The sequence below is a fragment of the Betta splendens genome, chromosome 15, assembly GCF_900634795.4.
Source record: "Betta splendens chromosome 15, fBetSpl5.4, whole genome shotgun sequence".
Taxonomy (NCBI): domain Eukaryota; kingdom Metazoa; phylum Chordata; class Actinopteri; order Anabantiformes; family Osphronemidae; genus Betta; species Betta splendens.
The window spans coordinates 18538609-18604782 of record NC_040895.2 but is presented as its reverse complement, the minus strand read 5'-3'; the positions used below and the strand labels follow the sequence as shown (position 1 = coordinate 18604782).

At 48.7% G+C, this 66174-nt stretch overlaps 10 protein-coding genes across 22 annotated transcripts in view; 8 read left to right on the top strand and 2 right to left on the bottom strand.

The window, feature by feature from the left end:
- Positions 1-3729, bottom strand: part of slc30a6 (solute carrier family 30 member 6) — a 24083-nt gene extending 20354 nt beyond the window's left edge. Inside the window, exons 1-3 of the mRNA XM_029175859.2 lie at positions 3519-3729; positions 2838-2884; positions 1955-2041 (exon numbers count right to left, since the gene is read on the bottom strand). Coding sequence (XP_029031692.1) covers positions 1955-2041; positions 2838-2884; positions 3519-3702 — 318 coding nt within the window. The 5' untranslated portion in view covers positions 3703-3729. The remainder of the gene's footprint in view (positions 1-1954; positions 2042-2837; positions 2885-3518) is intronic.
- Positions 3730-7237: 3508 nt separating this feature from the next.
- sult6b1 (sulfotransferase family, cytosolic, 6b, member 1) lies at positions 7238-10064 on the top strand. Its single transcript, XM_029175665.3, has 7 exons — positions 7238-7553; positions 7950-8062; positions 8345-8434; positions 8535-8658; positions 8807-8901; positions 9108-9264; positions 9572-10064. The coding sequence occupies exons 1-7, from the start codon at positions 7358-7360 to the stop codon at positions 9697-9699; spliced, it is 903 nt and encodes a 300-aa protein (XP_029031498.1). The 5' UTR covers positions 7238-7357; the 3' UTR covers positions 9700-10064.
- Positions 10065-10224: 160 nt separating this feature from the next.
- znf365 (zinc finger protein 365) lies at positions 10225-17008 on the top strand. 8 transcript variants are annotated; one of them, XR_008692680.1, is made up of 7 exons: positions 10225-10379; positions 11040-11679; positions 11802-12114; positions 12241-12412; positions 12583-12632; positions 12911-13922; positions 16255-17008. XR_008692680.1 is itself a non-coding variant. In XM_055502816.1 (7 exons), exons 2-6 carry the CDS (start codon positions 11055-11057, stop codon positions 13122-13124), a joined length of 1374 nt encoding a protein of 457 aa, XP_055358791.1. In that variant the 5' UTR covers positions 10225-10379; positions 11040-11054; the 3' UTR covers positions 13125-13153; positions 16255-17008. The 8 variants fall into 8 exon arrangements, 7 of the variants coding, with proteins under 7 accessions (XP_055358791.1, XP_055358793.1, XP_055358792.1 ...); XM_055502816.1 differs by having other exon boundaries at positions 12911-13153; XM_055502818.1 differs by lacking the exon at positions 16255-17008 and having other exon boundaries at positions 11040-11535; positions 11632-11679; positions 11805-12114; positions 12911-15701.
- adob (2-aminoethanethiol (cysteamine) dioxygenase b) lies at positions 16373-20952 on the top strand. 3 transcript variants are annotated; one of them, XM_041074029.2, is made up of 2 exons: positions 16373-16508; positions 19549-20952. In XM_041074029.2, the coding sequence occupies exon 2, from the start codon at positions 19651-19653 to the stop codon at positions 20392-20394; it is 744 nt and encodes a 247-aa protein (XP_040929963.1). In that variant the 5' UTR covers positions 16373-16508; positions 19549-19650; the 3' UTR covers positions 20395-20952. The 3 variants fall into 3 exon arrangements, with proteins under 3 accessions (XP_040929963.1, XP_029031500.1, XP_029031501.1); XM_029175667.2 differs by lacking the exon at positions 16373-16508 and adding an exon at positions 19011-19234; XM_029175668.2 differs by lacking the exon at positions 16373-16508 and adding an exon at positions 19252-19349.
- A 1071-nt stretch (positions 20953-22023) lies between these two features.
- LOC114870684 (E3 SUMO-protein ligase EGR2-like) lies at positions 22024-23948 on the bottom strand. The gene is made up of 2 exons (XM_029175664.3): positions 23656-23948; positions 22024-23542 (listed from the first exon to the last, which is right to left on the bottom strand). The coding sequence occupies exons 1-2, from the start codon at positions 23813-23815 to the stop codon at positions 22539-22541; spliced, it is 1164 nt and encodes a 387-aa protein (XP_029031497.1). The 5' UTR covers positions 23816-23948; the 3' UTR covers positions 22024-22538.
- Positions 23949-27653: 3705 nt separating this feature from the next.
- kif11 (kinesin family member 11) lies at positions 27654-35301 on the top strand. 3 transcript variants are annotated; one of them, XM_055502814.1, is made up of 27 exons: positions 27654-27837; positions 27981-28089; positions 28607-28736; positions 29015-29112; positions 29218-29296; positions 29390-29575; positions 29745-29869; positions 29968-30058; positions 30212-30357; positions 30534-30630; positions 30716-30811; positions 30907-30995; positions 31137-31224; positions 31497-31570; positions 31646-31760; positions 31981-32052; positions 32198-32333; positions 32616-32788; positions 32865-32990; positions 33098-33253; positions 33364-33491; positions 33593-33750; positions 33826-33944; positions 34251-34473; positions 34563-34726; positions 34876-34986; positions 35066-35301. In XM_055502814.1, exons 2-27 carry the CDS (start codon positions 28010-28012, stop codon positions 35183-35185), a joined length of 3180 nt encoding a protein of 1059 aa, XP_055358789.1. In that variant the 5' UTR covers positions 27654-27837; positions 27981-28009; the 3' UTR covers positions 35186-35301. The 3 variants fall into 3 exon arrangements, with proteins under 3 accessions (XP_055358789.1, XP_029031548.1, XP_029031546.1); XM_029175715.3 differs by having other exon boundaries at positions 27655-27837; positions 33590-33750; positions 35069-35301; XM_029175713.3 differs by having other exon boundaries at positions 27655-27837; positions 33590-33750.
- Positions 35302-35989: 688 nt separating this feature from the next.
- On the top strand, positions 35990-38034 carry LOC114870710 (SLAM family member 9-like). The gene has a single exon (XM_029175710.3). The coding sequence runs from the start codon at positions 36110-36112 to the stop codon at positions 36977-36979; it is 870 nt and encodes a 289-aa protein (XP_029031543.1). The 5' UTR covers positions 35990-36109; the 3' UTR covers positions 36980-38034.
- A 39-nt stretch (positions 38035-38073) lies between these two features.
- Positions 38074-44367, top strand: slc22a15 (solute carrier family 22 member 15). Of its 2 annotated transcripts, none has more exons than XM_029175709.3 (13): positions 38074-38261; positions 38934-39062; positions 39129-39261; positions 39340-39504; positions 39608-39737; positions 39830-39890; positions 40581-40747; positions 40836-40964; positions 41294-41379; positions 42585-42693; positions 42763-42835; positions 43615-43773; positions 43844-44367. In XM_029175709.3, exons 1-13 carry the CDS (start codon positions 38178-38180, stop codon positions 43886-43888), a joined length of 1470 nt encoding a protein of 489 aa, XP_029031542.1. In that variant the 5' UTR covers positions 38074-38177; the 3' UTR covers positions 43889-44367. The 2 variants fall into 2 exon arrangements, with proteins under 2 accessions (XP_029031542.1, XP_029031541.1); XM_029175708.3 differs by having other exon boundaries at positions 38077-38261; positions 40824-40964.
- Positions 44368-44511: 144 nt separating this feature from the next.
- Positions 44512-46020, top strand: LOC114870712 (natural killer cell receptor 2B4-like). The gene has a single exon (XM_029175712.3). The coding sequence runs from the start codon at positions 44768-44770 to the stop codon at positions 45377-45379; it is 612 nt and encodes a 203-aa protein (XP_029031545.1). The 5' UTR covers positions 44512-44767; the 3' UTR covers positions 45380-46020.
- Positions 46021-46521: 501 nt separating this feature from the next.
- Positions 46522-55981, top strand: tbc1d12a (TBC1 domain family, member 12a). Its single transcript, XM_029127112.3, has 13 exons — positions 46522-47869; positions 49661-49796; positions 50961-51085; positions 51279-51361; positions 51538-51655; positions 51728-51834; positions 51909-51992; positions 52068-52162; positions 52241-52312; positions 53141-53269; positions 53347-53456; positions 53644-53902; positions 53978-55981. The coding sequence occupies exons 1-13, from the start codon at positions 46857-46859 to the stop codon at positions 54047-54049; spliced, it is 2403 nt and encodes an 800-aa protein (XP_028982945.1). The 5' UTR covers positions 46522-46856; the 3' UTR covers positions 54050-55981.
- The last annotated feature ends 10193 nt before the right edge of the window (positions 55982-66174 follow it).

The window sequence follows — 66174 nt, the reverse complement described above, 5'->3', positions numbered from 1 at the left end:
CTCACACACACACACACACACACACACACACACACACACACACACACACACACACACACACACACACACACACACACACACACACACACACACACACACACACACACACACACACACCAGGAGTTGCTGCTGCCCGGCACTCTGCTGCCCTCATCTGGCCGTGGGCGGTGGCGGCGGCGTATTGAGGTTACATGTGACACCGCAGTGACAGCTTCTCCGTCACCGGGTACTGTACTAACTAAGGAGCCCCTCGATGCCAGGCCCTATTACATCATCTGGCAGCGCCGGGCAAATGTGTGTCATCATGGTGAGCAAAGCATGACTCATATCAACACGGCCAAAAGGACGCGCTGGGGGGTTCATGCGCTCGTTTCTCAAACCAAACCCACATCTTTCTGCCAAAACTCACCTCTGGTGACCATTGCACCACAAAACCTCCCCTCCTGCTCTTTGTCCACACAGATCGGATCCATCAGGACTCCGTGTCTCCGGGGGACAACGTTCTCCTCTCAAAATAAACCTACTTACATAATGAATCTGTGGAAGCGGCCTGTTAACGAGAAGAGCGACAGAACAACGATGATGTCGCTCCTTTCACTCTCCTCTCCTCCAGTCATGTCCTTCCTCTACAGACTCACGTCCCCGTTGCAGTTTCCGCAGCTCAGGCTCATCAGCCCATATGAAAGTAAAACAAAGTCTTCTTTTTGACATTCTGTCTCAAAAGAAGATTACAAACACGGTGAGCTACTACAGAGACCCTGTACTCAGGAATCACTATGGCCCCGATGTGCCATCATTTACTAACAAGGCTGTTTGACACTGCTTAAACTAAGATACACTACCACAAAGCCAAGCATTAGGTAAAGCAACGAGTCGCTGAGGAGACGTCCGCAAACTTTCTCAGGTTTTGTGCACATTTGGCCTCTAAGCCGTGTGCGACAGCATGTAATCCAATCCAGGCTTTTATGGAAGAGCAAGACCCCCTGCCAGTGTTTGCTCAAAGTGGATTATGGTAAAAGAATGCTGACACAGCAAACCCCCAAAAAGTGAGGTGGAATATTTAATTTATGTTTATCAGAGCCTGCAGAAACACAAGTACCTTTATTTGCATATTCATCAGCATGAAGTTGTGCTGTAGTGAGAGAGATGCTAATCAGCACATGTAGAGGGCATCAGACTGCAAGAGTGGTGCCGGCATGCAGCGTCTATTTAATGCCGGGATTTACAGTTACCCACAACTTAACTGTACAGTATCTGTATCTACAACAGATATTAGAAAGGCTGTGACTTGATTCACAGTCTCATACAGGCAACCTGTTGGTTTGGTGATGCTCTGGTTGACTGTATACGGCATTTACATTTCACCTGCAGTCATTTTAGGTAAACTGTGGTTTTCTGAGTAAAGTAAGATGACTGAAACTTCATGAGTTTAGTTTAAAAATAGTTCGTACAAATTTGGTACTTTTTAGACATGTGGAGAGTCGAACTCCATCAAAACAGACAGTAATAAACAAGAAGATAACAGGTTGCAAACGCCACCAAAGCAGTAATGGATCCATTGGGAACGTGATAGGAGGTCAATAGGTCGGACAAAGAGGACCTCGCCTAAGGATATTTTGCTCTAAGGGCTTCATCCCTGCATCTTTCACTAGAACACTGTGGCCTACTAAGAAAACAAGATTAGAGGAGGTGTTTGGGTTTGAATCTGCGTGAGACACAGAATCAAACCAGCTTACAGCATAATGGGATTATAAAGTGAGGATTCATCAGACGCTAAGCATGCAGTAAAATGAAGGAGCGGTCTGGACGATGATCAGCAGGAGGATTAAGCTGATCATAATCAAAAAACGAAACAGAGATAAACACAAAAATCACACTGAATTTTAGGACAAAAACAATGCGAGTCGCAGCAATCTGTAACATTGAAGCTCTGCATTCGACCACACAGACTTACCCGTCGGTCTGAGGCCACCAGCTGGAACTCCTGCAACAATTTCCCAAAAATGGATTTGTGCGTCTTCCTGAATGGATGAATGGTGCCCTGCAAGTTTATACCATATGTGTCATCACATTACATACAAACAAGATTTCATTGAAACAAATGGAGAAAATTTTATCTGAATAAGAGAAAATAGTAAATGTACTGGCAGTTCCAATATTCCTGTGTAGATAAATCACGTCAGGGTAATTAAGTCTCCATTGTAAAGAAGGAATTTGGCAAAGGTTGGTTTACATCGCCACCCAGCGGTGTGTTGAGGTATAACATTCACCGTAAATTCATTGGGCCAAAAAAACAATATTTATGCCATTAAAATCTTCAAAATGATTAATATGAGACATGGGAGCACTGTTTTAAACAGGCACAGTAGTCATACGCCCACATGAAGAATAGAGTCAGATGCTTCGTAGTGACTGGAACCAACACTAAACCAATACTTACTTAGATGTTATGAGAGATTAGGCTCAGATAACGTACATCAGGAGACAAATGTTCAACGTATACAGTCCACACCACACGTGTTGGAACAGTAACAGCTGTTTCATTTGTTTTGGAAGACCAAACATGCACATTGTATCTGACAAGTGTTTAGAAAATCAGCATATTTGATGCAGGATCACATTGATAACCTTGAAACAGAATACAGCAACAATTGTTTCAAATTTCAATAAAACACATATATTCAGACAAAAACTGCCACCTGTACGAGGCAAGAACCTCTGCTCAGACTACACATGATGCAACACGTATTATCTCAAAATTAATTGGACTTATTGTAGGTGCACAGTGAACATTTATCAAGCCCCAAAGTGAAAGTTACCAATGAGAGCCCACTTACCAAGACATACGTGTCATGTTCAAGCTTCTTCCTGTGCATTGGAACATCTGTCAAAAAAACAAAACAACAAATGTCACTGTCAATACACAACATAAACTTAAAAACAGAGATGATACCAGAGTGAGAGTGACTGAAGGTATGAAATAAACATGCAACAAGAGATAATCCCAAAGGAAACATACAATTTTAAAACACTTGTAATACATAATAAACTGAATTAAAGGCTGTAGAGTCACAGTCCTGCACCTAGAGTCCTAAAACACGACTTGCTTCATACGACAGATCGAAAACAAGCAGCACTGAGGCTTGGTAATGCCTGAATAGACCTGATGCTGTAACTATCATCCAACATCATTCAATGATTGTAAATTTTACTCATCACGTTGTTCATTTCATTTCAAGGTTTTGCAGCTTACACCGTTTATTTAGCTCTAACTCCTGACGGCATTTACTAAACCACTGCTGATGCTTATACAGTGCAGAGCTACGTGCTAAGACACATTTAACTGCACACCGTTAATCGTTTGGACAAACGCCAGGATCGTCCTAGGTTACAGCCGCTGCTGCAGAGTCTGTGTGGCAGGAACGCTAGGGGACATGATCAACTTCTGGTACCTCTGAACCAGCTGTTAGCAAGGACGCCCGTCTGAATGCTTGTTGTTAGCCGTTAGCATAACCAACCTGCATCGCTGACGTGAATCACATCCACCGACACCATGTCAGGTTTGTCCAGCGGCCCCACCTTCCGCTCGGTCACCCCGCACGGCACCACGTCGGGCTTCAGTCCAAACTTTCGGGGATAAAACTCCCAGACGTTGTGGTAAGACAAGCCCGAAGACGTGGACTTCATTCCGTCCATCGCCATCTTGAACTTCCTGTACCCATAAGCCCATTCTATTTGACGGCGCAGCGCATGCGCAATCTTTTAAAATTTAAGTATTAGCTTATACTAAACTGCCGCATACTATACTATAGCTTAGCTTTACTGTTTACCCATGCTTAAATTAATATTGTTATTAGTTATTACAATCACCAATGTCTCAGCATCTGTTCTGAGTTCTGCTTCTACATTTGGAGAAGCTCAAACATTTGTAAATGATCACTTTTCATAACACCACATACACATCAGTTTATATAACAATCAAAATATCTAAAATTGAAAATACTTATATTTCTTTAATCTCGCAAAAATGTGTATGGACACACAAGAGATAAATCTCTAATATATACACTTATATATAATATACTGTACCCTGACCACCTTTAACCCACAAGATCCCGCTACCAGAGCTTGGGATGCGGTACTTGCAGGTCTTGTAGTTAAAATCTAACTTTGAGTCCTGCCTGAAAAAGAGTGAATAAAGTAGAGCCATCGTTTTAACATTGAACATTGGTGTGTTGATTTGCCAAAACAATGTCGGACTCCGTAGATTTCTCTGGACCTCTCCCCAATGTGACCAGCGATGACATGTATAGCCGGCTGTCATCGCTCCACCACTGGTTGTCTAGGTGGTGTCCTGCAAACGATGTGGGCTTTGTGGCTAATTGGAGCACTTTTTGGGGGAAACCTGGGCTGATTAGAAGAGACGGCGTCCATCCCACGTTGAACGGAGCCTCTCTGCTCTCTAGTAACATGTTGCTTAGTCTCCCCACTCCGTGACAACTCAGAGTCGCAGTCTTACACGCCTCTCTGCATGGTATAACTCAGAGATCTGCAGCCTAAAGCACAGGACCCGACAACTAGAAAGGCAGTGGTGTTCCAACAAAATAAATGTAAACTGCATTGCATGGAAGGACAGTCTAATAATATATAGAAAATGTGCTGCTAAAAAAAACATATTATTCCTCCTTAATTGAGGAAAACAAAAACAACCCCAGGTTTCTTTTCAGCACTGTAGCCAGGCAGATTAATAGTCATAGCTGTGTTGAGTCTACTATCCCCTTAAATCTCAGCAGCAATGACTTTATGAACTACTTTACTAATAAAATTATTGATATTAGAGAAGACATTCAGCAGCGACTTCCTCCAAATGACAGAAATCACTGTCTAGATCCATCAAATTTAAATTTACCAAATCCTCTGTCTTACCTAGACAGCTTCTCCCCCATAACTCATATGGCGTTAACCTCAATAATCAACTCTTCCAAGTCGTCCACTTGTCTTTTAGATCCAATCCCAACCAGATTACTCAAAGAAGTTCTACCTTTAATCAGCTTGTCCATATTAAATCAAATCAACCAATCTTTACAACAAGGCTATGTACCACAGGCTTTTAAGGTGGCTGTGGTCAAACCTTCATTGAAAAAAAAAACTACTCTGGACCCTGGAGAACTAGCCAACTATAGGCCCATTTCAAATTTACCCTTTATTTCTTAGATTCTTGAAAAGTTGTGGCTAAACAATTATCTGACCACCTGAGTGGGAATAACCTGTACGAAGATTTTCAGTCAGGATTTAGAAAACATCTTAGCACAGAAACAGCTCTGGTTAGAGTCACTAATGATCTTCTATTAGCTTCAAACAATGGTCTAGTTTCTGTCCTTGTCCTGTTAGATCTTAGTGCTGCATTTGATACAATTGATCATAACATTCTATTACAGAGATTAGAACATAGAATCGGAATTAAAGGAACAGCATTGGGATGGTTTAAATCCTATTTGTTGAACAGATTCCAGTTTCTTTATGTCAATGAGAAATTCTCCACATGCACAAGGATTAGCTATGGAGTACCACAGGGTTCTGTGCTTGGTCCAATTCTGTTTAGCCTATACGTGTCTCCTCTAGGTGAGGAGGTGAGGGTATTAGAAAGCATTCAATTAATTTCCATTGTTATGCAGATGATACTCAGCTATATATGTCATTGGAACCAAATGAAACAGATCAACTAGTCAAAATTCAGAGTTGTTTAAAAGACATCAAATCCTGGATGTCCCAAAACGTCCTTCATCTAAATTCAGATAAAACTGAAATTCTTATCGTTGGGCCTAAAAATCAGAGGGAGACACTGTTGAGTCAGATAGCCACCCTGGATGGCATAACATTAGCTTCAGATTCTACCTTTGTGTCATCTTTGACCAGGATCTCTCTTTTACATCATACATTAAACAAGTCTCCAGAACCGCCTACTTCCATCTTAGAAATATAGCTAAAATCAGAAGCATCCTCTCTCAGAGCGACGCAGAGAAACTGATTCATGCATTTGTTACCTCTAGGCTGGACTACTGTAACTCCTTACTCATCTCACCTTAAAAAGCCTCCAGCTAATTCAAAATGCTGCAGCCAGAGTTCTGATGGGACTTAAAAAGAGAGATCACATTTCTCCTACATTAGCTTCTCTGCACTGGCTGCCTGTAAAATGTAGGATAGAATTTAATCTTACTTGCCTACAAAGTACTTATAAACTTATAATATTTTAGTATAAATAAAATTGAATTGAACTGAAAACATTTTGGAGGAACTAAAAGACAAATAAGTAGAAAGTGCTAAAGTGATCCTGCTACAAGCATCATGGTTAAAGTAACTGAACTAAGAAAGAACACGTTACATAACAGATGCTGATTAGGGTGAGTATTAATCACGGTGACAGATCATTTGTGTGTAATGGAGGTGAGTGTCTAAACTCATGATGGAGCAAACAACAGCTTATCTTAATATTTACACTGCGGTCCAACTGAAACGCTGCTGAGACCATACCAGACATGCCTGTTGGCTGTTGGTGGAGGAAAAGTATTATTATAATGCTCGTCTTACATTTCACAATGTGTAGGGTCTCTTCATACAGGGGCCTCCCGCCGTTCACACATAGGGCCTGTTATGTAAGAGCTGTTTTAAAGGAACAACGGGCTGCATTGAACCGGAGGCTGTGATGAATGGAAGCAGAGAAACATGTTCAGAAGCAACGATGTGTTCTGATTCATGATTCGTCTCAAAGAACTCACAATGTTGTAAATATATCATATATTTAATCTGTGTCAAAGGATCAGTTGAGGCTTCATGTAGCAGCCTCTCAGTGCTGTTTAACACTGTGCAGCACGTGCAGAAATGCAAACGTCAGCGTTACGTAACAAGGACACAACAAAACCGTGAGGAACAAAGACATGTTCCTGTTACGGCCCCAACGTCTGTGGAGGAAAGGTCACGCTGCTCAGTCTCCACCCTGAGAGCTTCCTGTGTGTGTGTGTGTGTGTGTGTGTGTGTGTGTGTGTCGGTCTGTTTGAAAGTCCGCCCCCTCTGATCAACCCAACCCAACGGTGTGTAACAGTGTGTGTGGAGCAGGAGGAGCATGGCGTCTCCTCCAGTTAAAACCTACACACCAGGCGCCTCCTCCTGCTCCACACACACACACACACACACACACACACACACACACACACACACACACACACACACACACACACACACACACACACACACACACACTCTCCTTTTCCTCGTCTTGTGGAGCAGCAGTCGTCGCTCAGTCTTTGAGCAGAGAAGGAAGCCTGAGTTTCTGATCTGTGGACTCTCACTGTCCTGAATCATGAGCAGCAACGTGCTGTTGGAAACTGTGACAGGCAGAATTCAGAAAGCCAAGCAGATGAAGGACGAGGAGAAGTCGTACAGATACAACGGGGTCCTGTACCCGGTCGTCATGTGCCCGGAGGAGAATTTAAAGGCTCTGGACGACATCGTGGCCAGAAAGGACGATGTGATGCTGGTGGCTTATCCCAAGTGTGGTGAGTAAAGCTCAGGCAGAACCAATCTAAGTTAACCAAGTAAGAGGTTGGAATAGTGGTAGTGACCATGATGAGGATCACAACAGGTCCAGGTCAGAGTTGGTATCAAACACATCCAACAGACTCAGCTGATGAAGGGAAGGGAACATGAGCTGTTACACAAAGACTTTTACTGAATACTGGAAAACAACTGTGAACCTGCCTGAGCTGCGACACCGTGCTTCTGCTTGGGTCACATTCCTGCTGCTGTGGAGCTGCATGTGAGGAATGTGATGTGATCTGAGGAAGCGTTTCAAGCTTTTTGCGTGAGAAACAGCTGTGGAGCGGCCCGGCACCGCCCTCCTGTTGGTACAAGCAGCACATCCTCACCTGCTGAATAAAGCTGTGTGTGTGCAGGCTTCAACTGGATGGTGGGCGTCATGAAGAAGATCATCCTGGAGTCCACAGGCGTCAGCCTGGAGTCCAAGATGGCGCCGCTGATCGAGTTCATGGGACCAGACGGCATAAAGGTACGGCTGCGTGTGTGAGAGAGGTCGGACCAGCTGCTCTGTCTGCCTTTGGATCCCAGCCAGACAGTAAAACATGTCCACACCTGCATTAACACTATCTTGGCCAAAGTTCACGTTTATCAGAGAGAACCGAAAAACAAAAGGACGGTGACGTGCTTCAGCTGAGACCAGCCGAGCTCCTTAATGTTTAGGTCCAGGCAGAAGCGTGAACGCCTCCACGTTTCAGTGCGTCTGAGCTGAAGTGTTTCACACAGACTCTGACTGATGCTCGTGTCTCTTCAGCACGTGAACCAGGCTCCTTCTCCACGCTTTCTGGGGACTCACATGCATCCTGACTTCATCCCCGCTACCTTCTACCAGGAGAAAACAAAGGTGAGTCCTTTGACCCACGCATCACTTTATTGCCTGTTTCTGATTTTGTAGAATATTGATTAACAGGGCAACACCTCAGTACTTCCTCTGCTCATTAAAGATGCTGGTGATCTTCAGGAACCCCAAAGACACTCTGGTTTCCTACTTCCATTTCTGCAACTCCAACCCAGTTCTCCCGTCTGTAGAGTGGGACTCGTTCTTCCGTCAGTTCATGAGCGGAGACGGTGAGAGATGGGCAGCTACAGCAGATAGACGCTGTGGAAGGACGCCTGAAGAACACATGAGCCTGAAGGCTGAACTGTTCCACACGCAGCGTCTGAGTGGATCTGATGTTACACTGTTTGAGCAGGAAAACCTCTGTTGTGTGTGTAGTTTTCTGGGGATCTTATATTGAACATGCTTTGGCCTGGGAGAAGAAGATGGATGACCCCCGAGTCATGATCATCACCTACGAAGACATGAAGCAGGTAGATCCGTCACAGACTCTTCCCTCAGAGATCGACTTCATGACTAAAGCACACGTCAAACTAATCCTTGAGATTCTATTGCACTTATTGTTGCACAATACTTGATTTTTGTTCTGACCATTTTCCAAACGATTCTTAAACTAATTATTAATTACGTATTAATTAAGTTAGGGGAGTGAACCTGCAGACACTTTCCTGTCTCACAGGACCTGAACGCCGGCATTCGCCAGGTCTCCGGCTTCTTTGGCTGCAGCCTCACAGAGTCTCAGGTCCAGCAGATCGCGGAGAACAGCACCTTCAGAGCAATGAAGGAGAACTCGTCCAAGTCCCACGGCGTTGTTGCAGACGCCATCTTCAGAAAAGGTGCCCAAACAGAGTGAAACCTGGATGTACGTCAGTCAACACTGAGCCCACATCAGAGTCAGGATGGTTCAGATACTTTATATCCTGACTCCTCTGTTTGGCTTTAGTGTTGCCTGCTGCTGTAAAAAAGTAATAGGTGTAATAGAATAAAATTATAGCATTACTCTCTGTTACTATAAACTGGAGGCATATTCTTTTTAGTTGGTTACATCTAATTGAAGGACCAAATAGAGAAAAGCACAAAAAAACAAGGTACTTTAAACTGAAAACATGTAAACTAGTGGTCTGTCTTTCTCTTCGTGACCAGGTGAAGTCGGGGACTGGAAGAACCACTTCAGTCCAGAACAGAGCCGAGAGATGGACGAGGCCTTCAACAAGTACCTGGAAGGAACCAGACTAGGAGCTAAGCTCAAATACCAGGAGTACTGCCAGTAGGAAGGAAGGAAGGAAGGAAGGAAGGAAGGAAGGAAGGAAGGAAGGAAGGAAGGAAGGAAGGAAGAGAGAGGCAGGCAAAGCATGTAGAAGCAGAGATCATGTCATTGGTCGTACTGTAAGAGAATACAGGTCTCATGTTAGATTTCATGTGGTCATGTCTGTTTCCAATCTCGGTTTACAACTTTGCCATTAAACCAGTACTTATGTTATGGGATGTTATGGAGCTGAACCTCCAGCCTTGTTGAAGTTCTACGGGATCAGGTTGTTGACCACGCTCCTTATTGCTCTGCTCTGATCTGTTTTTTTGTTTGTGCTAAATGGCATTGCTCAGATTTCTGTTAAATACATACCAAACAAACCCCAAAGTCTTGAAGTGCTTTGTGTTTGTTCTGAAGATATTAAATACCGAGAAGACAAACCGTATATATTTATATGTGCTATACTTTATACTTTATCTAAATATATGAACTATATACTACAAAATAAAACCCACGACCAGTACCAGGAGTAACCCAACTTGCCGTTTTATTCTGAAAGGGCGTGCCGGATGTGTTGCTGTGTTGGTGCGCTCATTGAATGACATCATGCGAGCTGCTGTGTGTCTCTATCTGCGACATGTCTCCTTCGGACAATAGCGATTGGACTTTTCCCCGCAGTCCGCACCCGCTCCCCTGCAGCCGGTAAGAGCAGCCCCCCAGAGCCGCCAAACGGGAAGCCTTCGCCTCTTTAGGTTAAGCTAGCGCTAGCATGTAGCTAACTGTGACGGCTAACGGCCACAGACGCTAATTCACCTGTTACAGCCATGAAAGGATGAAATGGACTCCGTCGGGACGGTGCGATGTATTGTGTGTGTAGAGGAGAAACTGAGCAGCCGTGAACCACATGTTCCTCCTAACATCAGCCCCTGATGCTTAAAATGTCAGAGGCTTCATGGAAGACATTATTATAAGAGCGAAGATGCAGTGACAGTAATAAGTCAAGTAGAAGGACGCGGGCACCGGAGGCCCGAACTCCATCTGTTGGTGTGGAGCGTTACAGATACAGAGTACTTCCGATTAGATTGTTGAGATAATATAAAATGTTAAAGTAGAAGCAGCAGGTGCAGTCAAATAACGTTTTATCACAACAAAAAAATCGATTCATTTGTTGAATCTTTTGAAGGTTTTTGTATAACTCATCGTCCACATTTTTTGTTGTCACAATTTCTTTTAGTTTTATTTATTTTATTGTGATTAATGTGAAGAAAGTCTTCAGATTCCAGAAGCTGGAATTGGACAAGGGTGTTTTTAGCCGGTAACCTATGACCACATTATTCATGATTGTTCTCTGCTGACCTTCAGTCCAGGTGAACAGTGATGCAGCAGAAGCTGTGTTCCAGAGGACCTGGTTCTTTCCTCTTGGAGAGGAACAGCCAGGCCTGTGGTGCTGTCACCTCCTGTGACCTCCCCTTTCGCTGCCCCCGCTGCGGTGACCAGGAGCGTTTCTGCAGTCTGGCCTCACTTCGAGCTCACCTGGAGTTCCGGCACGCGTACCGCTCACCTGATGTGACCACCGGCAGCTTCAGCATCACTGGGAAACTCCCAGACCCACTGACAGCGTCGATCCCCTGGCACGACATGAGCCTCCCGACCCGCAGGGGGCAGCAGAGCACAGGGCGGCTGCTTCATGCCCGCTCCCTCAGCGACAGCAGAGACAGTGAATACCTCCACTCCTACAGCTCTGCCAGGAGGCGAACACAGAGTGTTGGAGTGGGGACACAGGCTGAGGAGGAAGATGAAGCTGGCGATGGGGAAGAGAGAGGTTTAGAAGATGAAGATGAAGGAGAAGGGGAGGAAGGTGATACTGAACATAGAGACAGAGGCAGACAAGAGGAGCAAACGTACCTAAAACAAACTGACCCAAGCCAACATCACCTCTCATTTGCTTTATCAGCCTCTTTTGACCCGGAACCAGACGCAGACCAAGACATGGAGCTGGTTGGTGCGTTCAGCTTTACTCACTCATTTTTGCAGCTATCATAGGATGTGGCTTTGTGTGTGTGGACTGTATGTGTTACACCACCTCACTCCTGCTGTCACTGGTGTCGACCTTATTGTAACCAGCAGAGCAGAACACCTATTCCGGTGTGGAGACGGCGGCGGCCTCGGCCGCAGTGCGGCGGCGGCTGGCCGGCATCCTGCGGGCCGCAGACAGCACCCTGCAGCGGCGGCTGGCCAAGGTCAGCACAGAGCTGGCCCAGACTGACACAGAGCTCCTGTGTCAGCGCGCTCACTCGCAGCATCTGGCCCAGGAGAGGCAGGAGGTGGCAGAGCGGGAGAGGTCTCTGAGCCGGCAGGTGGATGTGGCCGTCATGGTGATCGCTGCGCTGAGGGAGCAGCTCAACGCCTCAGAGAATGAACTGGAACGACGAGAAAGGTGACCAGTTACTAGAGTCACACAGGAAAAGCACCTCACGCAAGCAGATACGCTGACACATCATGAGGAAACCGACTGATCAGTCAAAGGTGGAACTACATTTACTTATCTTCCTTGTGTTTTCAGGGAGGTGTTAACCATCCAGAAGTTTCTTGACGCTGCTGCTCGACAGGAGACCTGCGGCAAAGTTCGGATCCAGCACTTTATTGAGAACCTGCTGAAGCGCATCGCTCTGGCAGAGAGGCTGGTGGAGTATTACCAGGTCAACGGCAGCCCAGCGCAGTGCAGCCACTACAAGGTACCAGGTGTCTGTCTGTCTGTCTGTCTGTCTGTCTGTCTGTCTGTCTGTCTGTCTGTCTGTCTGTCTGCCTGCCTGCCTGCCTGCCTGCCTGCCTGCCTGCCTGCCTGCCTGCCTGTCAGTGAGGAGTTCTGCAGTTCAGCTGACCTTTAGCCTTTGTGTGTCTTCAGCAGCACCAGCAGTCAACTGACAATGGACCCCACAGAATGACCAAGAGCAGGTGAGCACAACATCACAGTCTTATGGTGAATGCTGGGGTTGGGATCCTGTGAGTGTTACATTATATATAACTAGGCCAATAACAGATGTAACTGAAAACACGTTATCATCGATCTGCAGAGCAGCTACGTCAGGCTCAGTGTGAGGACGCTGAAGTTGGAACCACCTTCTTCAGTTCATGTCCACTTACTAACTTACCAAAATCCCAGCGATGCACCGGCCTCCTGCTGAGCAGCGGGACTTCCTGCTTCTTCATTCCTGTGTAAATGTCACCCCCAGGTCAGCTGGAGGGCAGCTGTCCTCGTCCAGTCTCCATGACAACAGAACCCAGTTCAGCAGCCGGCCGCCGTTCTCCAAAACGGGTGGAGAACGAGACCGAGAGCGGGAGCACCGGGAGAGGTTGGCTCAGTCGTCCCGGCTGTTCTGCAGACCAGAACACAGAGACGACATCTGGAACCACCAGCGCCGCCGGTCCTCAGGGTACGAGGCTTAGAACTGAGAGACGACGGGGGGCGACGCCAGGTGAAACATTCACAGAGCACTTCCTGCTGCTTCCTCTAGTTCTGAAGTGGGCTTCCAGGTTTTAGCACTAGACGTTTGAGTCTGGACAACATGTACAAGCTTCTGAAGAGACTTTGTTGAGTTATTCCTCAACCCATTTTTCTTGTAATGTGTTTAATGTGTCAGAAGGTGGATGGGATCTGTCAAACAGAAAATTCATCAGTATTGGTTTTTAAGGAGATCTGGTTGATAAGGACACACACACACACACACACACACACACACACACACACACACACACGTTGCTGAAGGCTTCACCTAAGACGCTTCACAGACAAGGCAGTTCATCTAAAAAGAGCAGTTGGCAAATAATCAATAACTAGAACGAGAGGATTTGAGGTTTGAGCACTTTAGAAACGAACCATCTGGAAGGTTTGGCTGTTTGTTTGTCGTCATCCTCGTTTCATTAGCTCCAAGCTGAAGATTGCTTCCTCTTTAACTTCTTTTGACTGAATTTACAATAAACCAAAACCCAGTGAAAATGACACTTTAACATCAAAGTAACTCTACTTTCATTAAACATCACAGCGTTTCTATTGTGTAACAGGGTACAAGAGCATGATGCAGTAACTGGCGTTTTGAAATCAGAGGAACTTCGCTGAGAAGCAGATTTAGATCGTGTTGCAGGAATGTGGTGGTTTGACTAACGACGCGTCCTCTCCTCTGCTCCAACCTGGACACCAGGGGCCTCATGTGCAAAGACCTGCATGGATTTCCTACTAAACTTGGCGTAAGTTCAAACCAGAAAACTGTGAGATGTATCAACCTCTCCTAAATACGAATCTACGCATGTTTCCTTCGTACATCTCAGTCAATGTAAAACTGAGCGCAGATGATTGAGTAGCAGACTCCTCCTGTGACACGCCTCCATATCAATGTTAATTCAGTTAAATACAGTCTGCGCCGAGCAGGACCATGTGTTCATGTTGCAGGTTCCACACAGGAGTGGAAATAAAAAAAGAAAAGTGTTATGACATGAAGGTGGACGTGAAGCGGAACCCCTAACGGAACCCCTAACGGAACCCTAACAGGGTAGAGCCGTTGTTGTAGAATATATGTCTGCACCGTTTTGCTCATTGTTTTATATCGTCACATCTAAATGCAAACGTGTGTCTGCATTTATTGTATATTGTTTTTCACTGGTGTGAATAATGATCGTTTTCACGTGATTTTCAACAGTTTCACCTCTTCGTGTCGCCAACGGACCAAAGCTGTAGAAAAGTTCTCACGTCAGCCAGCGAGCTGCTGTAGATCTGCACATGTTTCTACTTCATGTAGTTGTTGTTACATCTAAACGTAGGCCTAAATTCGTGCTTACGCCGGGTTTGTGTGCATAGGTTCCCTTTGTACATGAGGCCCCTGAACTCAGTCGTCCTGACTCGGTCTGCGCTTTCTAGAGGTTATTGAACCGATCCATCAGTCAATCCGCATGAACCCAAACGGAGCCAAGGACGGAGACTGGTCCAGTGTGAATTCAAGGACAGAACTAAAGGTGGCTCCTTCTGGTCCCACACATCCCAGAGTTACAGAATACTTCTTGTGCTGGAGTATTTCCTTACAAAAGCGTCTGATGATGTAGCAGAGCTCCTTTGGTTGGTGAAGCACACCAGACCTGGGTCAGACGGGTTCTCAGCAGGAACCAAGTGTTGGCTCGTGTTTTCCCCAGGTCTGCAGGACAGCACACTGCAAATTTACTCGAATGTACGCCACACTGAAACAGGTGAAGATCCCGCATCAGCGCTTTCATCCCAAGTGACTTACTGTTCAGTGCCGTGAACATCATTGATGCGATCTGCGCTGTTACATGTCATATTTGCATAAGAATGTAAATGTTCAAGATGGTAGTTGGTGTCAAATGTATCTTTGCTGTTGTTGATTTCATGACAGTGTTGATAGATATTTTCTATACGAAGCTACTTGGTGTTGTCAGGTGACGGTAGTGGTTCTGGTTCTGTAGCCTGAGCTGAGACCCAGCTGCGCTCTGGGAAAAAGTCACTTTTGAGGTCATTCATTTTTCATGGCAGTAATAAGAACCTGGTCAGTAGCTGTAGGTCTGGACACGCAGCCTCTGAGCAGCATCACCTCTGCACTATCCTGCATACGTAGCCTGTGTTACTGTGGCAGCATGCTTCATTTGTAGCAAATAAGGACTCCTGGTAGAAAGCTGCTGGGCTTGAGCGACGGCGCCGCGTTTAGTGGACAATCATTCTAAAACAGATGGAATTACTTCCTTGAGTTTGGATGAGGAGAAACATCTGAGAAGTTGATCTGATCTTAACAAAGATGTGCTTTTCTCTGTCGGATTCGACTGGTAGAAAAGAAATAAGGCTTTATGTTGTGTGACAGCCTCAGTTCTTCACGTCCGTCTGTAGGGATATCATTTGCAGAAGTAATTTCTAGTTTTGTGCCTTCACTGAAAAACACTGTTTAACACTGTGAGGAACTGAAGAACTTTTCCTGGTGAAATGTGTTGGTCTGTGTAAAACCACTGATTAAACAGCAAATGTGATGCTGCTGTTACATGTTTTCATTTACTCTCACTGAACATCGCTGTTCGTCTGCTGAACGTTTCCCTGGATTCTTCTGAGTCGTGTTCAAGCTTAGGTTTGTGCTGGAGACGACAAACATTGACCACTCTCCCGTTGTTCTGGTCACGTTATAAGGAGATAGGAAGTCACCTTACCTCAGAGGAGCCCTCAGTTTATTCAGGCCACATTTACTCTTTTAAATGCGACTAAAACATAAAACATTTGTTTCTGTTGAGTTGCGTGAACATTTTTCAGGAATGACCAGCAGCTGCAGTTCTCCCAGCTGCCACCAGTTGTTGCTCCTCTCCTCTGAGTGGACGATGCCATGATCCCACACAGACACGCTTCCACGTGACTCCAGTTAACCTGCAGGTGGAGTCGTACCGGCAACCGCTGTTCCCCCGCCTGTGTCGTTGCACTGGACCTTCCCACAGGAGGAGCCGGCGCCGTTCGGGTCACGGCAGGCTTTGCTCTAGGAGCAGCTGCAGACGTTGTTTGTCCTTTGACTGATTTGTGTCACATTCATCTTCACAGAGACTAGGGTGCGAGAGGAGGCGTGACGCGCCTTGTTATGATAGGGTTCCAGCTGCTGCTGCTGCTGATGGAGAGTAAACACGATAACGCTGCGCTTTGACGTCACCTCGCAGGCTCACGCCGCCGTATCAGTGAGAGCATCTACAGATTGTGTCCCTGCAGGTCGAGGCCACGTGCACCACAGATGCCAGACACACCACAAGCCTGAAAATCAGGCACGGAGCTGAGGAGGACCCTGCTCGTGCGTCTGACAGGTATGAGCTCCTCATTGCTCGTTGCAGGGTTTCACGCGTCTCCAGCTGCTTCATGGTCTCCTAACGTCTCCTAACTCCGGGTCGGCTGGTGTCAGGCGCTGCATGTGAACATTCCCTGTAGGATGCGTTGGCCGCTGGATGCAGTTTCCTGTCTATACCCTGTGGACGCAACCCTCTGCTACAGATCACATTTGGATCCACTCTATCTGATGTGTCTGTGGGGCAACGGCACGCAAACCTCCGATTTGGCATAGTTTCTTAAACAAACACAGATTTCTGGTTGTTTTAAGGAGCTGAGGCGGGGAAAAAAAAAGAAACTCAGCTTCACGCAGACCTTCATGTTGCTCCTACAAAACGTTCGCAAGCCGCAGCATCTGAGATGCTTTTTGACGGAGGTCAAAGGTCAAATGACTACTGGCTGTAGAGATGTTTCCTCCGACGGCACTGATGAATGAACTGGTTCTACTGAATGTTTCCTCTCCTTTAAAACTTTACACAGAGCATGAAGTCGTGTTGTTGGTTTGTTCTTTTTTGGTTAGATGAAGAAAACAATCACAGATACACAGATTCATTTTCTAACACTCAACCCTGACACAGGTCCCAACTCCCAGACCAGCCTTTGCAGGGCTCCTACAGCCTGGCTCAACATAATTTAGATTTTTTTTTACCTTTATTTTACCATAACTTTGAAAAAATACTAGTTTGTATGTTAAAAGCATTTTTAGCGTTTTTATAAACCTTATAATTTCCTAATTTTGTGCATTTATTCTTTTACAAACCATTTTTTATTGTTTGAATCAAACATTTTATTGCACAAAACTGCAAATAAATCCACAGAACAGAACTAGAGCCAAACGCAAGCAAACAGTTTTATAACAACCTTATAATTGCCTAATTTTGTGCATTCATTCAAACAGTTCTTTTTAAAATATTTTAATCAGACATTGTTTTGCATAAAATAACAAAAACTGCAAACAAAACAGAACCAATCTCAAGCAAACAGTATTAATGTCCTGAGTGAAGGCTGGCGTTCAAAAAGTCAGATGCCTCAGCTCAGATGAACTGGGCCGATTTCTTCTCTCGTGAGTATCTTCCCTGTTGCTGACCAACCAAAACACAGTTGTGCCTTGAGCAGAGCTCAGGCTGAGCACTGAGGTGAGCAGTGAAAGGGGAAAAACTGGGAGCCGGCTCTTCTGATTCACTACAAAGCATCAGCTCTCAGAGCCGATTCCTTCGCTCATGACACGTCACTAGCAGCCACTTCAGCTTCGCCTGCAAGACAAGAAGCTAATTAAAGAGGTCAAAGGTCAGTCTCTGCTACCTCTGGATGCAGCCACAGTTTGCACATCTCACGCAGATACTGAAGAGTCATTCAGTCACGATGAGTTGGACTGAATGAAAGTCTCCTTCATGTTTCTCCACAAACACAAAGACCTTTACTGAGCACACGTCTGACAGGAAGCAATGAACATGATGGTAATTCTAGTTAAACATAACATTACGGCTAATTAATGCGTCTGAAGGGAACGTCCTCGTCCTCTGTGACGGACGAGCTGGATGCAGACGTGGAGCAGCATCACGCCGGGCGCCTCCCACTGCTTCCTGTTTCTGACAAATGAATCTGATAATAGGCTCAAATCCCAGCGACGCAGCCATAATTTTCATAAAGGCGTCTGTCATCTCACTGCTGTGATGAGCGTGTAGGCGGGTGTTTCCCAGTAGAAAGACGTCCAAATGAGCAGCCTACGTCTTCCTTGTGAAATGCCAAACACAGACGCCACCACAACTGAGTCACGCTCACATATGTGAGTCATAGTTGGTTGTTGGACCCTTTTGCTGAAACATAACTAAACTTTTCATCTTACTTTCCTGAGCTGGAACAGTGTAGTGGAAAAGCTGCTACGTGACCTTCTGACCTCTGGGTAAACATGAACGTACAGATGTTTTCCTCTTATCGTCTCCTCGCTGTCCTGCACAGGAAACTACTTCAGCATCTCCAATTACTGTGGTTTGAGATATATTGTTATTGTGGTAAGGTGCAGACTAATGAGACTAATAATACACCAGTGTAAGTCTGTGCCGGTCTGCTGTCCAGCCCGCAGTGAACCGGCCCAATCAGTAGTTTCAGATGCTAAAAGCAGAATTACCCTGTTAGTTTTCATTTACATTTATTGTTATGATCTGCTTTCACCCTCATTGTCGGACAGATAACACGTTTGTTTATATTTGAGTAATGACTGAGGGCAAAGACCATTTAAAGTTAAACATTCTAAGGCATTCTGGGTATTGTGTGAATCTTCTTCGTAGTAAGTATTGTTTAAATGATTTTATTATTTCACAATTACACTAACGTTACAGTAGAAATGAACATGACGTCAGTGGCAACGTCGTGTTTTTAATAACTGAATGAAACGCAGTGTTACGTTACCGAGTACAGCGGTGAAAACGGCGCTGACTACATATCCCACAATGCTCGAGGTGTAAACCATCAAGCGCTGCCCGATGCGGACGTGTTTGACAGTTCTTCGCGAATGGAGCGGCGAAAATCCTGAAAACAACAAGTTCTGCTTCTGAAAATCATCTTCACACTGTCACATCTTCAGTGTCGAGTCACACGCGCACGTAACCATGCGTTAACGTGGAGAAAACGGGAATGAATGAACACGTGAAGCGGGAGAAAACAGGCCATTACCAGCGGTTAGCGTCACGAAGAGACGAGGAGTGAGGTGAGGTCTCACTCCGTGTGGGTTTAGGTTCGTTGTGACGCAATAAGGAAACGTGTGGTCGTCGTTTCTACAAACAAGGCTCTCGTGCATTTTACAAACGTCTGCGTCTCTGGGTGTATGTCGTTTTATAATAGTGATAATAACGGTGTCTTCTGCCATCTTTTATCACAGGATTATTTTTGCATTCAATTTGACAATGTCGTGTCTCATTCTATCTCTCGCGGCTTCAGAGTTTTTTTAATCTAGACCTTGTCACATTTGTAACTGAACTGAAGTTGTTTTGCTTTTGCTTGTTTTGCTTGTCGTGTACGCAGGATCGGAGGATTCGCTCCTCGTCGGTCATCTCTTCGATAGACGATCTTTTGCTAGCTGAAGGTCCTCCGCCATCGAGCGGCTAGCTGCGCTCTCGCTCCGTTATGATGCCTGGTGACGGCAGCATGAGCTCCATCGTCCAGAGAGTAGCTCGACAGGCGCTCGTCACGTTCAGGAGTCCGCCGCGGTCCGGCCAGGAGGCGGCCAAGTCCTTCCTAGAGAACCACAGCAAACTCAAGAGTCTCATGACGGAAGTGCGAGCGGCGGACCTGAAGCTCGTCCCGCGGGGAGCCGACGACGGCGCCGCCGGCGGCGCGGCCGCTGCGCGCACGTGCCACGGTTCGCCGCCAGTCACCTACATGCACATCTGCGAGACGGACCGCTTCAGCATGGGGGTGTTCCTGCTGAAGAACGGCGCGTCCATCCCGCTGCACGACCACCCGGGCATGCACGGCATTCTCAAAGTCATGTACGGCAAGGTCAGGATCAGCTGCTTCGACCAGCTGGAGCGGCCGGCGGGCGGCGCGCAGGCGGCGGCGGTGCGGCGCTCCGTGCTGCGCTCCACCGGGGAGTTCACGGAGGAGAGCGGCCCGTGCGTCCTGTCACCTGAGCGGGACAACCTGCACCAGATCGACGCCGTGGACGGACCCACGGCGTTCATGGACATCCTGGCGCCGCCGTACGACCCGGACGACGGCAGGGACTGTCACTACTACCGCGTCGTGTCGGACGCGGAGGTTTCCAACGCGGAGCAGGAGCAGAAGGAGGTGTGGCTCATGGAGATCTCTCAGCCTCCAGACTTCTGGTGCGGAGGAGAGCCGTACCTGGGCCCGGAGGTCCGCCTCTGATGGACTTGGTTCTGGACTGTTTTGGACCAGCTGGTGTTGAAGGTCAGGCCCTTTCATCAGCTCTGATTCACGCCTGAAGATTCCACCTGCTCCTCCCTGTTCTGACTCAGCAGATTGTCCCTCTGCCTTCGGACCCAGAAAGAAATGAGAAAGCTCAGTTTAAAAACTGAAAACAGACAAACCAACTAATCTGTTTTAATGGACCTGTCTTCCTCAGCTGATGCTGGTAGTTTAACACTCACCCTCTCTGTTATTTAACCTTTGCAGGTGATGCTGCTTTTGCGAGTGATCATTTGTGTGACACAGTTCAATCCAGACTCAGACGTGTCCCTGGGATTCTGGTCCGAAACAACATGAGCTGTGACATCATTCAGAACATGCTAAGAGACTCTGGAGCTTGTGGGTTTTCTTGTTCTCAAAACATGAAATCATGCGTTCCTAATTTTTATTTCAATGTAAAAAATCAAAGGGCTTGTTCCAGGGCCTGATCCAGGATCGGATGGTTGTCATGGAGACGTGAGCAGTCATGTGTAAATCATGCTGGTTATTTTGCCTAAACGAGTCTTTGCTTCATTCTTGTCTCTTACTGAGGGTGCAGCAGCTTCCAACACCCTCCTCACCTCATAAAAGTCCTTCAGCAGGTGCTGAAGAGTCACGAACAAACGCCGTCGTGGAGCAGCTCAGTGATGATGAAGAGGACTTTAATCCATTTGCCACATCTGCAGATAATATATTAACCTTTGGAGCATGTTTGTTTAATAATTTTACTTCCTGAAAATTTAAACAAACGGTCCAAATGAGCCTAATTAGCTTATCTTAAGACCCACTAGCTGTTAGTTCTGTCCGTGTGGTAGCTCCAGGTTCTGGGCTCCCTTGACTCCCTATAATATGAAGTGATAGGTCTGGTTCAGTTTTAGTCTAGTAACTAGGGTTTGTGACCCAGAACCGGGACACCAGGGGGCGCGTCTGGTCCAAGTCTCTCCTCATGTAGTAGAAACCATCAGCCTGTTCTGACCCGGTTCGCCCTTCAGCTCTGAGCTAAACAGATGAAGCAGCAGCTACACCTGGTGATCGTGACTCGAACCCGGGTCTTGAAGGGTTCAGTCAGCTTTAGCTGCTCAGTTTGTTGGTTCTCACCTTTTAAAGCCGCTTTGCAGCTGGATCAGAACCAGGTTCCCTGCGAATATGACCCGGGAGGCTGAGTCTGGTACTGACTGATGAAGCATCAGTCTGCGTGTGTACATGTAAACACGCTCATGCCTCAGGTTGTGTTCCAGTTAAAGCGTAAACAAACCCTCAGGATGTTGTTTTGTTCCCAGGCCTTTTTAAAGCTTTATATTTGGATCCCTCTGTCAACAGAAGCTTCCTGGTTCATGATCTCATCTCTGCTGTTTCCCATTGACACACATTCAACACTACTTCCACGTTTCAGAAAACATAACGATTCGATCTTGATAACTGAAAGATATGTGATAAATCCTGAAGCTACTGAACAACTTTACTTCCTGCATAAATGTTTCTAAATATTAACTGAGGTTTCAGAGAAACAAGAACAAAACTCCCTCAACTTTTAACCACGAGAAAGTAAACCTTCAATTTATGTCATGTGGACACGAACTACACAGCAGGTGAACGAGTCAACCTTTATTGGCATCGACGGACGAGAGCTGTGCCTGTTGCATAAAATGATCAAACCCACAGACATTTCAGGTCTTCACAGGTAACAACAGGTGCGAACGTGACCGGTGGTCAGGCTACAAACAGTGACTCCACGTTCAGACGTGTCCCTGCTTCCTTCGCTCGGACACGGCTCAGCGGTGGACCTTCACCGGTTCCTGGCCGTTGTCTGATACAAGAAGCTTAAGAAAAGTGTTCCTGCGCCCGAGCTGTGACCTGGAGGAGGCCGAGGTCACGTCCTCGTTGCCAAGCTGCTTCTGAACAGGGGAACAGGGCACGTGAGCTTTAGTCCGAAGGAGCGGCTCTGAGGAGCGCTGACTGCGGCTGCAGGTTCGGGCCGGCTCGGTTCGGCTCGGTCACACTCCGACTGAAACCGGATCCCTGAGAGCAAACGGGCACCAGGACTGAACGCAGGCGGGTCTCGACCGTGCGACGCGTGACGGATGATGCCGTGCGCCTGCGCCGCGTCAGGACGCAGACGACTTCTTGTCTCTCTGTCGCAGGTGAATCTTCATGTGCCGCCTCCTCTCGTCGCTCCTCGCGAACCTCCTCCCGCACTGGTCGCAGGAGAAGGGCTTCTCCCCGGTGTGCGTGCGGATGTGCGTGGTGAGGTGGTCGCTGCGGCTGAAGTTCCTCATGCAGATGCGGCACTGGAACGGCTTGTGGCCGGTGTGGATGCGCAGGTGTCTGCTCAGCTCGTCTGAGCGGGAGAACCTGCGGTCGCAGCTCTCCGCGGGGCACGGGTACGGCCTCTGGTGGACCGGCGTCTTACTCGGCCGGTTCGGATACTTTCTGGGCCTCGCGATGGGTCTGAGCGGGAGGTTGTGGCCGTGGAAGGCGGCGGCCATGGGGCCCTCGTTGGCCGCCGAGGGCGCCCCCAGCGTAAAGTTCCTGATGGTGTGGAGCGGTGTGAGAGGCGGAGGCAGCGCGTACGGGAGCGCTTTCCTCTCGGGGAAGGCCGCCTGCAGGTCCCTCTGGCAGCTCTGCTGGTAGAAGCCCCCGTACTCAGGCATGATGGAGAGGAGCGCGGCGCCATCTGTCGGTTTGGGCGCAGGGTTGTAGGACGGAGGCGGGTGGTAAGACGGGTACCCCCCCGCCGACTGGTCCTGGTACACGTCCCCGCTGCAGGAGTAAGAGGGGGCCGCGTGGGGGTGGGGGTACATGTGGCTGAGCTCTGGCTGGCCGTGCGCCATCGTTCCGTCCCCCGTGTCCGCCTCGTTGCCTTCTCCGGAGTAAATGTCGGCGGTGCGTGAAGGCGATGCGGACTCTGCGGCCGGAGCCGCGGCGGCGACGTCAGCGCTGACCACGTTGATGACGTCGCCCGGCGTCCACGGACCACCCGCACCTCTGGACTCCACGGAAAACCTGCCCGCAAACGCCACAGGCTGTGTGCGTAAAGTTGCCACGTGCTGCGCCGAGCCGCCGTGGAGAGGCCGCTCAGGTGCGCGCTTCTCGTCAAACAGCAGCTCACCTGGAAACAGCAAAGAGGCGCTCAGTTAGAATCAGGAATCACAGACACACGCGCATTAAAAAAGTCACGCTCGCTGCAAACGTCTGTCCGTCGCACGGGATTTCAGGTCTCACCGCCTCCATTCGCTCCCGGTTCGTCTCCATCTACAGCCTCTTGTTTAAAGAGCATCTGTGAAGACAGCAGCTCCTCCGCCGCGCGCGCGTCTGGAGCAACACTGTGTGCAGAGCAGCTGAGAGACGCGGCCGCGGCCTCGTCGACTGTTTGGACGCTCATTCTCTGAGAAACGAGCGGTTCGAGCTGAAGAGGAGCGAAACTCGGCGTCTCCAGTTTCAGTCACTGTGAATGTTTCCCCTCATTTTGTCTGTTCCGCCTCTCATCTGTTGTAAATAGCTCCTGGATGGTGCACTATGGTTATAAAGGGAATCTCTGGGTGTCCCGTGACGTCATTCACCAAATATGGACTTGGGTTTCAACAAAAAACAGGGAACTCCAGAAATAGGCCGGGTGAAAGTCACCGTGACGAAACGTGGAAACAGCGGACACGACACGTTCCAGGTTTAACAAACATGCGCGAAAGTCGCTCGGCCTCGAGAGACAATCTGGCATTTGATTTGAACGCTCGTCCCAAACGCAAGCGCGCGCTTTCGTTCGGAATTCCGGTCACGCGCTCCATAAATGGATTCTCCGGCGAGGCGAGAGCGTCTGTCAGCTTATATGGTTGGCATCCGGCTAAAGTGTTACATTGTGTCGTGTTTGTGTCCGCGAGCCCACACACGCGCAGATTTAGGATGAAGGACGGATCCAGAAGTCTTGCCTGAAAGTGGACTGAGCTGCTGATTTGAGGATGAAGATGTGACGAAGGCCACGGTGACTGACAGCCTAATTGCTCCTGACAGTTGCTGCCTTTCATCAGAGCTCATAAACACCTCCGCACAAGCTGGAGTTGAGACGCAGCAGTGAAGAAGAACCTGGCGGTTCCAGCCTCGCGTGTGCGTCGTCCTCAGAGGATGAACCCCAAGGCCTCGCTGAGCGGCCTCGTTTACTGGAGGCCTGGGGGGCTTTGAACGCACCTCGGCCTCGCTGCTTCGCTCTGTTCATGCTCTGCAGCAGGACGACGGCGGCTTCGAGCCTTTTCACCGCCCACGCTTACAAAAATGTTGGTGAGCATTGTGGCTGTGTGGCGGCCGCCCACCCTGTGGCAGATGGGTTTGGTCGTCCACGAACGCACAAAACACACAAAACCCACGCACGCACAAAACACATGCACACACAAAACACACGCACGCACAAAACACATGGACACACGAACGCACAAAACACAAAACACATGCACGCACACACACACACACTGTTTGTGGTGCCGCAGCTCACACACACACACACACACACACACACACACACACACACACACACACACACACACACACACACACACACACACACTCGCTCCTTGTGACGCTGTGCAGCAAATATAAACACTTTGTGTGTCCAAAGCGGTGGAACAAACACACAACCCCCACACAGGCCTTTCTTCTGCTGAGCGCACACACACCGAGCTCCGTGGGGACGGTGCCCTGCTTCCACCCTTCGCCCACGCTCCTCCAGCCGTGGAGGCTCTGGGGGGTTTGGGTTTTGTGTTTGGTGGCTCGGCGTGTCACCGGGGGTCCAGCGGCGCCGCGGAGCCCAGCACCCGATTAATCATCTGTCATCTGCGCTTTTTGTTAATATGGATCTTTGTCCTGAACCGATGCTGCCGCCTCCGTCCTCGGTTGCGCCTCAGAAGGAGTCCTTCTGGGCCTCGTCCTCCTCCGGGCCGTGGGTTTGGCCGTTGGAGCTAATTCCGTGACCTCTGACCCGTCACAGCCACATTCGGCTTTTTGGAGCGGTACAAATACAGCAGCCACAAAACAAAAGGAAACTCCGGTTCGTTCGTCTCGCGAAGCTTGTGTCACACATTTACATTAGTGTAAAAAACCTTTTTCTCATTGAACCCAGCTTCTCTCCTTAGATCAGAGCCAGGACGTTGTCTGTCAGGATGAATTCAGGGAAACAGACTCTAGAGAAGCAGAAATAAAGCGAAGCTTCACTAGAACCGGGCAGAGTTACACATGTTCTGTGTTTGGACCACGTAAACCATTCTGACTCAGGTTCCTTTTTTTGGATGACTCAGGTTTGGACAATGAATCAATAGGAGCCATGCATATTGACCGCGGCTGCTGGATAATAGACAGGCGTCATTGGCTCAGGGCTCGTCGCCACATTTCAGATGAGATGATGAGCTTCCAGAGGCTCCGGTTTCATCCGTTCAGGTGGATCCGTCACGTTGGCCGATGACAGCTCCAACAGACACAAGGTTCAACCCATTCACTGTCCAGGAACTCAACCTGACCTCTCAAAGCTCCTGCTAAGATGGAATCTGAGCGTGTGGGACAAAGGAGAATCCGCTCACGTATGACTGGACTCAGCGTCACACAAACACTCAAACCCTCACTTCAGATTTGTATCACAAACACCGTTTTTCTCAGTCAGGTTTCTGGACGCGTAGGAGAAAGAAACAAAGAGGTTTCTAGGGTTTTAATTAAAAGTTCTCCAGAACCACGATCTACCAGTGATCTGCCCAGAAGCAGGTCATTTCAGCAGCGTTTTACTTTTATCTTCATCCACAATACTTCAGTTGTAAACATTGATTCTATCAATTACACATTGTTACACAAATATGTTCCCATTCATGTTCAGATCTCCTCTGTTCACGCTGCTCTTTGGTGCACATTCAACTGAACTAAAGTGGATTTAGACCCAAAGGACAAATAAAACTCACCTTAAATGCTCCTGCGGCGTCCGGACCAGCGGGCGTCCAGCGCGTCCTGCTCAGAGACGGAGCGAACTAAAAGCTGGGGATGAACGGACCCGTTCCCGGCGTGAACGTGCGTCCTCAACGTTGGCGCCGTTCTGGATCTGTGGCTCGCCCCCAGAAGAGGTCATCGTCACCCGGGGTCTGAGTGGGCTGCTGGGACAAAGAGAGAGCAGGGGGGCAAACAATACCTCCGGTCCCACCTCACGTTGCTTCCACCCGCACATGGAAATGAGGCGGGCTTTCGCTGGGCAGCAGATTGGAGACGTTCTCCTGCAGCCGAGCGACGCCAGCAGGACCGCGGGCCGGGATCTGGGTCCTCAGGTAGGAGGAGAGACCAGCGGGCGGAGGCGCTTGGATGAAGGGACTTTTATTTGTGAAGCAGTTTTAACTGGACCGGCCTTGGTTCCTTAATGACCCACGTGCAGCTTCGGCAGAAGAGCAGCTGCTCAACACTCAGACAGAAGAACATGAGTGAATGAGACACGTTCATACTGATGCACAGCTGTAACATGTTTCCTTTGTGTGGTTGATCCTTTTTGAATGATATTTTCGTTAGTTTTTGTTTGACTATTAAAAATAAAGATGCTTGATTATAATATCTTGCTTTTTCATAAATGGGTCTTATCTAAGTTTATTTGCCACATCAGCAGTGAAATTCGTTTGTGGTGTCTTTATTAGACTGAATTTAATGCTTTATATTCTTACGTATTTAATAGAACTAACCAAACTTTCATCGGAGCATTTATCATTTAACATTATTATTGTATAGTATAACAGTTGTCCCCTCATGACGCTCATCCGTCCGCTGACGAGGCTCCCAATGCCTCTGATCCAAACAACCTCCTTCCAGGGACACGGACGCTCGTCCTCCTGTTCTGTCGCCACCGCTGAACCGCCTCCCTTCAAGTTTGTCTAAACTGCAAACAAAATCACAGGATAAAAAGGTTTCATGGTTTCCCTGACATCTGGACGATGATTTAATCGTTTAATTTAACAATAACAATGATTTTCAAAACAACTGAACTCATTAAAATCATGTAAAACACGTGAGTGAGAGCATTTTTATGTGAAATGCATCAGCACCACAGTAAACACGAAACTGTGAACGTGCAATTATCGCCGCCTAGTGGCCACACCAGACTATTTCAGTTGATTGTGCTCCCGTGATGCATCACGCCTCGTCTGTCACGTGCGCTCTGACACCAATAGCGTCCTCTGTTTAGACTTAGCTCCTCTGTCATTGGTTTAGAGAAATTTAAGTAAAGAATTGAAATATCTCTACCGTTTGAACGCTTTTCTAAGGGTGTGTTATAGCGCCGGAGGAATCGGATTGTTTGTGCTGTCAGCGAAGAGAAAAATTACACTTCTAAATTACAGTATTGGAGAAAAAGGAGTGGATTATTATTTGAAGAACGAGCGGATACGTCTACACAGTGGTTCGGCAAGTTAAATTTACATTAGCGCCAAGTCCAGTTTGGCTAGCGCTAGCTGTGGTGCTAATGACGGACAGTGTCAGGACAGATTCCGTTATGTCTGCAATGATGTGAAGTTTTGCTTCTCGTGTAAAGTGTAACTGATCCACAGACTCGCTGGACGGAGGCTTCTCTGCAGACATGGCCTCTCAGAACCAGAACCAGAGCGGAGCGAAGAGGGACGAGAAGGGGAGAAACATCCAGGTCGTTGTCAGATGCAGGTACGGACACGCGCCAACTCACACTTTCACAAGTGTTACTGAAGATTTTAGTGTCTGAAATAAGCGTTTGTCCAGAAGGGTATGGTTCATTCTTTAACTGTAACTCCCTCCCTAGAAAAACACTGTTAATAGAAGTTTGCCTAAACCGGTAAGTGTGTTCAGGTTCCAGTTTAGTGAAGTCACAAAAATGTGTCAATCTTTTCTGCTTTTGCTGTTTCTTATTTGTTAAAAATCACCTTTAAGTTGCAGCTAAATTCGGAATGTGGTTTATGAAGGTCGAAGCCCTGACATTTACAGCTGCTGTTGAGCTGCTTAACGACTTTTTTATGTTATACATAATTTAAACCCACATTTATTTGAAACAGCCATCAACTACTTTATTACTCATAAAGTCATAAACTGAGCGTTTTGGAAAAAAAAACATTTTTTTACATCCTCCATCTCCTGTTTCTGTGTGTGTCCCAATTGCGGGACAAATGAAAGGATTCTATTCTATTCTGTTCTACTTTTGTTTCAGACCCTTTAACACCGTAGAGCGAAAGTCATCGTACGGGGTCATCGACTGCGACCAAAGCAGGAAGGAGGTAATTGTGAAGACAGGAGGGGCGAACGACAAAGCGTCTCGGAAAGCCTACACGTTTGACATGGTGAGTGGACCCTTCACAACATTTCACAAGGTTATGCTTTGTTGTGAGACACGGTAGCTAATTTAGGTCTCTGCTCATGAAACATCAGAATAAACTCCAGCTAAAGCCTCTGTTTCAGTGACCGTACCTATAAAAATTATTTTATCCAAATAGGTTTAGAGCATTCTGTTTTAGGAGCCAACTTTCATTCAGCTGTTTGTTGCAGCTGTGGTGTCACTTGCATAAAATTATAGTAAGGTTTGTTTATCCATTTAGACAAATTAAAATTCCTCCTTCAGGTTTTTGGACCAGCTGCCAAACAAATCGACGTGTACAGGAGCGTTGTTTGCCCCATTCTGGACGAAGTCATCATGGGCTACAACTGCACAGTGTTTGCGTAAGACCATTAAAATGTTTTACGAAATTATTTTTAATAACCCTATTCAGTGTAAAATCCAGTGTTTCTATTGGTGTGTGAGGTTATTCCCTGTTCCTCCTTCAGCTACGGTCAGACAGGAACAGGGAAGACGTTCACCATGGAGGGAGAGAGGAGTCCAGACGAGCAGTTCACATGGGAGGAGGCCAGTTGATTGTGTTTTAATGTTGCTGTTAGAAAAATACATGAATTTAAAATCAGCGCTTCAGATTCTGACTAGGGACTCTGTTTTGTTCAGGACCCTCTGGCCGGCATCATCCCCAGAACGCTGCATCAAATCTTTGAGAAGCTTTCTGAGAATGGTACTGAGTTCTCCGTCAAGGTCTCCCTGCTGGAGATCTACAACGAGGAGCTGTTTGACCTGCTCAGCCCCAGCGAGGACGTCAACGAGCGGCTGCAGCTCTTTGACGACCCACGAAATAAGGTTTCTGTCACACTGGTGTGATTCAGAAGTTAAATGTCGAGTTTGTCTCCAGGTGGATCAGTGCATGTGTTTCTGTTGTAGGGAGAATTCTTTGTTCTGCTGGTTGTAATATTGTCGTTCTGTCTCTAACACTTTGCTTGTGTTCTTATTTCCTGGTTCTGTGTCGCAGCGTGGTGTGGTGGTCAAGGGTCTGGAGGATGTGACTGTTCACAACAAAGATGAAGTATATCAGATCCTGGAGAGAGGAGCAGCCAAGAGAAGAACAGCATCCACGCTCATGAACGCCTACTCCAGGTACACACAGAAAGCCGCATGTTGATGAATGGCTTCTGATGGTTTCTGTTTCCAGAAGTCACAGGATCTGAGGTGCTTGTGTTTTGTTCACTGTGCAGTCGATCGCACTCTGTGTTCTCGGTCACTATTCACATGAAGGAGATCACTCTGGATGGAGAGGAGCTGGTGAAGATTGGCAAACTCAACCTGGTAATGAACAGTGTTTAAATAGGTTTCTTATGAAAGCTACACCAAAGCTCTTCAATGGATCTGCTCCCTGTTACAGATCACACATCTGTGCTTTGAACCACTTGGGACACTGTAGGTTGTGCTGCATTAATGTGACATTTTGTGGTTCTGCAGGTGGATCTCGCTGGCAGTGAGAATATTGGACGTTCAGGTGCTGTGGACAAACGAGCCCGTGAGGCTGGAAACATCAACCAGTCTCTGCTGACTCTGGGCAGAGTGATCACTGCTCTGGTGGAGAAAAGGCCCCACGTCCCGTACCGGTATGACAAAGTCCATAAATGTTACGTGAATACTTAATCACATTTGATGTGGTGGTTTCCATTTTGTGTCTGGATGGTATTTTCTTCCTCCCACTGTGTCTGCAGTGAGCTCATGAGCAGCGATGATGGGACAGTGGTGGCCTCAGTCGTTTGAACAGTGTGTGTTCCTCCCACAGAGAGTCAAAGCTGACCAGGATCCTGCAGGATTCCCTGGGAGGAAGAACCAAAACGTCCATCATTGCCACCGTTTCTCCTTCATCCAGCAACTTGGACGTATGTTCTAGTTCTGTTCGTCTCACTTTATTTACCTTACTCAAACTCTGCTGCAGTGTTCTCATTGTTATGTGTCCGTCTGCAGGAGACTCTGAGCACTCTGGAATACGCCAGCAGAGCCAAAAACATCATGAACAAACCCGAGGTCAACCAAAAGCTCACCAAGAGGACGCTTATTAAGGTGAGATGACGTCTGCTTCAGTCTTATCTTCACACCTTTAGGTTAAAGGGACTTCAACGTGTCGCTTGATGTTTTAAATGTATGTTTGTGTGAAGGAATACACGGAGGAGATCGAGCGCCTGAAGCGAGACCTGGCTGCCACTCGGGAGAAGAATGGAGTTTACCTGTCAGCAGAAAACTATGAGTAGGTCCCTGGGCTTCATATATATTATTTTTAGATTTATAGATGGTTCTGAGATCTGAGCAGTTTTACTTGATTTTCTTATACGTGTGAGAGATTTGTAGTTTAATAACTGGATGACATAATGCGAACGGTCTCCACCAGGGGTATGAAGAGTCAGATCACCGCTCAGGAGGAGCAAATCACAGAGTACACGGACAGGATTGCAGCCATGGAGGAGGAGCTCAAGAAGGTACCAGAGTCCTAGTGATGCTGGTCTGGTACATGATCCAGACCTAGTGTGTTTTTTTTAGTATCTGTAACCATGCAGACTGGTTTCACAACATGCTTCCACGACTCGTACAGCTTTTTAATGTTAGTGTGAATGTATGGACCTATAAAGCATGTAAACCTCCGATCACTGGTCTGAACTAGAGATTGATGATTGGCTTTAAGTCACAGCACCGCGCTGAATAGTGATGTCTGTACTGAGGCTGCTGCTCTCCTCCCTGTCTACGCCTGCAGGTGACGGAGCTGTTCGTGGACAGTAAAACCAAACTGGAGCAGTGCACTGTGGACCTGGATGAGAAGCAGCAGAGGTGGGGGGGGTTGCAGTCGGGGGGAAAGGTCACAGTGGCTACAGGCAAAGCAGTGATTTACTGTGGTGATTTCAGGCTGGAGGAGACGAGCAGAGACCTGGAACAAACTAAAGAGAAGCTGAGCCAGGAGGAATTTGTCTGCTCGGAGCTGGCGTCGGTGCAGGAGACGCTGTACAACACGGCTGGACAGGTTCAGACACCTTCTCCCATGCTCAGACTTTAATCCCGTCTCTCATTACACTCTTTGTTTCATTCTCTACTTGATCCTGGTGACTGGTTCACATCTCTTACATGCTGCAGCTTTAATAAAACCTTGGATCTTTCAAGCGCTCGTTTTTCATAGATGAATCCACCATTGATCTGAAAATGAGAATATTAACCCTTCGTTCCTTTGTTTGGTCCATTATCAGCTGCTGAGTACAGTCGACGCCAGCACCAGTGATGTCTCTGGTCTCCATGAGAAGCTGGACAGAAAGAACAAGGTCACATTCTGACACGAGCAGGCTTCTACACTGGACTGACAGTGTTCTGCCCAGACCACAAAGGCCCAGTTAACACTGATGAAACAATCTTTAACGCATTATCATGATTTCAGTTCAATTATAACACAACCTTGTGTTATTTCAGGTGGAGCAGCACAATAATCAGATCCAGCAGAGTTTTGCAGAGAGGATGGATGCAGCGTTCAGCAACATGCAGCGCTGCATTCAGCAGCAAGGGATTAAACACCATGAAATGCTGAGCAGCTGCTCGCAAGCCGTTGGTAAGAACAGAGCTCTGCAGGGTTTGAAGCTACAGGGTGGTTGTAACATAAGGAAGCTGCGTCCTGCGGCGGCTGTGGACAAGCACCAGGACGTCGGAGTCCAGAATGTAGTGGCCATGAGGTCAACCTGGTCATGTGCAAATTCAGTTGGTTTAGTTATAGCTACTATTTATTAAGGGTTAAATGCATGTTTTTATTCCTGTGCTCCATGAATATGTGGCTACATTGTCTTGGTCAGAGAGTCGTACCAGGAAGTGATGTCCTGCGTTCGTCTTTTCCCAGACCGTTTGCTCCTGACCAACGAGTCCTCCCTGAAAGGAGCCGTGGCCACCGTGGAGTCGGTCCTCGGACGAGTCGGGCAGCTGGTGGCTGAGGGTGTGGCTCGCTGTCAGGAGAGGGTGCAGCAGCAGCACATGGTGTGTCAGCAGGACAAGGACACTCTGCTGGAGCTGCTGGTGAGGACTGGGCAGCCTAAAATCCAAGTCGGCACAACCACAGTCGACTGCTGTGCTTGATTTGACTTGTTTGTAGGAAGAGCATCGACAGGATATGGAGGAGGTCCTGGTGGATCGGAGTTTGATGAGTTTATCAGCTGTTAAGGAACTAAACCAGACTCTGAGGGCCTCGGTGGAGACGCAGCGAGCTCTGGCTGATCAGGTCAGTTCAGCCAGATTTGTAGATTACACCTTCATCTTGTTTAAGATGTGAGTGTTGAACCACTTTGATGCAGAGTGAAACTTATCCTCGATCGCTTCTCCTCTCAGGTGGAGGGGATGAAGGAGTCTGGCGTGTTCTTCAGCAGCTTGGTGCAGGACCTGGCAGGGCTGCGTGATGTCGCTGTGCAGGGTCTGACCGCTCTGCAGAGTGAACACGACCAGCTGGCCGAGCAGATCAGACGAGCTCAGGAGAGACACGAGACGGTGAGACCTGCCCTGAGAGGAGTCAGACATGAGCTTCCGTGTGAACACGCCTGCAAAGGTCAGCACAAAAGTTTCCAGTCGATTTGGTCTAAACTAGGTCCTTATCGCAGGGTATGAAGCGAACCATGGACCAGTTCAACCTGCTGCTCCTGGAGGCTCAGAAGAACTACGCTGATCTGCACACGAGCGCTACAGCTCTACAGAAACCTGTGCAGAGCATCCAGCACCACCTCAGCAGGTGAGCAGCATAGCACCAGTTTGAAATGCAGGAAGTGAATTATCCAGCTCTATATGTAAAGTCCCATCGAGACGCCTGCTTATTTGTGACTCATACAGCAGCCTCAGCACAGTCGAGCATCAGGCCTCGACGCAGGCGGACCTCCTCTCCTCCACCTCCTCCTCCCTCGCTTCCTCACTGCGTCTGAATGCTGACGAGAGCCGCCAGACGCTGGAGGAGATGGCCGGCAGCACCTCCTACCTCCACAGCACTGTGTCCGGTACAACAACCCATCTCTCTCTTTGCATTCAAAGCTCAGTCCGTGCTTGGTAATAACGAGACATCATCACTGCAGGTCTGGTGGAGCGTGATCTCCAGTGGAGCTCCAGAACCAGAGAGCAGGTCGAGACTCGAGCCCAGGAACATCTGTCATCGATGGGAAACCTTTCCACAGAAGCCCAGAGCCTGCGTCAGGTAGAAGGAACCCGAACCTTTCACTGACTCGGGTCCGTCCGTCTGACGGCTCCTGATGGAACCACGACGGCTGTGTTTGTGTTGGAGTCACAGCGGTGGGGCTAAATTCTTGTGGTTTAACTGGACATGGACTTATGTCTACAGTTTGAAAAAGACATGCTACAAATCAGAAACTAGATGTAAAGCTGCAGTGGTGGTTTCCTCAGATGCTCTTGGTTCCACAGCATGAGGCTAAATAAGCTGCATTAGTACCATATTTCTTCCTGCTTCACCTCAGATATGAAACCTGTCCCGATCCTCTTCCAGAGTGTCGAGCTGCGCTGCTCTGAGGAGCTTCGAGTCGCTGAGGAGGAGCTGTCTGTCCATCAGGAGGAGCTGAAGCAGGTTCTGCTCGCCGTGCAGAACCAGGCCTCCTTGGACCAGACGGTCCTGGAGCAGCAGCAGACTGAGCTCCAGCAGCAGGTAGAAGCAGGCCAGGAGCTGGTTCACTGCTTCCTGCAGGAGGAGCTGCAGCACGACGTTCCTACCGGTAAATGACCTCTGATCCGTCTTGTTTACACTGAGGTTTTAACAAGTTCAAAATGCTCTTGGTCACAACCGGTTCTGCTCTCGCCTCAGGTACAACCCCTCAGCGCCGGGACTTTGTGTATCCCCATCACCTGATAAGGTCGCGACCTCGCAGCGAGCTGCTGGAGAGTCTGAGGAGGCAGCAGGAGGAGCTGGAGGCTGCCATGGAGGAGGAGGAGGAGCTGGAGGAGGACGGACAAAGTCAGGTTGACCACGTACGTCATTTATGTTAATGTTGCGCTAATGCTTTTACTCATGTTTGATGTCTTTCTACAGTGGATACATTTAGTTTCAGCCATCTTAACATTTATGAGCCCTGGAAGCAGAAGCCCTGTTTAGACGCTTTTACCGTCTTTTTGTCCAGGACTCTCTGGAAGACGAGCTGAGCACTTGTAATGAAAGTGTGGCCACAGAGCCGTCCTTCATCGATGAGAACCTGGTCTTCAACGAGGGCAGGCGTGTCCCCTTCTTCAAGGTCAGAAGGTGTTTCTGTTGGTTTTAATGAAGGCGTGTTCCCGATGTTACAGCTTCAGTAATTCATTACTCTGTTGCAGCAGAAGAAAGGTGGAAAGAAGGACACGAAGGTCGCTCCAAGGTCAAAGGTCACAGACAATGAGGCACTGACGCCTCAGAGATCGCGGCTGCCACTTCGTCATCAGAACTTAAACTTTTAAAATAGTTGTTCATGTTTTAATGTTGGTATGTTTAGATTCTGTCATGAATTGCATTGTTTTAATATTTTGTCATCTCTCTTAAAATTGCTTGTCAAAATAAAGAATCTTACACTTTGTTTTCCAGTATTGTAAATCCAGTGCTGGTCTGTTTTATTAGTGTAAAAGCTGATCTGAAATCACTGTCAACTGAACACAATATGAGGAGCTAAACTGCTAAAGGCTTAGTGTAATAAAGTAAAGTAAGGACCTAAAGCGTTCTGCTGATTCCTCTACTAACCTGCAGCTCTCATCACTTCGTTTCCACATGTGGGTACTGGCTGAAGCACTGGTTTTAGTGGTTTGCTGTGGAAATGTGCTCGGGTCTAGAGGTTTTACTTGTTTCAGTGCTTTAATGTTGGTTTTCACGTAACCGCTGGTTCACACTAACCCAGGGTTAACGTTTAGGTAGTTAGCAGTATGCTAATCTGACTTAGCCACGAACCGAGACTATGATCTAAGGGTGAAATAAACACAAAGGCTATGACATAATGGAGACAGGTTTACTTTCAGTTTCCATTCGGGTCACGCGTCTGGTCCCGGTGACGCTCGTCTAAAACTGACCCGTAAAGTACGACAGACACCGAACAAATGTCCTTTGTGTTCTAACAAACACTCTTTGTTTGACGTGACCGCGGTTCGTTCATCTATTTGAGTTGTTGGATAAATGTTCTTACCATTTATTCATTCAATCATTCAGACTCTTTTCAGGCACTGACTCGGGCAGCTAAAATCTCCCGGGTCCTCCATCCTGTGTTGACGGTGAACGCCTTTATTCAGAACGGCCAAGGCGGAAGTAGGGCGTGGACGCGCGCTTCCTCTGCTAAAAGAAAGCTCGTCGAAATAGTGTCGTTGTTAACGATCGTTGGGTTCTGAACCGACCTCGAAATGAAGGGACCGCTGTGCTTTGGGCTCGTGGTTGTGCTTCTGTTGGAGGTGCTGGGCTCGGTTCTGGCCGTAGACAGATACGTCATGGTTGGCGGTTCGCTGAACCTCAGGCCTAAAGCCTCGTCCGATCACTTCAACAACATCCTATGGAAGCACAACGGGAACCTGGTGGTTGAATGGGTGGAGGATAAAGTGCCCGTGGAGTTCTACAGTACGTTTAAAGGCCGATCCAGACTGGACACAACCAACGGACGCCTGGAAGTCGACAGCATGACTAAAGCTGACTCAGGGATCTACTCAACGGAGATCAACAACCTGGTCCAGAGCGATCGATACGACGTGAAAGTGATCGGGGCTGTGCCGGTTCCTGAGGTCACGAGGAAACCACTGACATGTGGGACTGGTTCTGACCAAAGAATGTGCACCCTGGCCTGTAACGGGTTTGAGATCAAAGATGCTGAACCCATCACCTACAGCTGGAAGAGAGACGGGGAGGTGATACCGGACTCATCATCAGCGAACCTCACCATCACCAACGACAAAGAAACACAACGAGTGAAGAAGTACAGCTGCCTGATCAAGAACCCAGTCAGTGAGAGGGAGAGTAAAGCCTATGACAACCCGTTCTTCAAGGAGGAAGGTTCCCAAATTGGATTGGTTGCGGGTTTAGTTATTGTAGTTTTAGCTGTAGGGGGTGTAGGAGGGTTCCTTTGGTGGTACCGAAAGAATAAACAAAATGATAACAATAGACAAAATAGTGACGGGGGAGTGGGGACTTCAGACAATAAGACTAAATCTAAGGAGGGAAAAAATGAAAATGTGGCCCTCATGCCATCAAATAATGAATCCCAGACGGAATCTAAGCCATGACGACACTGTCACAGACTGGAGCTGGTTCATAGTATTTAGCTGTGTACAGATTAACTGCAGTGGAAGTCTCTTTCCAAGGTGTTGGATTTGGAGAACAAAATTGTCTTATTGTGTATTTCTTTCTCTAGAGAGACTGTTACCAGGTAGTTTGAGTGATGGCAACACAATCACAGCAGACACTTGAAAAGGAGAAAGTAAGTCAATAACCATTTTATTACAGTGGTGGAAGAAGAACTTCACACCAAAGGGTAGTAATACATTTGTGAAGGTGAAAGATCCCACTAAACGTAACTTAGTACAACAGTTACACAAATTAAATAAATTAAATTAAACTTGGACATAAATTTGCGAATATAAAATACCAAAGCTTGGTCTGTCTTTTTGGGCGCTAATTTTAGATTCATGTGTTATGTTTTCAGCTACTAGTGAAGAGCAGTAGCTCATCAGCTGTTCATTACCTTACCTTTGATGTAATCAGTGAAGTCTTACTGCTGCACAATGAACAGTAGAGTACGAGTAACTTCTAATGAATCCATCTAAGTTTAAATACTTGAACGTTGTACTGAGCTCTGCAGTAGTGGGACAGAAAAATGTCCGACTACTGAAGCGTAGAATAATCAATTAGTTTATAAAACCTGACCGGTTGAGGTGGAATCTCCTGAGACAAGGATCATGTTAGGGGATCAACACTGATCCTGATCATGATTCAGTAGATGGAAAAAGTGTGATCTGTGTTGATGAACCTGAATTGACGTCAGTCTGTAACCTGTATTGTCTCCTGCATAGACTTCATCAGTGCAGCGGCACCAGAGACAGGAATAATAAATAATGTGTATTTTATTGAATGATCATATTTCAGCTTCTCTGTTTGCAGGGAGAGTTAAGTGCAGCCTATTGGTCTGTTTTATATGTTTGTTTTTGCTTTGCTTGTTATTTTATTGTGTATTTTATTGTATGAGTATCATGGAAGTTTGGGCTGTGAGATTTTAATTATCGTAACTAACCTGAGCTGTTTTCTCTAAATAAATGTGAGCGTAGCTCATTCTAACGCTGAACGTGTCGGCCTGTTCACTGAAACGTGAGGAAAATGGACGCTGGAGAGAATCGAACCCGGAAGTGAGCGCGGATATCTCGCACACGTATTTGTACTCTTTGGGGGCGATGCTAAGGCACGGAGCCGCTGGCCGTCCGAGTCGGGATGGATTTAGAAGCAGCTTTTCAAGCCGTCGGCGAGTTCGGACCGTACCAGCAGCGAGCGGTGGCGGTTCTGGTCCTGACTCAGGTGAGATCACGTAAAGCGACGTGTTCTGATTATGCGTCGACCGTGAATCCGAGGATGAGTCGCGTTAGCAGCGCTGCTGTGAGCGCTACGTGGCTCTGACCGGCTCGGTCCATTTAACATAACCATCAGCTTATTTCAAAACGCCCATGGTGGAAAACGTGGGAACCTTGTCTTCACTTGCCTGATATTTAGCTGCTGCATAAAATACAGGTTTTCTAACGTCACACCAGACGTCCTCCACCAGCGGACGGAACCGACGTTTGCTGCTTATTAACAAGGCAACGGATGGAGGAGTCCAGTACCGGCTACTCCGTCCATATTGAGAATGAGGTTCTTTTTAATTCGGCAAACCGCTAAACCTAAAGCTAAAGCTCTGCTGGTCACAATAAACCTCCTGGACCCGAACTCTGCGGTGACACAACGTCACCCGCAAAGAACCGCGTCAGCTTCACTCGCAGACGGGCCGAGGTTCCGTCGGGTCGGGCCGAGTTCACCCCAACGCTGCAGCCGTGCTCCGTCTTTTAGCCTGTTCCACCCTCTGCATCTGACACCACATTAACAGATGACGTTCGTCAACGCTTCCCGAGTTCAAGCTAACTTTAGCATTAGCCTGCATAGAGCGACGTCTGGCTTCCGGTCCAGTCAGAACCAGAACACTCTGCTGTGTTTCAGGTGTACATGGCCTGTCAGTCCATGCTCATGGTCCTGGTCGGATACACCCCCCAGTACCGGACGGAGCAGCAGGAAGGCTCGGCGCTGAGCATCACCTTTACAGAGGACGTGGACTCCATAGCGACGGAGGTGAGCAGGCCTCAGGCGGTCGCCTCCACCCGCCACCTTGTCTAACGAACACGCTGTGTGTTCCAGTGGCTCCTGGTCAAGCAGCAGGCGTATAAGGTGGGCCTCGCCGGGTCCCTGTTCTTTGCCGGGCTGCTGGTGGGGAACGTGGTGTTCGGCCCGCTCTCCGACCGGATCGGCAGGAGGCCGGTGTACCTGACAGGTGGGAGCCGGGCGTCTGCAGGTGCGGGCGGACCGCTCGGGCCTGCAGACCTCCTGTGACTGTGCCTCTGGTCCTCAGGCCTGTTCCTGGAGGTGGTCTTCGGGTACGTGTCCGCCCTGGCGCCCAGCTACGAGGTGTTCGCTGCGTCTCGGCTGCTGGTGGGGCTGATGAACGGCGGCATCGGCCTGGTGTGCTTCGTGCTCACTCAGGAGTACGTGGGCAAGTCTTACTGGGCCATGACAGGTGTGTGACTACCTGAAACGGCCCCACGCGTCACCTTCCACTGACGGCTCCTGTTGATGTCTGTTTGCTGTAGGATTGACCTGTTTTGGCTTTTGTACTTCAGGGACGCTGACCAGCATGGCCTTTGCTGTGGGCATCGCCCTGTTTGGAGCTCTGGGCTACGTCATCCAGCCGTGGAGGAGTCTGGCCACAGCCGCCAACTCGTCCGGTGTCCTGTTCTTTCTCCTGTCTGTGTGAGTGAACCCAGAGATGAGGCCCTGTTTAGTTTCATGCCGAGGAATGAGGTCCAGGAAGCTCACGCTGCTCGTCCTCTCCTTTCCTGCAGCTCTCTCCCAGAGTCTCCTCGCTGGCTGTACTCCCAGGGTCACACCCAGCGAGCGGAAGAGGTGATGATGCACACAGTCACTGCTGCAGTTGAACACACTCGCTGTGGACCCTTTGGCCTTTTGTGTGGGTTCTGTTGTGGTTCTGCTTTCACTGATTGATGACAAACGTTCGGTCGTTGCTGAAGTTGTTGATCTTTCATGATGTGAGCGATGTGATATGAAGGACGGCAGCCTCATCCTGCGTTCAACCACCGAAACGGCTGCTTCTGGCTTCAAAAACGTCCACGAACCGTTCGGAGTCAAGTGCAATGAGCTCTTGTTGTTACTACAGAGTTACACAACTCTGATGAAACTCATCAGAGTTCAGCTGAATCCAAAGGAGGAATCCTAAGGACAGTTTCAGACTGTGGACGGGTCTGTGCGTGCGCTCAGACCCGTGGATTCCTCCTGCACCACCTTGAGTTTGAGCCGCGTTTGTTCTGATTCCTTCTTTGTTTCATGTAGCTTCACATGGAAGTTGGTGGCACAATAGCGTGAGTTCCTCTGATAATGGAGTATGTGCATGAAAGTCACATGGTTTCTCAGCCAGTTACAGCTGCATATGTTACACAGAGCTTTTATCCTGGAGGACGTGGAGCAGACGTGTGTTGACTCCGTTTTACTGTCAGGCTCCTCATCAGCGTGACCTTAAGGAGGAACGAGTGTCACCAGTAAATGGACCGATCAGTTGGTGCCGTTGTTTGTGTTCAGGTGCTGCGCTACATGGCGCTACGCAACGGCAACGGCGCCGCCGACCTGCTGCTGCGGCGGGTCGGCGGCGCCCACGTCGGCACCCGGGTCCGGTCGAGCAGCGGGGTCCTGCAGCTGGTGCTCCATCCGGTCCTGCGCCTCCGGACCATGGTGCTCATGTACGTCTGGTGAGTGTCCACCCGCAGCGATCGGCGCTTCGGGAGCTGCTGCCAGCCGAGTCGCAGACTGTGACTGTGTGTGCAGGTACGCCTGCAGCCTGGTGTACTACGGCCTGACGCTGGGCGCCGGCGACACGGCCGGGAACCGCTTCGTCAGCGTGGCCCTGTACGGCCTGGTGGAGCTGCCCGCCTACCCGCTCTGCATCTACTTCATCAACAAGCACTGGTGAGGCAGGAGAACTCAGAACCCACACACACTGACAGCAGCAGCCACAGTCCGACCTGAGAGCAGGGCTGGAGAGTTGATGCTTTTATTCTCTGATGCATGAACACCGTGAGCAAGAACCCACCTGAGGCTGGAGTGGGTCTGAGCACCACCCAGTGTTCACCCCTGCTGCGAGGAACGTCTGAGCTCTGCACTCATGTACACCAGTTAGACCAGTTAGCTCCAGTTAAAGTCCAGTTCTTCATTCTTCTGACTGCATTCTTCAGTTTGACTGAGCTGAATGTCACTCCACCCTGCTGTGATGGGTTAAAGTGTGTCTGTTTGAACAGGGCTGGGAGGAGGAAGAGCATGGCCAGCTTCCTCTGCTTAGCTGGCTCCGCCTGTCTCTGCACCATGTTGGTCCCTGAAAACACAGGTGAGACTCACACAAACAGGCAGAAAGTACTAACCGTTAGAAGCTCAGTGATTCACACTTAAAATATGTTGGGGGGGATTTTGAGCCTGAGGCAGAAGCTGCTCATTCAATAGCAGTGCAAACGCATCACGGTTTGGCAGGATTGGACCTGCTGCTTTCACGCCTCTTTCTCCTGCGTCGGGTAGAGACACGTGATTAACACAGAAGTCCCTCCAGGACTTCTGTGTTCATCTATGGGAGTTTGGAGACAGAGACACGACACTGCTGATCACTGTAACATGATCAAAGTCCAGTTTCACTTCAGCTCAGATCTGAGGACTCGACGTGTCCAGACACAGCAGCCACCGGTGTTCATCATCTCCAAGGGCGAACGTCCCTCAGATGATGAATACAGTGACGCCTGCTTCTCCTGAGGGGCGTTAACCTCTGAAGTCAAACGTGGGCATTAGCAGCGGTTTGGTTCAACTGACGCTTCAGCTTCCTTCTTGCAACATGAATGTGTTCATCAAATGGAGAGTTCACAGGCCGAATGAGAAAGAGGAACTGGACAGGAAGAAACTAAAGCCACAAGCTGGTAAAAATACACCAGGACTGGTTTTAAGTTCAGAGGCGAGTCCCGGCCTCTGAGCGAGTCCCGGCCTCTGAGCGAGTCCCGGCCTCTGAGCGAGTCCCGGCCTCTGAGCGAGTCCCGGCCTCTGAGCGAGTCCCGGCCTCTGAGCGAGTCCCGGCCTCTGAGCGAGTCCCGGCCTCTGAGCGAGTCCCGGCCTCGGAGCGAGTCCCGGCCTCGGAGCGAGTCCCGGCCTCGGAGCGAGTCCCGGCCTCGGAGCGAGTCCCGGCCTCGGAGCGAGTCCCGGCCTCGGAGCGAGTCCCGGCCTCGGAGCGAGTCCCGGCCTCGGAGCGAGTCCCGGCCTCGGAGCGAGTCCCGGCCTCGGAGCGAGTCCCGGCCTCTGAGCGAGTCCCGGCCTCTGAGCGAGTCCCGGCCTCTGAGCGAGTCCCGGCCTCGGAGCGAGTCCCGGCCTCGGAGCGCGTTGCTCTCGCGTGAAGTCATCGCTCCGGAGATCGGGCTTGACGCCTGATGCCTGAGGGACCGGGTGTGGAGCATTAGCTCAGTGTTTAGAGTTGATAATTAATGGAAGCTCCCTGAGCCCTCGTTTGGCTGACGACCTTCAACCTTGGGCTCCGCTGTGTGTTGCTTGTGTCAACAGGAGCCTTGTTGAGCGTCACGTCTCTGGCGCTGGTGGGAAAACTGATGGTCAGCGCGGCGTTCAACATCGCCTACGTCTACACGTCGGAGCTCTACCCCACCGTCATCAGGTGAGCCAGTCCTTCCACACGGGGTCCAAACGCCAGCGCCGCCTTCACGCGTCTCATTGCTGCTTTCAGAAACGCTGGTCTGGGCGTGTGCTCCATGTCCTGCAGGGTCGGAGGCATCCTGGCTCCGTTTGTTCCCTCCATGGTAAGCGCGACCTTTAACCACTTCATCACTGCACTGACACAATAAAACGGACCGTGGAGGCGCTCAGAATCTGAACCCAGTTCACCTGGAACCGGTTTGTTCTGAGCGGGTCTACTCTGACCCACTCTCGTCATGTGGACAGATGCTGAGCAGTTTTTTTTTCTCCTTTTTAGCAGCTGTTTTATTACAAAACCAGGAAGAGGCTTTAACATTGGCAGATTCTCATCAGGTTGTTCACTAACACAAAGTCAAAGGAAGCCTCATTAAAGGCTTCTGTTCTGCTCTCATTTCATCCACTGGGTCCGTCACCACTGAGCACAAGACTGTGTAGCCTTCAGTGAACGGTGGAGCCAGTGACCAGAACCTTTAGGGACACGTTCAGTGTGTTTAGAATCAGAAACGTCTGCGTGACTCAGCTTCACCGTCTGTCACAGTGTGACACCTAGTGGTGGTGTTGAAGTGAAGGAGAGACGTGTGTTGGACGCTGCAGGTGGACTTCATTTTGTGTGTGTGTGTGTGTGCGCGTGCGTGCGTGTGTGTGTGCGCGCGTGTGTGTGTGTGTGCGCGCGTGTGTGTGTGTGTGTGCGCGTGTGTGTGTGTGCGCGTGTGTGTGTGTGTGCGCGCGTGTGTGTGCGCGCGTGTGTGTGCGCGCGTGTGTGTGCGCGCGTGTGTGCGCGTGTGTGTGCGTGCGCGTGTGTGTGCGCGTGTGTGCGTGCGCGTGTGTGTGTGCGTGCGTGCGTGCGTGCGTGTGCGTGCGTGCGCGTGTGTGTGTGTTGCAGCGGGCTCTCCACGCCTCCATGCCCTTCGCCGTCTTCTGTCTGAGCGGTCTGTCTGCTGGCGGCCTCGGCCTCCTGCTGCCTGAAACCCTCAACAGTCCTGCAGCAGAAACCCTGGACGAGCTGGGGAGCCCGAGGCGGAGCCGAACGCTGGAGAGCAAGGTGACGGTTCAGAAAGGGGTCGTGAAGCCGTGGGGACCACAGATGTGACTGGTTTGTGCTTCTTCCTCAGGCTCTGTTGTATAAAGATGAAACCTGGGAGTCAAACAGCCTTTGAATCCAGCAGCCTCCTCTTCATCGCGTCCTCTCATGAGAAGCTGCATCACGCCGGCGTGTGAGCTGAGGAGTGACCGGCAGCACAGACGTCAACCTGCTGCTGAAAAGCACACATGGTGCTTTGGGCCAACGTCCCATCGTGTGTTTAGCTGGAGGTGGAGCCATCAGAGTCCAGACAGTGATGCAGGAGCGTGTGGTCATCACACGTTCAGGCCGGACCGTGGTTCTGACAGGATAAGCTGGAGGTTTAAGCAGCAGGTCACTGCAGAGTGAACCGTGGCCATGAACGCGTTAATGCGTGGATGAATCCTCCTGCCTTGACTTTACCAACAGAAACAGTGTGATCTGTCTGAGATCAGCAGCCTTCTGCTAAACTGATTTCATGTAGAGACGTTTTATACGTGACGTCTCACTGACAGCTGGACACGCTTGACCTCTGTGCCTTCTATGGACATGAACTTATTAAAGTATTGAATCGAGTGTTTTTTTTGCATCCATTCACAAATAGAATCATAAACAGTTCAAACAGTCCAACAGCTGCTTCATGCTTTAAAACTGGTTAAATACAAATTCTATGACCAACAAAACATAAAACATGAAGATGCACAAACCCAAAAAGCTACAATGTAGTTCTGCATTAAAGCAAAGAAAGAAAGAAAAACACTTTGATAAATATTGTTTATAGTTAAAGATCTCATTGCTGATATAATTTGTTTGTATGTTGTTGTAAGTTGAATTATTCAATTATTTGCATTTTCACTGTGATTAATTGTGGCCCAAAAAAGTCAAAGACCAAAGTAAACGCGTCAGAGGGAGGATCTGCAGCTTTGATGACGCTTCTAGCTTCCGTTTTTTAACCACTGCTGTTCCGTCTGTGAACATGAAGGGACCGCTGTGCTTTGGGCTCGTGGTTGTGCTTCTGTTGGAGGTGCTGGGCTCGGTTCTGGCCGTAGACAGATACGTCAAGGTTGGCGGTTCGCTGAACCTCAGGCCTAAAGCCTCGTCCGATCACTTCAACAACATCCTATGGAAGCACAACGGGAACCTGGTGGTTGAATGGGTGGAGGATAAAGTGCCCGTGGAGTTCTACAGTACGTTTAAAGGCCGATCCAGACTGGACACAACCAACGGACGCCTGGAAGTCAACAGCATGACTAAAGCTGAATCAGGGTTCTACTCAACGGAGATCAACAAACTGGTCCAGAGCGATCGATACGACGTGAAAGTGATCGGGGCTGTGCCGGTTCCTGAGGTCACGAGGAAACCACTGACATGTGGGACTGGTTCTGACCAAAGAATGTGCACCCTGGCCTGTAACGGGTTGGAGTCTATCAAAGATGCTGAACCCATCACCTACAGCTGGAAGAGAGACGGGGAGGTGATACCGGACTCATCATCAGCGAACCTCACCATCACCAACGAAGAAGATACACAACGAGTGAAGACGTACAGCTGCCTGATCAAGAACCCAGTCAGTCAGAAGGGAGAGTGAAGCCTATGACAACCCGTTCTTCAAGGAGCTTTCTTACCTGAAAAGATTATGGAACTATCACTTTGATTGATTGTGTGTATTATGTATTTTTAGGCTTGGTGATAGCAGCGTTAGCTGTGTAGAAACAGAGAAAAATCCAAGGATGGGTTGGAGAATGTCTACAAGTCTGAATCTGTGACGTCTTGTAACATGTGCATTAATTAATTAATTAAATGTTATTCTTTGTTTAACTACTACTAATAACTAAGTGCAGCCCTTGCCAGAATTTAGTATAGTTGCCTACTGTCCTGGGAGGTGTTTGGTGTTGATGGTGGCACAGCTCTAGAATTTCTGTCATGGAAAGTGAATGAAAGAAATGTAAAACTGTACCATCTGGAACATCTTCTAAAATATTTCTAACTTTCATATATATATATATATGTGTGTGTGTGTGTGTGTGTGTGTGTGTGTGTGTGTGTGTGTGTGTGTGTGTGTGTGTGTGTGTGTGTGTGTGTGTGTGCGTGTGTGTGTGTGTGTGTGTGTGTGTGTGTGTGATCTGTCATTTAACACATCTCATCTTTTGTATTGCCTTCTTTATTAATTGTATTTTTTATGTAACTGATGAAATACATAGAATACGAATAAAAAAGCCTTTAATTGTCCCGCAGTGGAGAAATGACATTTCACAAAAGCGCAATGTGGGGTTGGAAATCCAGTATCAGTTTCAATTTTTTTTTTCAACATAACCACTGATGCAGTGGGTGAGTTATGGACCAGGAGTACTGGTTGTACAGTCTGATAGCAGCAGGCAGAAAAGATTACACAGCAAGGGTGGATGAGTCTGAAGCTGCTCCAGAGCAGACAGTCCTCCAGTGGGTCAGAGTCCTGTTTCTGGATGGATGTCAGTTCAGCCACGACCCTTCTCTCACCCACGTCCTGCACCGCGTCCAGAGTGCAGCCCAGGACAGAGCTGGACTTCTTGATGACCCTGTCCACATAAAATATATATTCAAAAAATATGTTTTAGTTAAAATTATGCGTCTAAAATTAAAAAAAAATCAAATAATTAACAAATAATGTCTGGCGACTGTCTGTTGCAGTTCCACGGGATGACGGCAGGTGTCGCTGTGACTCCGCCAAATGAAAACAGCAATCGAGTTGGACATGACGTCATTGTTGGGGTATTTTCAAGATGGCGCTGGACTGTGGCCGGAACACAGCCGCCGCAGAGAGCTAACCGTCTGGGGATTTAAATAATCTTGTGCCCGGCGGCGACGTTGACTTCGCAACGCGGGGATTTTGTTGTTTCAGACACGTCGAGCGACCATGTTACGGCCGGCGGTTGCCAGGTAACGCCGACGGAGCCGCGCTAAGATGGTGGACCCCTGCTCAGAGAACAACAGAACCTGCTGCTGCTGCGAAGCTCGGCCGACGGCGCAGGAGGGTTCGGGGCCGGACTCAGTGCCCGGGGCCGAGGCTCGCTAGGCGGTGAGCGCTCATGGAGGCGGGGAACGGAAGGCCGGTTTCTGTCGACCTGAACGAAAACGAAGAGAGAGGAGGCAGGAAAGCGGCTCACCGAGCGTGCGTGGAGCGGCTGAGCGCAGTCGGGGGTCGGGGAGCCGGGAAGGACCATGTTTGCGTCACCGCTAACGGGAGCAGCGCGCACACGGACGCCATGAGGGAGCTGCTCCCGGCCGGGGACCAGCTCCTCGGACCGGCGGCCGGCACGTGTGTGGTTCTGAACGGATTCTCGGAGTCGCTGGTCCGGGATGAGGCGTCGGGGGGTGCAGGAGCCGTGGGGCCCGGAGCCGCTGCGTGCGGACAGAGGTGGCCGAAGCTAAACGTGCCCAACGGGGATGTCTGCGATCACGGAGCGGGTGAGACTTGTTGTGAACGGTCCGGACAGTCCTCCGGTCCGACAGTGGACCAGACTCCCCGTTCAACCGAGGAGAAAGTAGCCAACGGCGGTTTGCACATAGCAGCATGTGGCCGAGCAGACAGCACCGAGACCCAGTCAGACCTGCAGGCCGGGCCGGGTGTCAGCGGGAGCGACCACAGCCGGGACCCTGCGGGCCTCCTCCCCTCTGACCCGGCCTTCTCCACAGAACCACGCAGCCCGGGATCAAGTGCCAAACTCTCCTCTCCCTGCCCTTCAACGCTGTCCAACCTGAACGACGACAGTCCGCTGTCTGAGCCCACCACCAGGGATGAGGATGAGGATGATGAAGAGGAGGACGTCAGTGACCTCAGGTTACCTGTCAGACCGCACACGTTGAGGACGAACGCCAGCTTCACAGTGTCCCTCAGCTGCGATGCTACCCCGTTGTCCCCGGACGGGGAGGGGGGCTTTTACTTCGGGGGTGAGGGGTACGAGGAGGACTTTCGGAGCGCCTTGGAATCGGGTCGCAGGCAGAGCGCCCCGGACAAGCTGCCAGACCTGGCTGAACAGACAGACGGCTCGGATCCCAAGCTGATGCCAAAGAGGTTCGGGATCGCTGATTTCTTCGCCAGGTAAATCAGGTGTCTCTATAGGCAACACGCTGATCGGCACTCACAGGTGGGGGTTCAGCTGAGCTCAACCCTCTACACAGTCCTACGACGGAACACAACAAACGTTCCCACAGCTAAAGCCACCTCTAAAGGTTCCCCCGCTCCCTCAGTGGTGGGCTGAGGCCTGGGCCCTTCATGTTCAGGTGGGTCGGCTGCAGTTTGTGGCACAGCAGCTCAGGGTTGCAGGTTGTGGTCGTGGTGATATGAATTGGCCATAAAAGCATTTGTATGCAGGTTGTTAATGATAAACGAACTTCTGGGAGCAGTCGTGTGCAGAACCAGTGGAGTTGATGCTGTCTGTGTTGCCCTGTCTTGTACTCAGGGAGGCTTCACTTTCTGACTTGCTGCACTGTTGCCACATGTTCCTGTAAAAGACATTCGAGGAAGTGAAAGAGGCCGAGTTGAGGCTTCATGGAGCCTCTAGTGTGTCTCGCTTTAACCCTATCAGAGCAGTGAAATCCGGTGTGGCTGAGTTTCTGTCTTCTGGGCCTGGTTTTGGTTTGGACACAAGCCTCAGCAGCTGGTTCCAGTGTTACGACGTCTGAGAGCAGGTTCAGCCAGACGACGTCAGGGTCTCCTCATCAGCTGGAGAGTAGCTGACGTTTCTAAAGCCACCACATTCGTTGAGTTGGGGCACAGCAACAAAAGCAGAAGGGTTCGTGAGAGAGAAGATGAACTGTGACGGTGGAACCTGTTGCTTGTGCAGGACTCTGCACAGCCTCCGTTCAGGGTGTGTAGAACCTCGTGTCCTGGACCTGCTGCTGTTTCTTCTGTTTGACTCCAGTCGGAAAACACAGAAACCACATTCTTCTTCTCTGCCTCAGTTTTTATTTAACTGGAACCAGTTCAGGGACTTAGTGATTCTTTTAATCCAGCACAAAAGCAGACAGGCGTTTGCAGGAAAGTTCGAATGTGATGAAGGAAGCAGATGAAGTCCAGTCATCCAGTAATAAACCAAGGCAGCAGTCAAAGAATCAAATGTGACTGGTCTGCTTCTGAAACATTCCCACTTGTGGAATCAAGCTTTGTGTTTGCTTCTGTTGTGTTGAGCCCATGAAGCGATTGTTGCTGTTGGGAACTGTGGGTTTCCAGACTGGGAAACCCACAGAGACATCAGAACCTGAGCCTGTTGTCTTCAGTGTCGCGTGTCCGTTTGTTGCCTCTGCTTCCTTTTCATGATTCTTGCTCTTCCTTCCCTCTTTTTCTTCCACTGAAGCAAACCTAAAACTGTTGATCTGGCAGCTTTTCTCTGCAGCCTCAATTCTAAAACTGCGACGGCTGCAAACCTGTGGTCTGAACCATGATCACGATGATGATTGTAACGGTCTTTGTTTGAGGAACTGAATAACCTCTTCCAGTTTCACTGCGACTGAGCAGATTGTCAGCCAGAAATATCTTCGGTGGTTTCTCAGCTGTTTCATAAAGAACAATTTAATTATGGACAAATAAAATCAGACATTGATGCTGTTTTGTTGAATATTTTGTTGGAAGCACTTAATTTTAAATTTAATGGGACATTTTCCACTGAAGGACAGAAACAACCTGATTAGTGGTCGATCATAAAAGTCCTTGAACAGCTGTTATGATAGAACTAATGGTTCTGATCCTCTACATACAGAACACATGCATGTATACATGTATGTATATGTAACTGTGTACATTTGTACAAAGAGGTTGTTATCATTTAATTAAGACCTTTTTGCTTTTATTCCACATCAGTCAGTAACTGCAGCTTTTTCTTCTTTCTTTCAGGAGCCTGTTTTCTAGGAAATCCAAAGAACACAAGGCGGTTTCCCACAATGCATCAGGGTGGCGACTGTTTGGGAAGCCGTCATCCAGAGAGGGGGATCCGGTGAAAGATGGCGCCTCCACGTCCTCCAGTGAGCAGGTTGGCTCCAGAAACACACGCCCTTCGCCTGTGACCAGCGGCTGGTAGATGAAGCCCGACTGATACGTGGGACCTACACAGTAGCATGTGTCAGTGCACGCTTGATAACTCTTAGGTTTAATTAAGATCAGATGTTCCACATTTGTTTTCCACAGTAAAGAATGTGGTTCCAACAAACAGATATGACGTGTAGATGCTGCAGATGCTCGAACTGAAAGGCTCCACATTCAGCCAACCAGTTGGCCAGTTACATGCAACATGCAGGCTGGAGTGACTGAATGAATTTACTGTGCGTGTGGTTGCTAGGCAACTTCCAGATGATTATCACAACACACAGTTCATCCCTCTGGCACCGACGTACTGACACTCAGACACACGGCTCCTCTGCTGCCACGTCGCATGCGCTGCAGCCTGCTTCAGTGTTCAGTGTGTGGAGCTGTCAGACAGCAGCTGTGTCAGACACCAACGGGCATCAGGTCAGGGTGTGACACAGCCAGAGCCTCCTGTCCCTACGGCCAACGGCAAACGGCCGGAGAAGCAACACCGACTGAGTCAGGCGATTCAGGGGAAGGAGGCCACGTGTGGTTTGGCTTTAGCTGGTTGACACGTCGGGTACTAAACACTGAAAGGAGGCGGCGCACAGCTGATTCCACTCAGTTGGTCCAGAAATGCAGCAAGATCGTATGAACAGAGCCAGAGGAAGTAGGGCTGAATGCAGTGACTGTGAGTGTGGCTCCAGCTCATATGAAGGGAACTGTCACATCATCTACTGTGACTCCAGCTCATTCATTAATCACACACGCGCGCGCACACACACACACACACACACACTAGAAGGCCATCAGTGAAACATGTTTTAGTTTCCTGGTTGCTATAAATCAGTGGTTGTTTAGAAGTTAAAGGCTACGTTTTAGTAAAACCTTAGTAGGTTTTCCCGCTCTTTGGTCCGATAGTTTTTTACTCTGTCATGAGCGGTTCATTCTAAACAGAGCTCGGTCCAACAGACGGTTGCTGGGACGTTTTCCTGCTTGTGTGATTTGAGGCGCTCCAGTGTGCAGTCAGACAGCGTCTCCCTCTGGTCGCCTTCAGTCACTGGATGTGCTGTCAGTCAGATGAATGAAGAGTTAAACAGGTCTTCAGCTGGTTCTCTAACGTTGTCCACAGGAGGAACAGCTAAAGGACTCGGCCGTGTCCTTGTGCCCTCAACGTCCAGCATCTGCAGGCAGGAGACGGAACCTGGAGTTTGAGCCTCTCTCCACCACGGCCCTGATCCTGGAAGACCGACCCGCGTGAGTAGTCAGGAACAGTCTTCACCCTGAATGAGGAAACATTTCCTCCTGGGTGGGATGATGATGATTTCTAAACGGCAACATGAATCTGGAAAACTACCTGTGTTTGGATTTGTGCTGCTGTAATCTTCTTAAGTTCTGTGGATTTAATTGTGATTTTATTAGTATTGTCTTCTGACTGTCCTTCCTTTAGAAACTTACCTGCCAAATCGACGGAGGAGACTCAGAGGCACAAACTGGAGTACGACGAAATGGTGGCTGGAGCAAAGAGGAGAGGTAGACCAACAGAACCAAAGCCTAAGCCCGGGCTTTGAGCCCAGACTTAGGCTTCTCTGGTGTCAACCACTGTTGAGGTTCTATAACCCAAGTTTGATCTCACTTGTTGAAGTAACTAAGAGTTTCTTGGCGTGAACAGTTAGACACACTCATAGTTCGGCTTTGATGTGTCCCAGAGCTGAAAGAAGCACAGAAGAAGAAGCGTCAGATGAAGGAGCGGCACCGGCACGAGGACAGCATCTCCAGCGCCATGGTCGTCTGGAACAACGAGATCCTGCCGCACTGGGATGTGGTGTACGTCTGGCTCTGCACGTGAGACGTGGTCTTCAGCTGATCGCGTGGAGCTCATTGTACGTGTGTGTGCAGGAAGGCAACGCGGCGGGTGAGAGAGCTGTGGTGGCAGGGTCTCCCTCCCAGCGTCAGGGGACGAGTGTGGAGCCTCGCCATCGGCAACGAGCTCAACATCACAGCAGGTACAGCCGCGCTGCAGACGCTGCTTCACGTGTGTCTGTGATGACGGAGCTGCAGTGTTCCTTCCTCTGCGCAGAGCTCTACGAGATCTTCCTGTCCAGAGCCAAAGAGAAGTGGAGGAGTTACAGCGAGACCAGTTCTGTGAACGACAGCGAGAGCGGTACGAGTCCCTCACAAATGTTTAGCTCTGCCAGCTGAAACTAGCTGTGGTTCTGAAAAGCCTTTGTTGTGTTAGACGGCGGCACGTCTCTGGCTGATAGAGAGTCCAGCCTGGACCTCATTAAACTGGACATTTCCAGAACCTTCCCTGCTCTCTTCATCTTCCAGAAGGTAAGCGATGTGCTCACCAGCGTAGTGTGACTGCTATCGGAGCGCTCTTTCCTAACGGGCCCTTGTGGTTTGCTGCAGGGCGGCCCGTACCACGACCTGCTCCACAGCGTGCTCGGGGCCTACACCTGTTACAGGCCTGACATTGGCTACGTAAGACCTGCCTTCTTCCTTTACACTTTAAAAAGGGGCTCGAAGGCCTTTATTAATAGTTAGACACAAAATATCCTGCAAAGGCAGTTGCTTTTCTGTTCCCAGACTCATGTCTGTCTGTCTGTCTGTCTGTCTGTCTGTCTGTCTGTCTGTCTGTCTGTCTGTCTGTCTGTCTGTCTGTCTGTCTTCCCTGCTTGTCTGTCTTCCCTGCTTGTCTGTCTGTCTGTCTTCCCTGCTTGTCTGTCTGTCTGCCTGTCTTCCCTGTCTTCCCTGCTTGTCTGCCTGCCTGCCTGTCTGTCTGTCTGTCTCTGTGTGTCTGTCTGTCTGTCTGTCTGTCTGTCTGCCTGCCTGCCTGCCTGCCTGCCTGCCTGTCTGTCTGTCTGTCTGTCTCTGTCTGTCTGTCTGTCTGTCTCTGTCTGTCTCTGTCTGTCTGTCTGTCTGTCTGTCTGTCTGTCTGTCTTCCCTGCTTGTCTGTCTTCCCTGCTTGTCTGTCTGTCTGTCTTCCCTGCTTGTCTGTCTGTCTGCCTGTCTTCCCTGTCTTCCCTGCTTGTCTGTCTGTCTGTCTTCCCTGCTTGTCTGTCTGTCTGCCTGTCTTCCCTGTCTTCCCTGCTTGTCTGCCTGCCTGCCTGTCTGTCTGTCTGTCTGTCTGTCTGTCTGTCTGTCTGTCTGTCTCTCTGTCTGCCTGCCTGCCTGCCTGCCTGCCTGTCTGTCTGTCTGTCTGTCTGTCTGTCTGTCTGTCTGTGTCTGTCCCTGTCTGTCTGTCTGTCTGTCTGTCTGTCTGTCTGTCTGTCTGTCTGTCTGTCTGTCTGTCTCTGTCTGCTATTGCAGGTCCAGGGTATGTCGTTCATCGCCGCTGTGCTCATCCTTAATCTGGAGGAAGCTGAAGCCTTCATCACCTTCGCTAATCTGCTCAATAAACCCTGTCAGATGGCGTTTTTCAGAGTGGACCATGAACTGGTATGTATGCTTGTACTGAAGTATCAGCTGTTGAGTTATGGAGCTGTAAATTGTCTTTCTTACTCTGTTTGTGTCAGATGTTGAAGTATTTTGCAGCCTTTGAGGTTTTCTTTGAAGAGAATCTGCCTCGACTCTTCAGCCACTTCCAATGCAACAGCCTGACCCCTGACCTCTATCTGATCGACTGGTGAGTCAATCATTCGCTGTGTCCTTGAGGAGGGGGGGGTGGAGGTTAGAGAGAGAGGGAAGGTAAAAGGGGGTGAGAGATAGTGAGAGTCAGGTGGTAGAGTTAACAGAATGATTCCTGCTGATATTTGTTACTTTTTGGTTTTACATTTTGCTTGTTAACACCCGTTTGACCCACTTCCATCCAGGATCTTCACTCTCTACAGCAAGTCCCTCCCTCTGGACGTGGCCTGCCGGGTGTGGGACATCTTCTGCCGAGACGGGGAGGAGAGTTTGTTCCGGACGGGCCTGGGCATCCTGCGTCTGTATGAGGATGTCCTGCTGCAGATGGACTTCATCCACATGGCCCAGTTCCTGACCCGCCTGCCAGACGACCTGCAGCCGCACACGCTCTTCAGCGCCATGGCCAACACACACATGATCAGCAAGAACGGCCGCTGGGCTCAGGTCAGCGCCGAGCGGATTCAGACTGATCCTCACACAACCTGAGCCAGATCATGTGAACATGTTTTTATTTTCCAGGTCTTTTCTGCTTTGATGAAGGACGGAGTCAGAGAGGCTGATAAAAGCAGCAGCCCGGCTCTAAGAAGCTAACGCTAACTGTGACACCAAACTAACAGATGAAGGTCGGAGTTGAGGTCAAAGGTCAAGCTGGGACTAGAGGGGACAGACGAAGCTTTGGTTGCTGCAGCAGCTACACTAACACTATTCTCCCCTGGTCCAGTCCAGTATCTCTACGCTGCCCCTGATGTCTCTACTCTAACCCTGACGTTGCTACACTAACTCTGGTCTTCAGCACACTGACGTCTCCACGCTAACCCTGATGTCCCCTGGTACAGGCCTGTGTCCCTGTGCTAGCCCCGACGTCTCCTGGTCCAGGCCAGTCTCCCAATTCTGATTTTTTTGGTGCTAATGATCTTTGTCTCACACTTTTCCTCATGTCCTCACTTTTAATTGACTTTGGCCTCTGCACTAACAAGGCTGGTCTGTTGATGGCTCCGATTAAGTTTTACAGCTGTAGACAGACAGGGATTATGGGATGTTAAGAGTTGGAGTAAACACAGCCGACATGTTTTAGTCTTAAATCCACATCAGCAACTCTAATGAACTATTCAGTGATTTTGATGTTTTGACTGGAACTTTTCCAGAGAGTCAACAATCTTTTTCTACATATAGTAAATAATTCTGTTATATGAATCTAAAATCACAGTGTGAAGGGGGGGCAGGAGGAAGATACTCTGCACCAACGACACTAAACATTAAGTGAGTTTGAGTTGAGGCTTTTTTCACGGGACCATGATGTGATGCATTTCCATCGTTTGGTTTGATGACGACGAGGTTAAATCAAGTGGACTATAGATTAGTGGCTTTGCTTTTAGCATTTTAGTCTTTACAACAGAGCAAAGTTACATTTGATGAATGACTTGAAATGCCTGCATGTCACTGCAGCTTTTTTCTAAAGACTTTCTGAATGCGACTGAACTACACATTAGTGATAAGTGACCTGTGAGGGGCTTAAACATTCAGGAAGACAGAAGTGATCCAGCTTTTTTAATGTGACACTGGACACGGAGCGTCTGGACAGTAATAAACATGTCATTAGCATCATTCTTTTTCTTACCTGTTGTTCGTTGTGTCTCTAGATCAGAGCTGCAACGATCTGTCACTTAATCTTTGTGATGTCGTGCTAAATGCGATTGTTTCAGCAGCTTGGAGACGTTCTAAATATAATCTACTAATTTATCTAGATTCATCAATATCAATAACAAGTTTGCATTGTTAAAGCTAAATAACTCAGATGTTTAAATTCAATGAGTCTAAAGAAGGAATCCGTTCATTGTCTCACTGAACAATAACGAAGCGCCAGATTCGTCCCCAGTCACAGCTTTTAGCCCGTCTGCTCCCAGAGGCTCGTCACAGATGAACAGCACCAACATCCATCTTAGTTCCACTTACAAACCAGCAATTGAATCATGCTGCTGAACGCAGTTTAGATGTTGAGACAACCAGCAACGCTGAAGCAGAAGGAGCCACGGTTCGAAGCGTTGGACAGTGAAGGAGCGACAGGTTGTGTTTAACTGAACCTGATCTGCATCAACCATGTGATTCATTCCCTCAAACCTTCAACCAGCACCGGCAGAACATGAACTTTGAGGTTGGAGCATTTTGAACCTGAACTTTTTGTTTCACAGCGTCATTAAACAGTGTTATGAAGTTTCTCCTCTAAAGACTCCAGTCAGATTAAAGTGCAATATGGTTGTGGTTTAATAGAGTTGGTGGAAGGAGGTCCATCGCCCGATCCACAGGGACAGGACAGTAACCGAAACCTCCACTCTTTTGGCTTCATGTATTTAAATTTGCTTTCTGTTGTATTTTATACTTTCATGTAAATTCATTTACATTTTTTTATTTTTTTCGTTCAATTTCCATGTACAGTGTTTTTCCATAATGCCTTACAGGTGATGTAAATATGGTTTCATATATCTGCCACTAGTTAAATGTGTAAATAAATATCTCAGCATCTTGGTTCTGTCTATTGTTACACTACTTGGTCACTCTTTAGATAATTCTATGTGCAGAGTTAGAATATGTTCAGATAAACAATGTGCATAAATGCATCCAACATTATAATGAATACATACATGATTCATTTAAAGCAGGAAGTCAATAACTAGCCAGCTGTCATATAAAATGATCCTTAAACACATTTATAACAAAATTAAGGCAGTGAGTGACACCAGTTACTACCTTTGTACTTTGCTAAACACTTGTATTTATTACTTTTTAGTACTTTTACAGTTTAAGTTAAAATATTCATTTTGGTTCAAAGCAAATTGTGTCCCTGCAACAGAGTCACAGGTTCTTTGTACATTTGAATATTTATTTATTTATTAAAATCTACTTAAAGCAGTAATTTCACATGTGTCACTGCCAAACAACACATCTGAAAACGCTCTTCTTGGCTGGTGATACTTCTTAATGATTCATTCATTCATTTCTGCAAAAACCTAGAGATGATATTTATGATAGTACCTGGTTCAGAGTTCTACCTGTTGAGGCTTTTTCATGGCAGCACTGATGTTCCACCGGAACAATGAAGAAAGAGCTTGAAAGTGGCTGCTGTGACGGCTCAGAGCAGCAGATGGAGCCTCTCATCCAGTTTTAACCCTTGATGAAAGCAGGTGGTTGATAAAAGAGGAGGTGAAAATAAACTCATGTCGTCATCAAAAACTTTGTCTTCTGGTTTAATAACTTTCAACAGGTCAGCAAAATATTAGCAAACTGATTTTAGAAAATAAACCTCAACTTTGATCAAGCTGATGATTTAAACCTCTCATCCTTGATTTTCAGATGTTTACTAAATCTGAATCAAACAAGAATAGGTAATTATAATTAGATGATTTAAAGCTCAGACAGTGATGGTTTCATGTTTGTACTTGAAAGCTTAGCGCCTCCTACAGGCGGACGGATGGATTTCTGTCAAGACAATAAAGCAGTGCTGCATTCAGGGCCTCCGATATTTCCGACGCTGTGCTGGGAGTGAGCCAAAGCTGCCAGATGCCTCTCAGTGCATCTGAGCAGGGGTGGGATCTGTGGAGCCCTTTGCCAGCAGTCTGGGGTCTTTCCTGTGGAGGTGGGGCTGGAGGGGAGGAAGGATCCCACAGCGGGAGGCAGGGAGGCCGAGGTCAGGACAAAGGAGGCGGCGGGAGGCAAACCATGAAAGAACCCGCGTGTATTCCTCCTTTATCTGGCACGTTTAAACCTGAGTTCCTATTAATTAGGTGGTTTGTGTTCATTCATGGTTCACATCAACAGCTTTGCTCAACATGAGGACGATGCAGACGGTGGGTCAACACAGCGTTTCCAGTCCCCGGGGACGTGTGGAAGCATCACTCATCAGTCTGAGCTCCTCCACTCACCACTCCGTCACCGGCAGCAGCAGGGTTCAGTCCACATGACCCGGTCCAGTCGTCCCCACCAAACGGCCTAGGAGCCGCTGAACCTAAACCTGCTGCAACAGGAAAAGTTCCCATCACACACTTTAATATGGAGTCAGTTCAGGCTCAGTGAACGCAATGATGTTGGTCCTGACACCCATTTATTTATCAGAGCTTAAATCTCTAATTAAATTGTAGCACTTTTAAATTTGTCTTAAATATAAAGTGCATCATAAATGAAAAGTATTGTTAAATTATTGTTATGATCTTTCAGAACAGAGGTTGCTGAAAACACAGGTTGTGGCCGTGCAGAGTCTGAAACCGCTCCACCTCCACCTCCACCAACACATGGAGGCGTCAGAGTCACAGAGGGAGGACGTCGTCGCCACAAGCATCAGACACCACCTGTCGACCTCAACACGCAGGAAACCACACGAAGGTCACAGCAGACGCGTCACACCTTCTATTCAAAATGCCTGAGCTCATGTAAAACTATCAAAGGAAACATTTGGGGAAATTTAAAATCGAGGCTTTTCAGCAGTTTCATGGTCAACAAAGCCCAAGAACTGGACTGTGTGGAGAAATCAAGCTTTGACAAACATGACTTCACATTCTGAAGGCTGACGGACGTCCAAACGGACATTTGTCCCTGTACACAAATGTGATACGTGTGTGTTTGATCTAACGCTTCATCAAATCAGATTTCAAGGTGAAAACAGCAGCAGAACCACGTGATTCGACTTGAGTCTTTCTCCCCATAAAAGTTTAGATTTTGCTGTTAAACAAGAAAGACAGAACTATTTGCTTGTTTGCAGCCAGTAACTCTGTCTTAGAGGCTCCTTCAGTAAACGCCGGTGTTGGAACACGTACACTGACGCGCTTGGTCAGCGTATCAACGTCCCGGCGAACCCTCCACACCTGAGGAAAGCGCAGCCACACAAACTGGCATGGGAGCCGTTTCCCATTAGGTCCGTGGTCACGCCAGAGGCCGGCTCTCTTTAGCTTCTTTTCTCCTCACACACCAAATACCAGCGGGTCAGACAGAGGGAGAGCCACTAGGCGCCCAGTTGCAATTAGACACCATTATATAAAGGCATATTCAGATAACAGGGGCACCAATGAGGTCAGTACGTGCCTTTTGTTGTGGGATTAATGAGATTTTTAATAAAACAAAAAATGCCTCCTTTCTTATTGTAATGACCTAATGAGTGTTCTGGTGGCGCCGGGCCACGATGGTGGGAAAGTCCCGCGGTTGAGCCGCCCCTCATGGCCCCTCCTCCTCATCCCTCCATCTTTGCCCTGCACCTGCATCCCTCCAGTGCTGCCCGTGCTTTCCAGACCCCCACCTCCAGTGTTTGTATTCAAAACTAGGAACCAAACGAGTGTTTAATTACCATAAAATGCTATCGGCATTTAGCCCTCTGACACGATGAATGGCAACATAGAGCTCATTGAGGTTATCAACAAGGGGACCACTGGTCAATTGGGTCATTGATTTGAATTGTTTGACAGACCCGGAGCCAAGGCCGCAGGATCAAGCAAAGTTCAAAAATCCCCTCAGTTGAATCGAGAAGTTTGTCACAGAATCTGTTGGAAGGAGCTGTCAGGAGTGATTAAGGGGCATGAAAGGGCTCAGCGATCAAACGGGGCCTGTCCCAACGCTGCACATTTAATTAGAATTTGCATGTCTTTGTCCCTGACCCTTCAGCAGGCATGATCTGATTACAAGGGTGAACAGTTACCACCAGGGGGATGGGAAGCGCCAGCGAGCATCTGCACTCCTTTGCACCAACCCATGGGTTCGGATGCAAGACGTCGCCGGCCTCGCGTCTCCAGAGGCCGGAGCTGCAGCACAGCTGAACGGCTTGGAGCTGCTCTCCTCCCGACGCCCACTGGTTGTGGGAGTGGGGGGGGGGGACGCGCTGGCTCATTAAGTGAGGGGAGCAGCGCCCTTTGACCCCAATGATGCAGGGTGACAGGGCGGACGGGGGGAGGCGATGGGCCGGCAGCTTCAGCGGTTGAACATGCCACCAGTGGTGTTCCAGAGTGGAAAAGGCCAGCGAGGAGCCAACGCGCCTCCTTTCAGCTCGCTTCAGCTCCTCATCACTTTCAATCATGGACCTGATGGCTTTTAACTACCACCAATTAGTGCCTGATTTAAACACCTTAAAAAATCTAAGAGACTTGGATTCATATATTTATATATAAATGCCAGTTGTGAATTTACTTTTCATAACATTTACTTGTAGAATATATATTTAATTAGCTTTTGTGCTGACTCCATCCAACGTTGTTATCCATTCAGTTCATCTGCTTGTATTTCCAAGGCTCTGGGAAATATGAAAAGTTAAACACGTCATTGTCATGAATTAAATGGCAAACATCACTTTGGCCCCATGAAGTAACATGTCTCCATGTAAACCTTTTCAGCTATAAACTGGGTTCAAGGCCAGTTTTCAGGCTTCTTGCCTTCCAGGATCCAGAGATTTGTTAAACTGAAGAGCAGGAGAGAGTCGTAACTTATCCAATACTTTCTGTACTCAATCAAACCGTCTCTGGTCACTGGTGTGTCAGTGCTAAGCTTCAACAAACGGTCTCGTCTCTAAACGTACTTCACTTCATCCTGCTTCAGTCTCATTAAATGCACCCAGAAATAATGATCCCACAAACATTTAATTGTTCATTATTTTGAAGAATTATCTTTAACGTCACATGTGATGTTCTGTGAACGTCAGAAAAGACACTGCTGTCGGCTGTTGATGCATCAGATTGTTATGAATGGTTCAAGAACGCTCCATGGGAATCACTCCATAGCAGGTCATTTTCCTGATGACAGGGGCTTGCGTTGGTATGACGAAAGTTGAAATGATATGATTTTGCTCACTGAGCTCAGTGCAGCGAGGCAGAAAACAGGCTCCTTGTGCTTGGTTGTGGTTTCTGTACTCTCTGAACCCCGAAATAATGACCCTTCCTTGTTCATTAGTGTCTACTCGGTCAATCATAACACATCAGAAGTGAGTTCAGCATTCAGGCGCAGGACAATTGACCTTGTGTGTGCCCTTCCTCACCAGCAAGCCGTCACAGGGCTTCATCCAAATTGAGGCAATTAGCTGCGATGTGTCTCCCCCATTAAGCAGAGTGTCTCCATAGCGTCCTAATGACAGCAGGACATGGCCTAATCAGCCCACTGTTCCCTGGAGCTCACATCCATCCTCACCCAGGGTGTCACCAGCCAAGACACAACCTGCAACCAGCGGAACCAGGAAGCAAAAGGAAGGTAACGTACAGCGTGGACGACTCTTCACACGTTAATGAATGACAACTCGTCAGAAGGAGAAACCTCACAGCCTGTGCTGCAAGTCTGAGTCTTTCTACTTCCAGCGGGTTTGTATTGAGACTGAGAAACACAAGAACATGAATGTTCACTTATAATAAGCTAGCAATCCAGTTTAGGGTTTTCAGGTTTCAGGTAAAAACGATGATGATGATGATAATGATAATGATGATGATGATTATGATGATGATTTATCCACTTCGCAGCTGTGGGTGGTCAGGATCAACACTGACTGAAGTGAGCATGAAAGTTAAACATGCCTGTTCTCGTTAGCTAGTAAAAGAGTGATGTTAGCAGCTAGCTTTAGCTCCAGTAGTGCAGGAAATGACCGTTATCTTCTAGCCTCGCTACCTGAACCAGAACCACCTGAGTTAAAAGCTGACAGCTGAAAGCTGAAATAAATTGAATGAACAGCAAAGCTGTACTCAGAGCCTCTTGTTAGCCTGTTGCTAACGTGTTGCTAACTGACTGTCTGCAGACTCACCTGCACAGGTAATTAAAGCTTCCTGCATTTCTCCATGGAGACACTGAGATGTTGACCCAATGTGTTACATAAGAGCATTCCAGGCTGTAATATGCCACACCTCCAAGATTTATCCCTTTAGCTCAAAGCTATTAATAAAATTCAATTTCCCATGATGCTTTGCAAATCTACCTCCATTCTGGTAGCTAGCACGAAAGCAAGGAAGATATTCTTTAAAGAACAGATCATTGCTGGAGGAGCAGAGCGTGTTGGTCCATTTGGGCCCGTCTGGTTTGTGTGAGTGAGATAAAAGCTGGTCTTGTTTAGTAGAAAAGGCTAATGGGGCTGACCCGCGGTTCACCTCGTAGCAGATCAGCGAGAAAGATAAACAGGGAGAGGAGCTGGTATTCTTCTGGAGCACGAACCGGTGCCGGCAGGCGCATTAGCGCAGGTTGTGCCCCTGTGTGGAAAGGAGGGAAGAACAGGAGCCTCTGCCAACAGAGCCGCTGGTGAGAACCCGGAGCAAAATAGGGGGTAAAACGGGGAGCAGAACGAGGAGCAGAACAGGGAGTGGAACAGGGAGAAAAAAGAGGAGCAGAACAGGGAACAAACAACAACAGGGAACACGGGGAGCAGAATGAGGAGTAGAAAGGGGACCAAAACCAGGAGCAGAACAGGGAGTGGAACGGGGAGTAAAAAGAGGAGCAGAACAGGGAACAAACAACAACAGGGAACATGGGGAGCAGAATGGGGAGTAGAAAGGGGAGCAAAACCAGGAGCAGAACAGGTAGTAACACGTGGAGCAGAACGGGGAGTAGAACATGGAGCAGAACGGGGAGTAGAACATGGAGCAGAACGGGGAGTAGAAAAGGGAGCAAAACGAGGAGCAGAACAGGGAGCAAAACCAGGAGCAGAACAGGGAGTAGAACGAGGAGTAAAAAGAGGAGCAGAACGGGGAGCAAAACCAGGAGCAGAACAGGGAGTAGAACGAGGAGTAAAAAGAGGAGCAGAACAGGGAGCAGAACGGGGAGTAGAAAGGGGAGCAAAACGAGGAGCAGAACAGGGAACAAAACCAGGAGCAGAACGGGGAGTAGAAAGGGGAGCAAAACCAGGAGCAGAACAGGGAACAAAACCAGGAAAAGAACAGGGGGTAGAACGAGGACTAAAAAGAGGAGCAGAACAAGGAGTAAAACCAGGAGCAGAACAGGGGGTAAAACGGGGAGTAGAAAGGGGAGCAGAACAGGGAACAAACAACAACAGTGGACATGGGGAGCAGACTGGGGAGTAGAAAGGGGAGCAAAACCAGGAGCAGAACAGGAGGTAGAACGAGAAGTAAAAAGAGGAGCAGAACGGGGAGCAAAACCAGGAGCAGAACAGGGAGTAGAACGAGGAGTAAAAAGAGGAGCAGAACAGGGAGCAGAAGGGGGAGTAGAAAGGGGAGCAAAACGAGGAGCAGAAAAGGGAGCAAAACAAGGAGCAGAACGGGAAGTAGAAAGGGGAGCAAAACGAGGAGCAGAACAGGGAGCAAAACCAGGAGCAGAACAGGAGGTAGAACGAGGAGTAAAAAGAGGAGCAGAATGGGGAGCAAAACCAGGAGCAGAAAAGGGAGTAGAACGAGGAGTAAAAAGAGGGGCAGAACAGGGAACAAACAACAACAGGGAACACGGGAGCAGAATGAGGAGTAGAAAGGGGAGCAAAACCAGGAGCAGAACAGGGAACAAAACCAGGAGCAGAACAGGGAGTAGAACGAGGAGTAAAAAGAGGAGCAGAACAGGGAGCAGAATGGGGAGTAGAAAGGGGAGCAGAACAGGGAACAAACAACAACAGGGAACACAGGGAGCAGAATGGGGAGTAGAAATGGGAGCAAAACGAGGAGCAGAACAGGGAGCAAAACCAGGAGCAGAACGGGGAGTAGAAAGGGGAGCAAAACGAGGAGCAGAACAGGGAGCAAAACCAGGAGCAGAACAGGAGGTAGAACGAGGAGTAAAAAGAGGGGCAGAACAGGGAACAAACAACAACAAGGAACACAGGGAGCAGAATGAGGAGTAGAAAGGGGAGCAAAACCAGGAGCAGAACAGGGAACAAAACCAGGAGCAGAACAGGGAGTAGAACGTGGAGCAGAACAGGGAGTAGAAAGGGGAGCAAAACCAGGAGCAGAACAGGGAACAAAACAAGGAGCAGAACAGGGAAGTAGAAAGGGGAGCAAAACGAGGAGCAGAACAGGGAGCAAAACCAGGAGCAGAACAGGAGGTAGAACGAGGAGTAAAAAGAGGAGCAGAATGGGGAGCAAATCAGGAGCAGAAAAGGGAGTAGAACGAGGAGTAAAAAGAGGGGCAGAACAGGGAACAAACAACAACAGGGAACACGGGGAGCAGAATGAGGAGTAGAAAGGGGAGCAAAACCAGGAGCAGAACAGGGAACAAAACCAGGAGCAGAACAGGGAGTAGAACGAGGAGTAAAAAGAGGAGCAGAACAGGGAGCAGAATGGGGAGTAGAAAGGGGAGCAGAACAGGGAACAAACAACAACAGGGAACACAGGGAGCAGAATGGGGAGTAGAAAGGGGAGCAAAACGAGGAGCAGAACAGGGAGCAAAACCAGGAGCAGAACGGGGAGTAGAAAGGGGAGCAAAACGAGGAGCAGAACAGGGAGCAAAACCAGGAGCAGAACAGGAGGTAGAACGAGGAGTAAAAAGAGGGCAGAACAGGGAACAAACAACAACAAGGAACACAGGGAGCAGAATGAGGAGTAGAAAGGGGAGCAAAACCAGGAGCAGAACAGGGAACAAAACCAGGAGCAGAACAGGGGGTAAAACGGGGAGTAGAAAGGGGAGCAGAACAGGGAACAAACAACAACAGGGAACATGGGGAGCAGAATGGGGAGTAGAAAGGGGAGCAAAACCAGGAGCAGAACAGGGAACAAACAACAACAGGGAACATGGGGAGCAGAATGGGGAGTAGAAAGGGGAGCAAAACCAGGAGCAGAACAGGGAGCAAAACCAGGAGCAGAACAGGGAACAAAACCAGGAGCAGAACAGGGAGCAAAACCAGGAGCAGAACAGGGAACAAAACCAGGAGCAGAACAGGGAGTAGAACGTGGAGCAGAACGGGAGTAGAAAGGGGAGCAAAACCAGGAGCAGAACAGGGAACAAAACCAGGAGCAGAACAGGGGGTAGAACGAGGACTAAAAAGAGGAGCAGAACAGGGAGTAAAACCAGGAGCAGAACAGGGGGTAAAACGGGGAGTAGAAAGGGGAGCAGAACAGGGAACAAACAACAACAGGGAACATGGGGAGCAGAATGGGGAGTAGAAAGGGGAGCAAAACCAGGAGCAGAACAGGGAGCAAAACCAGGAGCAGAACAGGAGGTAGAACGAGGAGTAAAAAGAGGAGCAGAACGAGGAGCAAAACGAGGAGCAGAACAGGGAGTAGAACGAGGAGTAAAAAGAGGAGCAGAACAGGGAACAAACAACAACAGGGAACACGGGGAGCAGAATGGGGAGTAGAAAGGGGAGCAAAGCCAGGAGCAGAATAGGGAGTAACACGTGGAGCAGAACAGGGAGTAGAACCAGGAGCAGAACAGGAGGTAGAACGAGGAGTAAAAAGAGGAGCAGAACGAGGAGTAAAAAGGGGAGCAAAACCAGGAGCAGAACAGGGAACAAAACCAGGAGAAGAACAGGGGGTAGAACGGGGGTAGAACAGGGGAGCAGAACCCAGAACAGAACAGGGACTAGAACCAACAGCAAAACCGAGAGCAGAACAGGGAGTAGAACATGAAGCAGAATGAGGGAGCAGAACGAGGAGCAGAACCCAGAGCAGAACTGTATTTAGTGAATCTACTTAAACCAAGCAGAAGCGCTTCTCTGGCGCGTCACAGTTCTGCTAGAACGCGGGCTCAGCCTCAGTCGGTTCCAGTTTCGGGTCTGCTCGTCTGTCGTCACAGCTCCGTTGTTGCTGCTCACGGAGGGAAAACGCAAACACGTAGACAAACAGAGACGTGCCACATTCTGACACAGCGGTGCAGGTCAGATGTTCGTCTCTCATCACTGGGTCGTACGCAAACACGAGGCTCCTGTCCACAGACCAGGAGGCCTTTATTGGTCACAATGAAATTGTTCCTCTGCAGGCAAAGCTGTGGGCTGACACACCTGGAGCCCTGGTGGGTTTGAACCTGCGACCTCAGGCTCCACCCACTGAGCCACCAGGAGGCTCAGGTGATGGATTGAACCACGGGATGCTGCACCCCAGACTTCCTGCAGCTGTTGTGTGCTTGTTGTTCTAGTCTTGTCAGCACGTCACTGAGAGGCGAGTGGCGCCAAATGCTGGTCTAAAGTACTCGCTGGCTGTGAGGAAGGCCGACCAGGAAGCTGCAGCTAATAATCACTTGTACGTTGTTGTGGAAACAAGCTGCGCTGCCTAATGATGGCTTCTGCCGCTGCTTTCATCACGCCGGACGTGGAGAAGGAGACGAGCTGCCAGCTACTGACGGAGGAGGTCAGTGGACAGAGCCTCAGACACGGCCAGGTGGACGGACGGCAGGAAACCAACCAGCACAAGAGGCACGTAACATTTTCAATTTATTTATATAGCGCCAAATCACAACAAACTTATTTCAAGGCACTTTACAAAGTAAGGTTTAAAACCTCACACAACTAAACCCAACAAATCCCACATACAGCAAGCATTTAATTTGACAGCAACAGTGGAGAGGAAAACTCCTTCTCTAACGAGGAAGAAACCTCCAGCAGAATCAGACTGGATGTGGGCGGCCATGTGCCTCGACCGGTTGGGGTGAGAGGTGGTTCATGAGTTTTCTTATATCCTCGGCACAAATCCACAGATTACTCACAGCAAACAACATAATCCACCATGAATGGCTGCAGCACCTTTTCTTTGTCTGCAGCTCCTTTGATCGCACCCCACATAGGTACCTGGGCCCCTGGAGGCTCTCAATACAACGCAGCTTCATTATTTTTCCACCAGGCAAAA

What these genes read in the sequence shown, in the direction of transcription:
- sult6b1 (XM_029175665.3), top strand. Translation starts at nt 7,358, where the DNA reads ATGAGCAGCAACGTGCTGTTGGAAACTGTGACAGGCAGAATTCAGAAA. An exon ending in TCAGTTCATGAGCGGAGACG is followed by an intron (nt 8,659 to 8,806) that starts GTGAGAGATGGG and finishes TTGTGTGTGTAG; the next exon opens with TTTTCTGGGGATCTTATATT. An exon ending in AGACGCCATCTTCAGAAAAG is followed by an intron (nt 9,265 to 9,571) that starts GTGCCCAAACAG and finishes CTTCGTGACCAG; the next exon opens with GTGAAGTCGGGGACTGGAAG.
- znf365 (XM_055502816.1), top strand. Translation starts at nt 11,055, where the DNA reads ATGCAGCAGAAGCTGTGTTCCAGAGGACCTGGTTCTTTCCTCTTGGAG. An exon ending in CCAAGACATGGAGCTGGTTG is followed by an intron (nt 11,680 to 11,801) that starts GTGCGTTCAGCT and finishes TATTGTAACCAG; the next exon opens with CAGAGCAGAACACCTATTCC. An exon ending in CACAGAATGACCAAGAGCAG is followed by an intron (nt 12,633 to 12,910) that starts GTGAGCACAACA and finishes TGTCACCCCCAG; the next exon opens with GTCAGCTGGAGGGCAGCTGT.
- adob (XM_041074029.2), top strand. Translation starts at nt 19,651, where the DNA reads ATGATGCCTGGTGACGGCAGCATGAGCTCCATCGTCCAGAGAGTAGCT.
- LOC114870684 (XM_029175664.3), bottom strand. Translation starts at nt 23,815, where the DNA reads ATGAGCGTCCAAACAGTCGACGAGGCCGCGGCCGCGTCTCTCAGCTGC. An exon ending in ACCGGGAGCGAATGGAGGCG is followed by an intron (nt 23,543 to 23,655) that starts GTGAGACCTGAA and finishes TGCTGTTTCCAG; the next exon opens with GTGAGCTGCTGTTTGACGAG.
- kif11 (XM_029175713.3), top strand. Translation starts at nt 28,010, where the DNA reads ATGGCCTCTCAGAACCAGAACCAGAGCGGAGCGAAGAGGGACGAGAAG. An exon ending in TACAACTGCACAGTGTTTGC is followed by an intron (nt 29,113 to 29,217) that starts GTAAGACCATTA and finishes TTCCTCCTTCAG; the next exon opens with CTACGGTCAGACAGGAACAG. An exon ending in AGGCCCCACGTCCCGTACCG is followed by an intron (nt 30,358 to 30,533) that starts GTATGACAAAGT and finishes TTCCTCCCACAG; the next exon opens with AGAGTCAAAGCTGACCAGGA.
- LOC114870710 (XM_029175710.3), top strand. Translation starts at nt 36,110, where the DNA reads ATGAAGGGACCGCTGTGCTTTGGGCTCGTGGTTGTGCTTCTGTTGGAG.
- slc22a15 (XM_029175708.3), top strand. Translation starts at nt 38,178, where the DNA reads ATGGATTTAGAAGCAGCTTTTCAAGCCGTCGGCGAGTTCGGACCGTAC. An exon ending in TGGACTCCATAGCGACGGAG is followed by an intron (nt 39,063 to 39,128) that starts GTGAGCAGGCCT and finishes TGTGTGTTCCAG; the next exon opens with TGGCTCCTGGTCAAGCAGCA. An exon ending in TACTTCATCAACAAGCACTG is followed by an intron (nt 40,965 to 41,293) that starts GTGAGGCAGGAG and finishes CTGTTTGAACAG; the next exon opens with GGCTGGGAGGAGGAAGAGCA.
- LOC114870712 (XM_029175712.3), top strand. Translation starts at nt 44,768, where the DNA reads ATGAAGGGACCGCTGTGCTTTGGGCTCGTGGTTGTGCTTCTGTTGGAG.
- tbc1d12a (XM_029127112.3), top strand. Translation starts at nt 46,857, where the DNA reads ATGGAGGCGGGGAACGGAAGGCCGGTTTCTGTCGACCTGAACGAAAAC. An exon ending in CGAGCTCAACATCACAGCAG is followed by an intron (nt 51,835 to 51,908) that starts GTACAGCCGCGC and finishes TCCTCTGCGCAG; the next exon opens with AGCTCTACGAGATCTTCCTG. An exon ending in GACCTCTATCTGATCGACTG is followed by an intron (nt 53,457 to 53,643) that starts GTGAGTCAATCA and finishes ACTTCCATCCAG; the next exon opens with GATCTTCACTCTCTACAGCA.